The sequence below is a fragment of the Cervus elaphus genome, chromosome 28, assembly GCF_910594005.1.
Source record: "Cervus elaphus chromosome 28, mCerEla1.1, whole genome shotgun sequence".
Classification (NCBI taxonomy): Eukaryota; Metazoa; Chordata; class Mammalia; order Artiodactyla; family Cervidae; genus Cervus; species Cervus elaphus.
In genome coordinates, this window is record NC_057842.1 from 8784995 (window position 1) to 8857083 (window position 72089).

Below are 72089 nucleotides of genomic sequence, written 5' to 3' on the forward strand. Positions count from 1 at the left end.
AAATCTGGGAATAGAAAGGATTATCTCCTGACTTCTTACTAATGCTTTTGAAGGTGAGACCTTTGCAGAATTTCCCAACACTACTTTCATGTGACAATAGTGAAATGATATGGGCAAGCACAGAGCAAGAGAGTGAAGAACTGGAAACAGAGCTGTCTAGACTCTTGCCCTAGAGTTGGATGAGGGAAGAGCTAAATCATCATGTGACCCTCAATATTGTGGATGCTTTAGTAAAAACAGAGTTTACAGATCTCAAAGGATCTTCAACTTCATGGATTCTCCCCTGAAGCCCATGCAAAACCACAGCAATCTTAGCAGATGGTGCCATGGATATAAAACAGTTACCTAGAAGCAAACATGCCAGATCCTGATAGGTGGGCACCACCAAAGACCAGACACTCTCCTTGAAGCCATGGCAGAATATAGAGGTCCAGAAATGAACTCTATCCTCAAAAGGAAGAACAGCTGGGTAAATACCTTGAGACAGCTAAGTAGCAGCTAATCTGGGTCAAGAAAATAATAAAGCAAGCTTGTTTATCTTGAATTGACTACATTAAATTGTTTAAGATTTTACAAAAAGTGAGGGTAATATTGAGATTAAGTGATCAAAAAATAAAGTTGTATGTTCTTTCTTAACTGGAGTTTTTTTAGTATTTAAAAGAAAATCCTACTTGCTACATCTCATACCAGAGAACTGAAAGTGCTGGGAATATTATAAGATGAACATGACATTAAAAAATGTGGTTTAACATGAGGATGTTAAAAACTGCTAATAAGTACAAGGCAGAAATGTGTTTGGCAGGTTGTGATGGTTAATTTTATATATCAACTCAGAGAGTATCTTAATCTGGATGAGATTAACACTTAAATGGTTAAACGCTGAGGAAAGCAGATTGCCCTCCATAGTATGAGTGGAACTATCTAATCAATCAAAGGCCTGAATAGAACAGTAAGACTGGCCTCCCTGTGCAAAAATAAATTCTCCTGCAAACTCAGATGCCCTATGACTGGAATTGGACATCAGATTTCCTGAATCTCTTCCCGTGAGCTTTTGTACTAGAACAGCGGCGTCCATTCTCCAGAATATTGAGTCTGAAAGATTCCTAATGCATTGCAGTCTTTCTGAACTGACACTACAGATTTTGGAGAGTATATCTATATATCTATCTATTTTGGAGAGTATATCTATATAGATATATAAGTATATATATATCTACACTATATATATATATATATATATACACACACATATATACACATATGTTTACATACTTATATAGGTACAGACATACATACATCTATCTATATATGTATATTATATATTATATATATATATCTACATATGTGTGTGTATGTGTGCACTTAGTCACTAAGTGGTGTCTGACTGACTCTTAGCAACCCCATGGACTGTAACCCACCAGGCTCCTCTGTCCATGGGATTCTCCAGGCAAAAATATTGGAGCAGGTTGTCATTTCCTCCTCCAAGGGATCTTCCTGACCCAGGGATCAAACCTGCATCTCTTGCATCTTCTGCATTTGCAGGCAGGTTCTTTACCACTGGGCCATATGCTCTCAGGTGGTTCAGGGCAAAGAACCCACCCACCAATGCAGGAAACACATTTTATCCATGTTGCAATGATCCCCTGGAGAAGGAAATGGCAACCCACTCCAGTATTCTTGCCTGGGAAATTCCATGGACAAAGGAGACTGGTGGGCTACAACTCATGGGGTAGCAAAAGTGTAGGATGGAACTAAACAACAACAGTGACAATGGTTCTTTATTTCTTAAGAACTCTAATAGAAAGAGATTAATCCAAGTTTACTGAACTATCAAATGACAGGTTATCATCACTTGATAATTGCTATGTTTTGCTGAGATACTCTGCATGATTAAGATATAAACTAGAAATGGTTGTAAAATAACTATGACTTTTTTACAGCAAGTTGCTAATTAAAATTTTAGTTCTGTTCAAAAAACTGAGATGTGTTCAACATGTGTAACTTACTACTACTTGAAGTCATGTGGTACAACCATATCTTCCCCAAAAATAGCCCTAGAAATCTCTTGGATTAAGGATTAGAAGGATAATTTGTGTAACCACAAGATTTTTTCTATACTCTCAAAAGGATGGTTTGATTTGGTAAAGTGTTATAGTGCTGTTAGTATGGTCACCATCAGTTATTACAATATTAGATTAAAATTTTATATTACCAGTGTAAATTAAAACCTTAGCAGAAACTAAAAATAGATTAAAGACCTAAATGTATGATGGGATGCTATAAAATAACATAGTTAGGGTACTATTTGACATAAATCGTAGCAATATTTTTTGGTCTCTCTCATAAAATAAAGGAAACAAAAGCAAAAACAAACAAATGAGACCTAATTAAACTTACAAGCTTTTGCACAGCAAGGGAAACAATTGGTAAAAATGAAAAGGCAGCCTACTGAATGGGAAAAAATATCTGCAAATGATACAACTAACAAGAGATTTATATCCAAAATATGCAAAGAGCTAATGCAGTTTTATATATATATATAAAGAAACCTATTCTATATTTAAAAGATAACAGAAGACATAAATAGATATTTCTTCAAAGAAGTCATGTAGATAAATAATAGGCATACAAAAGATGTTCATTATCATTATTTATTAGAGAAATGCAAATCAAAACTGCAATAAGGTACCAGTGGTCAGAATGGCCATCATTAAAAAGTCTACAAATAATAAATGCTGGAAAGGGTGTGGAAAAAGGGAAAGCTCTTACACTGCTGTGGGAATGTAAGTTGGTGCAGCTATTATGGAAAAAAGTATGATTTTCCTCATAAAATAAAAATAAAAATGCCATATATCCAGCAATCCCATTCCAGGACATATATATATCCAGACAAAAATATAATTTGAAAAGATACATACACTCCTATGTTCATAGTAGCACTATTTATAATAGCCAAAACATGGAAACCACCTAAATGTGCATTGACAGATGAATGGATAAAGATGTGATGTGTGTGTATATACATATATACATATACATATACACACATACACATATATTGAAACATTGCTCATGCTCGTTCTCTTCAGTTGTGTACGACTGTTTGTGATCCTATTTATTGTACCCTGTCAGGCTCCTTTGTCCATGGGGATTCTCTAGGAAAGAATGCTGGAGTGGGTTGCCATGCCCTGCTCAGTGAACTATTACTCATCCATAAAAATAATTAAATAATTCAATTTGCAGCAACATGGATGTACCTAAAAGTTATCAAATTTAGTGAGGCAAGTCAGAAAGAGAAAGGCAAATACCATATGACATCACTTATATGTGAAATCTAAAACATTTAACACAACACAAATGCATATATTCATGAAACAGAAATAGACTCACAGACATAGAGAATAGGCTTGTGGTTGACAAGTGAAAGGTGAGTGGACAATGAAACGACTGGGAGTTTGAAATTATCAGGAGCAAACTATTATATATAACATAGATAAACAACAAGGTCCTACTGTAAAACACAGGGAACTGTATCCAATATATTGTTATAAATAATAATGGAAAATAATGTTAAAATTATATATATGTCACTTTTCTGTACAGGAGAAACTAAGACATGTGTATATCAACTACACATCAGTCAAGTTTTTAAACATGGGAAGAAGATCTGAAAAGCTTTTTCTAAAGAGGATATATAGACGGTCAAAAAGCACATGAAAATAGGTTCAACATCTTTAATTATTAGAGAAATTTAAGTCAAATCACACTGAGATATCACTTCACACATGTCAAATGGCTATCATCAAAAAGAACAGAAGAAATATTGGTAAAGATATGGAGAAAAGGGAACCCTTGTACATTGTTGGTGGGAATGTAAAATTGGTGCCACCCTTATGCATAACAGTATACAGGTTTCTCAAAAAAATGAAACTAGAGCTACCATATAACCCACAATCCTGGTTTATGTCTGAAAAACCAAAAACATGAATTCAAAAATATATACACACCCCAAAGTTCATTACAACATTATTTACAGTTGCCAAGATATGGCAGAAAGTGAAGAAGAACTAAAGAGCCTCTTGATGAAAGTGAAAGAAGAGACTGAAAAAGTTGGCTTAAAGCTCAACATTCAGAAAACTAACATCAATGCATCCAGTCCCATCACTTCATGGCAAATAGATGGGGAAACATTGGAAACAGTGGCCGAGTTTACTTTTCTGGGCTCCAAAATCTGCAGATGATGATTGCAGCAATGAAATTAAAAGATGCTTACTCCTTGGAAGGAAAGTTCTGACCAACCTAGACAGCATATTAAAAAGCAGAGACATTACTTTGCCAACAAAGGTCCATCTAGTCGAGGCTATGGTATTTCCAGTAGTCATGTATGGATGTGAGAGTTGGACTAAAAAGAAAGCTGAGTGCTGAAGAATTGATGCTTTTGAACTGTGGTGTTGGAGAAGACTCTTGAGAGCCCCTTGGACTGCAAGGAGATTCAACCAGCCCATCCTAAAGGAGATCAGTTCTGGGTGTTCATTGGAAGGACTATTGTTGAAGCTGAAAATTCCAATACTCTGGCCACCTGATGAGAAGATCTGACTCATTTAAAAAGACTCTGATGCTGGGAAAGATTGAGGGCAGGAGGAGAAGGGGACCGCAGAGGACAAGATAGTTGGATGGCATCATTTACTCAATGGACATGGGTTTGGGTGGACTCTGGGAGTTGGTGATTGACAGGGAGGCCTGGCATGCTGTGGTTCATGGGGTCACAAAAAGTTGGACACGACTGAGTGACTGAACTGAACTGAACTGAAGAAATGGAAGGAGCCTAAATGTCCATCAATGGATGAATGGATAAAGAAGATATGGAATACACACACACACACACACACACACACACACAAGGAGTACAATCAGTCATAAAAAAGAAAGACATTTTGCCATTTAAAGCAACATGGACAGACTTGGAGGGTATAATGCCAACTAAATAAATTGGAGAAAAACAAATATCACATGATATCACTTATATGTGGAATCTAAAAAATACAAAAAACTAGTGAAAAGAAGGATAGACTAAGAGATGTAGAGAATAAACTAGTGATTTCTAGTGGAGGGAGAGAGGGAGGGACAAAATATGGGAAGTGGGAGAGGGGCTACAAACTATTTGGTATAGGATGGGCTATGAGGATATATTGTATAACACTGGGAAATTACCTAATATTTTGTAATAACAGTAAATGTAGCACTTTAAATTCTATGAAAAATAATAAATATTAGCAGAATCTGGAAGTAGAAAATTTGCTTTATTAGTATAATATGTAAGATGATTCCTTACACTGTGAAGAAAAATAAAAGTTCAAAGTTGTTCTTCTGGTGGAGCTAAAGTTTTGAAAATAATAATCACTTGAATGCATTAGTGAGATGATGCCAACAGGAATATGCTAGTCCCCTTAAATAAACAGATATTCCCAAGAATATATGAAAATGCAAACTAAATAAATAAAAGCTACTGATGCGAAAGACACTGCAAATAATATCATCTCAAAATGTCAGAAGTGTTAAACATATTTGGATGATCCACTTTTATAAAAGTATTGTTTCCATCAAGAAGTCTCTTTTTCTATTTGTACATATGCAAGGGAAGATATATAAAAGATATTCAACAGAGGTATGTAAGCCAAAATTATATTTATTTTTTGTTAAATTTTATTCTTCTATCTTACATTTTGACAATCATTTTTAAAACACAAAACACTTTAAGACAAACTTTATCTGCTGAAATTGCTCATAACATCACTAACCAGATCAATAAGCTAGTTCTTCACATAAAGCTCTACTAATTTTCTTATTATAGGCATTCAGTAGCCTTCTAGACGAGAGAATGCTCCCATTTCTGGTATAGATTTAGTATATGCCCTGGATGGTAAAAGGAATTCTTATTTTGCTTGGCTATTGCTCAGTAGCAGAAAAAAAAAAAAATGTAGTGACAGTAACTTTTTGAGGGCTAACAGCTGTATTTACAGTATTTGAAATACTTAACATGTAAATTCTATTTTGGGAAATTCTGTGGACCTTCAAATTTCAGCTAACCATATATATATGTACACACACACACATATATTTATGTACATATATATACATATATATACTTATACCTACTTCCATACCAACAAACATAATGAATTCCATTCTCCCAACTTTCTTTGCTGAGAAGATGTGTGCAGAATCCTGTATTTAAGTTGTAGATTGTCTTCATAAGGAAAATGTAAAATTCAGGGAACAATTTATTACACTAGTAAATCAAATATGCCGTCATTACTTTTCCTATTTAACTTTCCTTATTAGACTCTAACTTTGTGAAGACAAGTGGCTTAGCTGACCTGTTCAGGAATGACCCCCGACATGCAGTCCAGTGCTGGTCACAGGCTCTGGAGAAATGTTTATTTATTTGACTGAATGCAGGATAACTTATTCCCTCTTATACAAATTAAACTACCCATCTTTCTTCTCATCCCACTCCTTTTGCTTAAGTAAGCAAATCCCTCACTGCACATTGCACAACATATTTTCTGATAAGTTTATTTAACTGATAGTAAAGGTGAAATATAGGTATTGTTTGACTTCTTTTTCATTGCAATTGGATTTCTGCTATGCTATGCATTTAAAGAAAAAACCAACAATAATTAATTAGGTTATGCACTAGCTCTAAGAAGATGTACAAAGAAATATGAAGATACAAAGATTTATAATTCATGGTAAAATTTGCATAAAATGTTTCTAACCGAGTTGACAAGGTAATATTTAGTCAACTGAAGAATCATAAGAAAATTTAACTATTTAAATAATAACTAAAGACAAGGATGGAAAATCTATGAAATTAATGATTTACAGTATTAAAGTCAAAGTTGCTGCAGCAATTTGAAAAAAGAAGCACTTTAATATTTTATGAATTGAGGAAATGATTATAGAGAAGATGAACTGTGCTCTGCTTTGAAGAATGGCTGAGTCTCATGTAGACACACAGGCCCAACAGTAACAGCAACTCACTTCATATTTAAAATCTGAATTCCTTACCTATTTCCCTTATTTAGGCTTTTATTGTGTAAAATAAGCTATAAATTCAGTTTGGATAATTTACTTCATGGAAGAAGAGCCCACAAAGTGCTCTCTGTCCAAGAAGACAAATCCTTAAAGAAAAAGAGAAAAAGTTTTTTACTTAATATTTTACAATGGTATGCTTTAAATGAATCATTTACAATTGGAAACTATTTCAGCTTTATTTCCTCTAGTACAGCTAATTCCTATACCTTAGTTCATTCTTAAAAGCATTCAGCTAATTTAAATATATGATAAAATTTAATAAAGCAACTTAGATGACAATAATCAATAATAAGCCCTGGAAAAATTATGATCTAGGCTAAGACGGTTGTTATGAAAGAAACTCTTTCCATTACTTTCATCACAGCTTTTCTCATCTGCAGATTGCCTTTTATATTGATAAAAGGGTCTTAAATGAGCTATTTTTGGTAAAAGAGCCCATCCCAAATATCTCGGGCATGTAGTTAAAGGGATTTCCCTACTTGCCATCTGAAGCTGAATGTGACCTGCTTCAGCTAATGAAATATGAGCAGAGGTGACACAAATCATTTATTTGTAGAAACTCCAAGAGCTAGAGCAGGACTTCCTCATGCCAATTGGTGGTGAAAACAGGGACTGACTGGCATACCCCTCCACCAACTTGAACTCTGGAAGACAGTACAGAGCTGTGAACATCACACAGAGCACAGACTGAATAAACTTTCACTGCTTTTGCTACTGAGTGCATCACTTGTTGCTATGATTTAACCCAGTTCTTTCTACTTTATTTATTTTATTTTATTACTTGTTTATTTATATATTTGGCTGTGTTAAGTCTTAGTTGCTTCTCATGAGATCTCTGTTGTGGCACAGTGGATTTTTCCTTTCAGAACAGAGGCTTGGTAATTATGGCGCTGTGGCATGCTGAATCTTAGTTCTCTGACCAGGGTTTGAATCTGTGTCCTGCGCACTGGAAGGTGAATTCTTAACCACTGGACCACCAGGGAAGTCCCTCTTGCTTTTTTTAATATGTGGGGCCCTTCATGATCAATGCCACTTACATTTCAGCTTCATCTCCTTCCCTCATTGTCCTTCTCCATAGGCTAGCTCATGCTCCCTCCATCCAGCGCACTTTTTGCATTAATACCCAAGAGTATAAAAACGGAGTATAAAATGGTTATAAAATGGAGTATAAAAGAGTATAAAAATGGAGTATAAAAATGGTTAAAGACAAGGCACACAAGGTCCTTCCCATTTCTGAAGGAAATAGATAATTAACAGAGCAGTAAAATAGAAAGAAGGCAAGAAAGACAGGGCTAAATGTCTTTCCACCATCTCACCTCTTCATTTTTCTCAATCATTGCCCTTCACACTCTACTTGGGATTCCATGTGCTTTTGAGGCTTTAGAGCTTCTTCACCTCCAAACGTTAAATTAAGCTCTGCACTCTGCTTCATTCTCTTGGAAAGTGTCTGGTTCAAAGTGAGACAAAATAAGTTTTCTTAGGCTTTTAGGGAAAGTTACTTGCATATACTTTCACCGAAGCTTGTTGCAGTGTAGGACTTTTATCCAACTGGATATATATACATTGAAGCATAAAGGGCTCAAGGTTCCTGAAAACCATCAGCTCACAGGCCTAAGATACTGATGTAAGATGAACTGGACATAAACATAAATGGAGGGCAGAAGAAATTCATGAATTCTGTGTTGTAAATTGACAATTAGATAAGGCACTACTCTTTTGGGTACTTGATTATGAAAATCAACCAATACTCATGTGTATTTATGTGTGTGTGTGCCTAACTGGCATATATTTTAATGTGGTAAAAAAATGAAAGGGCCCTCTAAATATGTGACATGTGAGCTGGGTGGGGTTCAAATGAGTCATGTGTGTGAAGAGCTTATGTAGAACAAGCTGATGTAAAACTCTGGGAGGGTACAGAAGGCATGGTTTTATTAAGGAACTAAAATAAGGCTGCTGGGGGCAGGACCAGACTGAGCTATAGTGGTGATAGTAAGGAGTCAACTTGGAGAGTTAAGCAGAATGAAGTTAATCAGCCTTATTGATTTTGGGAAGACGTGTAGATTTTATTTGGAGAACAAGGAAAATCCATTCAAGAGTTTAATGGGGAAATAAAGGGATCTAATTTACATTTTTAAAAGTGTCTCTCTGCACTAGGTCAGGTAACTAAGAGGACACAGTGGAATTTCGTATTAGTATTTTGTATTAGTCTAGTATTGATATTAGTATAGTATTAGGATTTTTTAATAGTCTAGAGAGAGCAAATTTTTGCTATAACCAGTAAAGAGTTTGCACTGAAGACATTTAGTACCCTTTGCATGTTTTGCAGCAACTTCCCAACCTGGATAACTTCTTTTTATCTTTCAAGTTTCAGCACTTAAAATGCTACTGAGAGAAGATATTGAAGTATCAAAAGAATAAATTTGAGAACACTGTCTATTCTTATTGAGATCTTTGTTTCTACAAAACCATTTTTTGTTGTTATTAATGTGAGAATCCTTTATAATGAAAATTATAAGAATATCATTAAATCTATATCTACAAATCAAACCAGATCTCCTGCATTGCAGGTGAATTGTTCACCATCAGAAGCTATGGATCACAATAAACTATGGAAAATTCTGAAAGAGATGTGAATACCAGACCACCTGACCTGCCTCTTGAGAAACCTACACGCAGGTCAGGAAGCAACAGTTAGAACTGGACATGGAAAAACAGACTGCTTCCAACTAGGGAAAGGAGTACATCAAGGCTGTATATTGTCACCCTGCTTATTTAACTTATATGCAGAGTACATCATGAGAAATGCTGGGCTGGAAGAAGCACAAGCTGGAATCAAGATTGCTGGGAGAAATGTCAATAATCTCAGATATGCAGATGACAAATCTGCAGAAAGTGAAGAGGAACTAAAGACCCTCTTGATGAAAGTGAAAGAGGAGAGTGAAAAAGTTGGCTTAAAGCTCAACAGTCAGAAAACTAAGATCATGGCATCTGGTCCCATCACATCATGAGAAACAGGTGGGGAAACAGTGGAAACAGTGTCAGACTTTATTTTGGGGGACTCCAAAATCACTGCAGATGGTGATTGCAGCCATGAAATTAAAAGACGCTTACTCCTTGGAAGGAAAGTTCTGACCAACCTAGACAGCATATTAAAAAGCAGAGACATTACTTGGCCAACAAAGGTCTGTCTAGTCAAGGCTATGGTTTTTCCAGTGGTCATGTAAGGCTGTGAGAGTTGGACTGTGAAGAAAGCTGAGTACAGAAGAACTGATGCTTTTGAACTGTGGTGTTGGAGAAGACTCTTGAGAGTCCCTTGGACTGCAAGGAGATCCAACCAGTCTATCCTAAAGGAGATCTGTTCTGGGTGTTCATTGGAAGGACTGATGCTGAATCTGAAACTCCAATACTTTGGCCACCTCATGCGAAGAGTTGACTCATTGGAAAAGACCCTGGTGCTGGGACAGATTGAGGGCAGGAGAAGAAGGGGACGACAGAGGATGAGATGGCTGAATGACATCACCAACTCAATGGGCATGAGTTTGAGTAAACTCTGGGAGTTGGTGATGGACAAGGAGGCCTGGCATGCTGTGATTCATGGGGTTGCAAAGAGTCGGTCACGACTCAGCAACTGAACTGAACTGAACTGAACTGAACTGAACCACTGCACATTAAATCACTTAAGTTGTGTTTGACTCTTGGCTAGTCCAGGGACTGTAGCCCACCAGGCTCCTCTCCATGGGATTCTCCAGGCAAGAATACTGGAGTGGGTTGTCAAGCCCTCCTCAAGGGAATCTACCCTATCTAGGAGTTGAACTACTGTCTCCTGTGGCTCCCGCATTGCAGGTGGATTCTTTACCGCTGAGCTACGAAGTAAATCCAGAAGAGCACTCAGTTCCATCTGCTCAGTAGTGTCTGACTCTTTGCAACCCCGTGGACTGGAGCATTACCACAATATCTTTCTCTAAAACCCAGATTTTAGGCTCTGTAGGGGTCAAGATGCAAACTGTTTTATTTATTTTTTTAAGCTTTTTGTTTTGTGTTCGAGTATAGCTGATTAAAATGTGATAGTTTCAGGTGAAAGGTGAAGGTACTCAGCCACAAATATGCATGTATCTGTTGTCTTCCTAATGCCCCTGCCATCTAGGCTGCCACGTAAACTTTGATCAGAGTTCCATGTGCCATACAGTAGGTCCTTGTTTGTTATGCATTTTAAATATAGCAATGTGTACATGTCCATCCCAAACTGTCCCTAGATCACAAGCATTATTTGGGAACTTCATGTTTAACACAACATATCAATGATGCCTACTTAGTCTAGCTCTTTATAATGTTAATACTGGTAATTAAAAATCCAAGGACAAGACAGAGTACTTGAAAACTCATTTGAGCTTCACCAAAATTTAGAAGTTAGTCTGTAAAACAACTCTGCATGAATAAAATATAGCAGCAAAAGTAAAATTAAACAATTGTGTATAAGGTTGTATTTCTTTTATTAATGTTTTCTGTAAGAAATCAAAATATAAAATTGTATTTGCTGATTTTTCTTGAAGGTATTATTTACAAGGTATTTTAGGAAAATCTACCTCTATATTTTTATGCTGATCTAGTTATGCATTGAGATTATCTTTATTTTGTTTCTGCTTATAACTCCTCACGTTTAGTAATATTGCATTTTATGTTTAGTAAGTGGTTTAAGTACAATGAGCCACACTTAGCTAAGGAGAAATTTTTTATAACATGCAATGGTTTGAATAGTGTATGTTTAACTAAGAATTAATTAAGAAAATTGTTGTGAAGAGTAATGAAGAATACTGATATGAGTTTTTGTTTATTTTAGCACAAACACTTAAGAATTGACAACCATGATTCTCAAATGTTATTTTTTTCATTTAACAAATCATTTCTATACTCATAAATTACTAATTCTATTTTTTATCAGAACATATGATTTGTTTACACAAACAGAGATTTGGAATTATATGTCACTTGATTGCTAGAAAAATGAGAAAAGTTCAAAATACATTTGTCTATACTCTCTAATTCCAGATAAAATATTTTATTAATTGCATTTGCATTGAGAACACTGTACATTTACACTACACTCTGCTGTACAGACTTTCTTCTTTCACACAAGGACATACATGCAAAATTAAATGCAGATTATAATAAAATCATGTTATTTCCTGTCCTTAATTAATTCAATCAATCAAAAATGCATACTAAGACCATTCTCTGTCCAAAATTCATAAATTAGAGGAGAAACTATAGCTAAAGAAAAATTTTGTGAGCAAACAGAAGGCATGCAACAATAAAAAATAAATAACTAAGTTGCTTATAGTGAAGCATGTGTAAAAAAGGCAGAAAATATTATTAGGAAACTGGGTTTCAAAGCAAGGCTAAGAAACTGTGAGGTAAGGAAATGTTGACTTCAGAGCCATAGTTCAGGGAATATAACTTTGGTAGCTTTTCACTTTTCACTTTCATGCACTGGAGAAGGAAATGGCAACCCACTCCAGTATTCTTGCCTGGAGAATCCCAGGGACGGGAGCCTGGTGGGCTGCTGTCTATTGGGTCGCACAGAGTCGGACACGACTGAGGTGACTTAGCAGCAGCAACAGCGTAAAAGCAGTAATGCAAAAAAAAAAAAAAAAAAAAGCAGTAATGCAATCCAAATGTGGGAAAATAGAGCCCGAGTAAAGTGGCCAATAAATGAATAGAAAGATAGAAAAATAAATAGAAAGGTAGTATAATTTAAGAACTAATTATTTCTCTTTAAAAAATAATTAATGTAGAAGATGCACGAGAAGCATGACTAAAGTTTTGAATTTGCATATATTTAGAGTGAAAATGGCCTCCCTGGGCTCAACTGGTAAAGAATCCACCTATTTATTTAGGAGACACAAGAAACACGGGCTCAATCCCTGAATTAGGAAGATGCCCTGGAGTAGGGAATGGCAATCAACTCCAATATTCTTGCCTGGAAAGTCCCGTGAACAGAGGAGCCTGTGGGCTACAGTCCACCAGTGTTGGACATGACTAAGAGCACACACACACACAGAGTGAAGTAATGTTTAACTTTTTATGTATTGAGGTTGACCAAAAATTTCCTTTGGTTGTAAAGCAAAAATAAAAGACACATTTTTCATTTGCATCAAGAATTTTATTGAATAACATAGTCATCATTTGCCATTTTTCAGGCAACTTCATAATTCCATCTTCCCAAAGGTTTTTATCTTTTTGAGTAGAGACCTGTTCCAGGTGCCTTTTACATGTCACAAAATATTGAATTTTTTTCCATTAAGAGAATTTTATAAAGACCAAAATGATTGGAATTCTGAAGGTGCAATATCTGGTGAATATGGCAGATGAATCAGAACTTCCCAGCCAAACTGTAGCTGTTTTTTACCTGGTTATCAAAGAAACATTGGTCTTACATTATTCTGATGGAAGATTTTGTGTTTTCTGTTGACTATTTCTGGCAGTTTTTCATGAAGCATTACTTTCAGTTGGTCTGATTGGGAGCAGTACTTCTTGGAATTGATCATTTGCTTTTCTAGAAGGAGCTCATAGTGGGGGATTTCCTTCCAATACCATCAAATATACAGCATCACTTTCTTTGGATAAAGACCAGCCTTTGGTGTGGTTGGTGGTGGTTCATTTCCTTTGCCCTCTTCCATCCCATATTATTGTACAATATCCATTTTTCATTGCTGTCACAATTTGCTTTAAAAATGAATATTTTTGTTACTTTAAGTAGAGAATTGCATGTGGAAATATGGTCAGGAAGGTGGTTTTTTTTTTTTTTTTTTTTCTTCCCACTTACTTGAAACCCAAATATCAAAGCAATTAAAATAGCCAAGTTATGTAAATGATTTTCAATACTTGATTTGGAAATTTGTGTATATTGACTATTTCCTACCTAATATAATGTTGATTGCTCTCAACAAAAGTCTCAATTTGTTCACTATCAACTTCAACTTTTCTACTCAATTGTGGAGCAACATTCAGCAACAGACCTCCAGCACAAAACATAGCACCTTCTCCAAACACTGTGCAAATCTTTTTGGTGTACAGTTGCATTTTTACATTTATTAAAATAATAAAATCATATGCTAAAAATGTTTTTATTCTTCCATCTTCAATACTAAAATAGCTACACAAAAAATCACTAATTTTGATATTTTTTTTTACATGCATGTTGATATGACAACTGCTGTAATAGAATCAAACAAAATTGTTTTGAATGAAGTTAAAGACAATTAAGTACTACTAGAACCTTCTTAGTGGAGAAGGCAATGGCACCCCACTCCAGTACTCTTGCCTGGAAAATCCCATGGACGGAGGAGCCTGGTAGGCTGCAGTCCTTGGGGTCGCGAAGAGTCGGACTCGACTGAGCGACTTCACTTTCACACATTGGAGAAGGAAATGGCAACCCACTCCAGTGTTCTTGCCTGGAGAATCCCAGGGACAGAGGAGCTGGTGGGGTGCCGTCTATGTCTATGGGGTCACACAGAGTCAGACACGACTGAAGCGACTTAGCAGCAGCAGCAACAGAACTCTCTTACGGGGGAAAAAATGAAATTTTTGATCCAATATTTCTTTAAAATATGTGTCCTACAGTAGTGATAGGGACTAAGCTATTTTTAAATGTATTTATTCTTATTGACATAACATTTCATATGTAAAATGTTTATAACATTTCATGTGTAAAACCTTATATTTCTGCTTCTGTATATGCTACAGAGCACTCAATACCACAAATTTCATTTCTGTTCTTCACCATGCAGGTTATCCCTTTTACCCATCCTGTTACCTTGCCCTTTTCTTTTGGGTAACCACTCCTTTGTTCTCAGTGTCTATGTGTTTGATTTTGTTTTGTTTGTTCAGTTATTTTGTTTTACATGTTTATTTGTACTTTTTTTTATATTCTATGTATAAATGAAATCACATGGGTTTTGTCTTTATCCATCTGACTTACTTCTCTTAGTATAATAGCCTCAGGGTTCATTCATGCTGTTGAAAATGGAACAATTTCACTTTTTGAAAATAAATACATATTATTTATCCATTCATATATTGATGGACATTTAGGTTGCTTCCATAACTTGGCTATTATAAATAATGCTGCCATATACATGAGGGTGCAAATAATTTTTTTTTTAAGATTTAATGTGATCGTATTGTTTGGATAAATATCCAGAACTAGAATAGCTGGGTTATATGATATTTGTATTTTTAAAAATCTCCATTCTGAATTCCATAATGAATGTACCAGTTTGCATGGCTACCAACAGTGTGTTATGGTTCCCTTTTCTCTGTATCATCACAAACACTTTATTGCTTGCTTTTTTTTTTTTTTGACACTATAAAGAATTTGTTTTCTTTTTCCTTTTTTGTAAATTAATGTATTTATTTGAATTGGAGGCTAATTACTTTACCATATAGTAGTTGTTTTGCCATAATTTTTTTATAATAACCATAATGATAGGTGTGAGATGGTATCTCATTGTGACTTTCATTTGTATTTCCCTAATTGGTGATGTTGAACACTTTTTCACATTCCTGTTGGTTATCTATATGTCTTTTTCAAGAAAATCTCTATTCTGTTCCTCCATCTATTTTTTTCATCAGGCTGTTGGGGTTTTAAAAATTTCTTTTGCTGTTGATTAAGTTCTTTGTATATTTTGGATAATAACCCTTTGTGGATATATCATTTGCAAAAATATGCTCCCAGACAATAGGTTATCTTCTGGTTTTATTAATGTTTCCTTTGCTTTACAGAATTTTTAGTTTGATGTAAACCCATTTCTTTATTTTTGCTTTAGTTTTCCTTGCCTGAGGAGATATATCTACAGATATATTGCTAAGACCTATGTAAAAAGTGCACTGCTTATGTTTTCTTATAGGAGTATTATGGTTTCCGATATTACATTCAAGTATTTATTCTATTTTGAATTAATTTATTCATGTGTATGGTGTGATACAGCATTTTTGTTTCAGTTTTTGCATACAGCTACCCACTTTATTGAAGAGACTATCCTTTCTTCATTGTATGTTCCCTATTTCCTTGTCTTAAATAAATTGTCCGTATATTTGGGGGATCTTAATTTTCATTCATTTATCTATATATCTTCTGTAAATGCCCACCCATTGTTGTGATTTCTATGGTTTTGTAATGTTGTTTGAAATCAGGGAGTGTGTTTCCTCCAACTTTGTTCTTTCATCTCAGGGTTATTTTAGATATTCTAGGTCTTTTGCAATTCTTTTCTTTGAAAAATGTGTCTGGCCTTTTAATAGAGGTTGCATTGAATCTATAGTTTGCCTGAGCTAATATGGACATTTTAAAAATGTTAATTCTTCCAATCCATGAGTAAGAAATATCATTCCATTTGTCTGTGTCTTTTCTAATCTCTTTCAACAGTGTCTGCTAGTTTTCAGGTCTTTCACATCCTTGCTTCCATTTATGCCTGTTTTATCCTTATTTTTGTAATTGTAAATAGAGTTATTTTCTTAATTTTCTTTCTGTCAGTTTATTGAACAACAAATTTTTGTGTGTTGACTTTATATCCTTCAACTTTTTGCATTTGCATATTTTTCGAGTTTTTTTTGTAGAGTCTTTAGGATTTTATATATAAAGTCAAGTCATCTGCAAGTAGTGACAGTTTTACTTCTTCCTTCTAATATGAGATTTTTATTTATTTTTCTTGCCTAATTGCTTTGACCAAGACTCCCAATATTATGTTGAATGAATGAGACAATAGTGGGCATCCACGTCTTGCTTCTGATCTTATAGAGATAACTTTTAGTTTTTCAGTGGTGAGTATGATGTTAGCTGTGGGTTTATCATATATGGCCTTTATTATGCTGAGGTATCTTCCTTTTCCCTGGGTTGGGAAAACCTCCTGAAGAAGGAAATGGCTACCCACTCCAATATTCCTACCTGAAGAATTCTATGGACAGATGAACCTGATAGGCTACAGTCCATGAGCCCATCAGGAAGGCTCACAAGAGCCAGTTATGACTGATCAATAAGAGTCAGACACGACTGAGCAACTAACACTTTCACTTTCATGTCCCTCCTATACCCACTTTATTGGGAGTTTTGATCACAAATGGGTGTTAAATATTGTCAAATGCTTTTCGTGCATCTAAGGAGCTAATCACATGGTTTCATTCCTGTGATGTATCACGTTGGCTGATTTTTTAATATTAAACCATACTTGCATCCAGGAAGTAAATCCCACTTGGTCATGGTGTGTGACCCTTTTAATGTATTGCTATGTTTTATTTGTTAACATTTTATTGAGTATTTTTGCAGCTATGTTCATCAGAGCTATCGACTTGTAATTTTGTGTGTGTGTGATATCTTTGGTTTTGGTATCAGTGTGATGTTGACATATAATTTCAGAAATGTTAGGTGCATAGATATTAATCATTGCTGCGTCTTCTTGATGAATGACCTCCTTTATCATTATATACTGTTATCTTGTTAATAAGTCTCTTGTTACCTTTTTTGGCTTATGCGAGCATGCCTACCTCAGGTTTCTTTTGCCTGCCATTTTCTTGGAATGTCATGTTCCATCCCTTCTTTCCAAGCTGACGAGTGTCTTCAGACATGATTTGAGTTTCCTGAAGGCAGTATATATTTGGATCTTATTTTTAATACATCCACTCTGTGTCATCTGGCTGTTAACTTTAATCCACTTATATTTCGGGCAACTACTGATACAAGAAGACTTAGTACTGCCTTTCTATCTTGTGTTTTCTAGTTGCTCTACATCTTCATGATAAAAAAAGGATGACATGCTATCAGCAGAAAAGAAACTATTTTATCTGCATGTTATACAAACTTTATTTCTTGGGCTTCCCTGGTGGCTCAGACATTAAAGAATCTGCATGCAATGTGGATTTCATTCTTTTTCCTTGTGTTTCCATCTGCATTTTTGATGTGATGATTTACTACGATGTTTTTCTCACTTCCTTGTTTGTTTGTTTCATATCTCTGCTCTAGATTTAGGTTTTATGGTTACCATGAGGTTTGTACGTGTGTGCTTAGTCGCTCAATCATGCTGACCCTGTGACCCCATGCACTGTAGCCTGCTAGGCTTCTCTGTCCATGGGGATTATCCAGGCAAGAATATTAGAGTGGGCTGCATGCCCTCCTCCAGGGGATCTTCCCAACTCAGTGACTGAAGCCAGGTCTCCCACATTACAGGCAGATTCTTTACTATCTGAGCCACTAGGGAAGCTCAAGAAATGAAGTTTGTATAACACAGAGATAATATAGTCCCTTTTCTGCTGATAGCATGCTATCCTTTTTTATCTATTCAAGATTTATCTTTTTTCTCTCACCCTTAGTTTTCTTGATCACAATTATTATCATTTTTTTTTTTTACATTTTGAGTGTGTTATCAAATGGATGTAGCTATAGTTATTATTAGTTTTTTTGTTCCCTTCTTAATGTTTATGCTATAATTAACTGCTTAAAAACCTATTCTGACAGAGTTGCCATCATTTTATTTATTACCTTACTCAAAATTTTGTGTAATTTTGAGAACTCCTCCTGGACTGTACAGTGGATACTGAGGAATCTGCTGATAGCCAAATAGAGTCCCTTTGTTTTCTCTCAATGACTTTAAAATTATTTCTTTGTTATTGATTTTTGACAGTTTTAATATTTTGTGTCTTGGAGAAGATCTAGTTGCATTGAAGTGATTAGGTATTCTCTTAGCTTCATGGACTTGCACTTCAGTTCCTTCTTCAGATTTGGGATGTTCTCAGTTGTTATTTATTTAAATAAACACTTTGTTCCTTTTTCTTTCTGGAATACCCATTACCTTATTGTTGTCCTTCCAGAAAGGATCAGATAGATCTTGTAAAACATCTTCATTTTTAAAATATCTTATATCTCTTTCATTTTCTACTTGTATTCTTTCTAGTTTTCTACCTTTGAGCTTTCACTAATCCTCTCTTCCATGTGCTCTGCTCTATTCCCAATGCTTTCTAATGCATTCTTCATCTTATTTGTTGATTTCTTCAGCTCTAGAATTTCTGTTTGTTTTTTTCTTACTTTTAATATTTTGGATACAGTTCCTTCTTTTCCTTAATTTTCTTCCTTAGCTCATTGAACTGCCTTTTTGAGCTTTCCTGGTCCTCCTTACATTTCTTTATGACAGCTATTCTGAATTCTCTACAATTAGATCAGAGTTTACCATGACTTTAGTTTCTAAAAAGTTATAATTTCCTTTTTGTGATACTGGTCTTCCATGGTAGCTCAACTGGTAAAGAATCTACCTTTAATGCAGGAGACCCTGGATTGTTTCCTGGGTCAGGAAGATCTGCTGGAGAAGGGATAAGCTACCCACTCCTGTATTCTTGGGCTTTCCTGGTGGTTCAGCTGGTAAAGAATCTGGTTGCGATGTGGGACCTAGGTTTGATCCCTGGGTTGGGGAGATACCCCTCAATAAAGGAATGGCTATCCACTTCAATGTTGTTGCTTGGAGAATTCCATGGACAGATATTTCATGAGCTGTTCTGCTGGTAAATTTGTGGTTGTAACAATTTTCCACTTGATCTAACAATTCAACAGGTTAGGGATTAGGTTCATTTTTGTTTGTTTTTTGGTATATGGTGCCATCACAAATTTTTTTGGTTTCTCTTATCTAAACTGCCTCTGGTTATATTTGAGAATTGGAACTTCCCATCCTCCACTACCTCTTTCAGAGTTATGAGTCCATGTCCTCATTATCACTTCTCGTTGCTCACAGTAATCCATGGCTTACTGCTTTCAGTGTTGCAAGAGTTGCTGCTAGGGACATTTTGAGGGGTGGAGTCTTCTGTCACATCTAAGATTCTAAGATTCTCTGAGTTGCAGGCTTCACTGCCATCGTAGTAGCCCACTATGGGAAGCTCTGCTGCATCCTTTATTGTAAGTTTCCTGGTCTCTACCATTGTGTCTGCTTTTCTGCAGTGGCTGGGAAGCTAAAGTTGTGTTGGCTATATTTATGGTATTACTGAGTTTTCTGGGACCACAGGCTCAGCTGCCATGGCTGAGGGCCTAGATTGCAGACACTGAATCTGGTGCCCCCTTGGTTCTGCCTCCTCCGTGTATTCCAGTTCACTCACCTTTGTTTATTTATTTCTGTTTTGATTGCATTAAACTTTTTAGTTTGCATTGGAGTATACCAATTAACAATATTGTGATAGCTTCAGGTAGACAGCAAAGGGACTCAGCCATGTACATACATATATCCATTCTCCCTCAAATTCCCTCAAACTTTCTCCCATTCAGATTTCCACATAACATTGAGCAGAGTTCCCTGTGCTATACAGTAGGCCCTAGTTGGTTATGCATTTTAAAATATAACAGTGTCACTTTTAAATATAAAGATATGTGGATTTTTCTGGCACATAAGTCTGAGATACTTATTTTCTTGGGCTAAAAGATCACTGCAGATGATGACTGCAGCTATGAAATTAAAAGACACTTGCTCCTTAGAAGAAAAGTTTTGACCAACCTAGACAGCATATTAAAAAGCAGTGATGTTACTTTGCCAACAAAGGTCCGTCTGGTCAAAGCTATGGTTTTTACAATAATTATGTATGGATGTGAGAGCTGGACTATAATGAAAACTGAGCACTGAATAGTTTATGCTTTTGAACTGTGGTTTTGGAGAAGACTGTTGAGAGTCCCTTGGACTGCAAGGACATCCAGCCAGTCAATCCTAAATGAAATCAGTCCTGAATATTCATTGGGAAGACTGATGCTGAAGCTGAAGTTCTGACACTTTGGCCACCTGATGGGAAGAACTGACTGATTAGAAAAGACCCTGATGCTGGGAAAGATTGAAGGTGTGAGGAGAAGGGGATGACAGAGGCTGAGATGTTTGGATGGCATCACTGACTCTATGGACATGAGTTTGAGAAAGCTCTGGGAGTTGGTGATAGATTGGGAGGCCTGATGTGCTGCAGTCCATGGAGTTTCAGAGAGTGGACACGACTTAGCAACTGAACTGTCTAACTGTCATCTGATGTGAGACCTCTGTTAATACAGATGGTTAATGGTCACTGGGGGAGGAGAAAATCTGGTTTCCTTCAGTGAAGTTGTGCTTTTCCCTTGGAAGTCAGATTCTAGCTTTAGTTTTAGCCCCTTTAAATATCCTGTACATTTTTCAGTATTGCTAAGTGCTATTATCAATACTTCTGAATCACCATCTGCCTTCTTTTACCCATATTTAACTTAGTCTCAACAAACTTTTTTTTTTTTTTTAATTTATAGAGGAGCCTGCCCCTTTTTTCTTGGTCAAAAAAGCATGCTTCTTTTTTCTCAGTATTAGGATTCCTTATCTTTTTGGAGGATATTATTCAATATATCAGCCTCCCAGAAGAAAAAATATAGTTACAGAAGAAAAGTCAGTTAAAATATAAATCTGGGAGGGTGGCTAAGATAATACTAAAATAGATATGGTATTCTAATAGAAGTAGTTAGGAATCGATAATCAAAAAAGTAAACAACTGAATATATGAAGGGGAAGAATATCTGTAATTTTATGAGAACAAAGTGGACCAGAATATGAATACTATAGAGGTAAAAGGAAATTACAAAACAAAATGGTTGTAGATGTTTTAAGAAAGCAGAAAAAAAAGAGTGTTAGGATATTATTTCAGTCCACTGTTGGGGTATAAAAGGGAAAAAGAGTAACAATGGAAATTAAAATAGGATATAAAGTTTATACTAGAAATGCACTTAATAATATCTATGTGATACAGCTAGAATTAAGAATATGCATATGCATACCTGATATGCTATTCAATCTTTACCTGAACCCAGAGTGTCTAACAAATTTGAAGAAAATGAAATTAGCACTGTCTTCTCATTTTTCTTTCATGTTCAAATGCAATTCCTAATCTTCAGTTAAATCTAAAATTTTAAAATAAAAAATATGCTGACTCATGGAAATAAAGAAGAAATTCATGGAATTAATGAAACTAAATTTCAAGAAATTCTCTCCTTAAAAGTTTCTGACAAAGCAGGAACTAGTCAAGGAATGAAAAAACAAGACATATGTCATTGTCAGAGAGGATCTTAATTTAACAAGGGAAATCTGTCTTCTAAAATATTTTATTCCTAATTTTAATGTTGTAAAAATTTTATTGATACCATTCACAGATAAATGTAGTCATGTAGATTATCACTTACCTTAAATCTAACTATGGAGAGAAGAATCCCTCAGGCTTTACTGATTTTACTTTTACTAACATATTTTAATATCTATTCAAAAGAAGTAAAAAAATAATAAGAAGAAAACAAATTTTACCACACAGTTTGTCAAATATTAAAAATAATTTGCTTCACCAAAAATAGTTGATTTTATAAAAGAGTTTTATAAACAATCATATTTACTGAATTTAGAATGAAGAAGGTATCAATATAAGAAAATTAAAAGGTTAATAGGCTTCTGAGCAAGAAAAAATTCAGTTTAGCATCAATTGCAGAGATTGACCTTAGAAGACAAAGCATGTTAATGATTTTCACTAAGAACATAGACATTATTTCATACTTCAGATATATTCTAAGGAATTTACATGTAGATTGCTGATTCTCAATGTAAAGATTATATTTCTATACATTAAGAGAATATAATTTTTATTAAGATTTTAATAAAAAAATTGACAGTAAAGTGAAGGTCTATGTGTTTTTAAAGTGAATAAAAAATACTTTAATACTTGGAAAATGAATATTTATATTGAAAGGGAATACATTATTTTCCTTATTTCCAATAATCAATGACTTCAATATTATACACTATTAAATGCAATAATTATATTTTCAGTGATTATAAATTGCAAATTAATCACTTTAATTTTTTTTAAATTTATTTTGGTTTTGCATATTTAGAATGTATATAGTCTACATGCAATTATTTGGAAAAATTGGAATTTTATGTCAAATAGAAAGTGAAATATAACTTAAGGGGCATTAAACTAACTTTTACAACACTAATGAATAGGTAAAGAAAACAAAGCAAGCCACGTTTGTATTATTTTTAATAACATTTGGTCATCCACTCAGTTTTAAAATTATCATGAATAACTCAGGTGTGGGTTTCCCTGGTGGCGCAATGATAAAGATTTCCCTGCCATTTCAGGAGACGTGGATTTGACCCCTGGATCAGGAGGAGTCCCTGGAGAAGGAAATGGCAGCCCACTCCAGTATTCTTGTCTCAAAATCTCATGATAACAGGAGCCTGGTGGGCTACAGTCCATGGGGGTCACAACAGAGTCAGACATGATTTAGCGACTAAAAAGCAAAAACAACTCAAAAGAGGAGTGTAGCAGCATAACACAGAACAACAGATTTAATTCAATTTGGTTTATTCTTATAGTCTCATGGTTATCAATAGCTCAGGTTTTTAAGTTGATGGAACCTTTTGCTGAAACTAAAATAAACTCATATGTTTAAAAGAAACCTGCCTGAAGCAAAGGATCTCTTAGTGTCAAGTTTATAACTTTAATAATACATTTAGTACTATTTTCTGGTAACACTCAGTTCAGTTCAGTCACTCAGTCGTGTTTGACTATTTGCGACGCCATAAATCGCCATGACTACTGGAAAAACCATAGCCTTGACTAGATGGACCTTTGTTGGCAAATTAATGAATCTGCTTTTTAATATGCTGTCTAGGTTGGTCATAACTTTCCTTCCAAGGAGTACGTGTCTTTTAATTTCATGGCTGCAATCACCATCTACAGTGATTTTGGAGCCCAAAAAAATAAAGTCTGACACTGTTTCCACTGTTTCCCCATCTATTTCCCATGAAGTGATGGGACCAGATGCCATGATCTTAGTTTTCTGGATGTTGAGCTTTAAGCCAACTTTTTTCACTCTCCTTTTTCACTTTCATCAAGAGGCTTTTTAGTTCCTCTTCACTCTCTGCCATAAGGGTGGTGTCATCTGCATATCTGAGGTTATTGATATTTCTTCTGGGAATCTTGATTCCAGCTTGTGCTTCTTCCAGCCTAGCATTTCTTATGACACACTCTGCATATAAGTTAAACAAGCAGGGTGACAATATACAGCCTTGACGTACTCCTTTTTCTATTTGGAACCAGTCTGTTGTTTCATGTTCAGTTATAACTGTTGCTTCCTGACCTGCATATTGGTCTCTCAAGAGGCAGGTCAGGTGGTCTGGTATCCCCATCTCTTTCAGAATTTTCCACAGTTTATTGTGATCCACATAGTCAAAGGTTTTGGGATAGTCCCTAAAGCAGAAATAGATGTTTTTTTGGAACTCTCTTGCTTTTTCGATGGCCAAGTGGATGTTGTAAATTTGATCACTGGCTCCTCTGCCTTTTCTAAAACCAACTTGAACATCTGGAAGTTCACGGTTCACCTATTGCTGAAGCCTGGCTTGGAGAATTTTGAGCATTACTTTACTAGCATGTGAGATGAGTGCAATTGTGCAGTAGTTTGAACATTCTTTGGGATTGCCTTTCTTTGGGACTGGAATGAAAACTGACATTTTCCAGTCGTGTAGCTACTGCTGAATTTTCCAAATTTGTTGGCATATTGAGTGCAGGACTTTCACATCATCATCTCTCAAGGTTTGAAATAGCTTAATGGGAATTCCATCACCTCCACTAGCTTTGATCCTACTGATGCTTTCTAAGGCCCACTTGACTTCACATTCCAGGATGTCTGGCTCACTACTCTAATGCAAATGATACCTTAAAACATAAAGCAATGTTTGGAAGAAAGGTTGAATTTCAAAGTGCATAAAATAACTTTTTTGGTACAGAGAATCCTCCTAAAAATATAAAGCTTCTAATGCTTGGAGCACTTTGAGGTAGCATCATACCAGTCATCACTCTCTAATATTTAATGAATCTCAAGATACAGGAGAAAAATCTCTTGCCAGGACTTCTCTGAGAGAGAAACTTCATTCAGTTCATGACAGGATCTGCACTTACAGCCCGACTTCACTGTGGTTAAAAGAATGCCCTTTCATATCTCCCTCCATCCCTTCATGAGACCAGCAGTATTTCAGAATGAAACCTGAAGAGAGACCATAAGAGGCCTGCACAGGCCAGTGGAAGCAACACTGGCTTCCCTTTGAGATGCTCTCATTGTTTACATGAGAATAGCAAGTTGACCACTTGGAATAATCAGTGAACAGAGAATCTCTCCACTAAAACATGTCAGTTAACATACAGCTCTGATTTGCATGGATCTGGGCCTGTCTGACTCTAGGTAGGAGGCACTTCAATTCACATCCCTTCTGATACATGGGCACCCGGCCAATGACAGGGAGCCAGCTGTCATAGCTCAACTCAGCCTGTATAGATTGCCTCATAAAACTGTAAATTTGAACCACATAAAACTGCTATTTTGCAGATCAAAAGGAGCAAAAAAATTAGCAATTTTTAAAATAAATCAATAATATAATAAAAGCAACCCACACTTCTTTCATGTGTCATTCAAGTCAAGTGGCTTCATTATAATATCAACTCCATGATTCAAGGCCTGTGCTGCTGGAATTTTTATGCTAACATTTTGTATAGTAAAGAGCTTTATAACTAAATCAATCACCAATTTAAAAGAAAATAATTAAAAGTAAGAAAGCAATTAAAATATAAATAAGAAGATAACTATTACTATAATTCAAAATTCATTTAATTTATGAGAATTTTATAATAATTACAAAGGAAGTTTAGAGGAGAATTGATCTCTTTACAGATTTTTATTCCATATTTGAAATCTAGATACTGAGAAGCAGCAAATAAATGCTAAATATAATTTTCAAAATAAAGTTAGTGAATATATTTCAGGTTTGAACTTTATATTAGACTAAATTTAAATCAAATAACTTTAGGAGCAGTGATTAATATAAAGTGGTAGCTCAAGAAGTCAGTGGATTGATATCTGGAAAAATCTCAGTATTCTGTGACAGGTTGAAAAAAATAATTCTTGCTAAAATGCTATCACAGTAAATTTAAAGCTAAAGAGTAATAACTTTGGGGGCTTGAAAGTAAGGAGATACATACTTGAAGTAAAGTATCTCTACTGATAGTCATAAAATATTAGAAGGCACAATAAATAATAATTTACTAATGTAAAATTTTCAAAGTGTTTTCTGTTGAAACAAGCTTTTAATGATGAACAGCATAGACAGAGGATATTGATATTTTTCCAGAGCTGATGGGCACACATTAGTCTTTCAGCTTTCAACTTTTCAACTTTCAACTTTCAATTTAATGTCATAGAAATGACATTAAATGAGTAATATATATATATATATAGAGAGAGAGAGAGAATTATATATATATATATATATATAAAGCAACCCAGATTTTGGTTTTATTTTGTTATATGAAGGCAAAAAGGGGCAAATAAGAAACAGTTTTCAAATTCTTCTCTTCACCCATCTTTACTATCTTATGTCTTTATTTTTAATTGAACTTGCCAGTAAATGATCCAATTGTATTAAAAAAATTTTACTTTCAGAAAATACAACCAACTTTTTTTTTTTTTTCATTTATTTTTATTAGTTGGAGGCTAATTACTTTACAATATTGTAGTGGTTTTGCTATACATTGACATGAATCAGCCATGGATTTACACGTGTTCCCCATCCTGTAGCCACCTCCCCCCTCCCTCCCTATCCCATCCCTCTGGGTCACCTCAGTGCACCAGTCCTGAGCACTTGTCTCATGCATCTAACCTGGACTGGTGATCTGTTTCGCACTTGATAATATATATGTTTCAATGCTATTCTCTCAGATCATCCCACCCTCGCCTTCTCCCATAGAGTCCAAAAGTCTGTTCTATACATCTGTGTCTCTCTTTCTGTCTTGCATATAAGGTTATCATTACCATCTTTCTAAATTCCATATATATGAGTTAGTATACTCTATTGGTGTTTATCTTTCTGGCTTACTTCACTCTGTATAATGGGCTCTAGTTTCATCCACCTTATTAGAACTGGTTCAATGTATTTTTTTAATGGCTGAGTAATATTCCATTGTGCAATATGTGTCATAGCTTTCTTATCCATTCTTCTGCTGATGGGCATATAGGTTGCTTCCATGTCCTGGCTATTATACACAGTGCTGTAATGAACATTGGGGCACATGTGTCTCTTTCAGTTCTGGTTTCCTTGGTGTGTATGCCCAGGAGTGGGATTGCTGGGTTAATGGTAGTACTATTTCCAGTTTTGTTTTGTTTTTTTTCCTTTAAGGAATCTCCATGCTGTTCTCCATTATGGCTATACTAGTTTGCATTCCCACCAACAGTGCAAGAGGGTTCCCTTTTCTCCACACCCTCTCCAGCATTCATTGTTTGTAGACTTTTGGATAGCAGTCATTCTGACTGGCGTGTAATGGTACCTCATTGTAGTTTTGATTTGCATTTCTCTGATAATGAGTGATGTTGAGCATCTTTTCATGTGTTTGTCAGCCATCTGTATGTCTTCTTTGGAGAAATGTCTGTTTAGATCTTTGGCCCATTTTTTGATTGGGTCATTTATTTTTCTGGAATTGAGCTGCAGGAGTTGCTTGTATATTTTTGAGATCAATCCTTTGTTTGTTGCATTGTTTGCTATTATTTTCTCCCATTTTGAAGGCTGTCTTTTCACCTTGCTTATAATTTTCTTTGTTGTGCAAAAGCTTTTAAGTTTCATTAGGTCTCATTTGTTTATGTTTTCTTTTATTTCCAATATTCTGGGAGGTGGGTCATAGAGGATCTTGCTGTGATTTATGTTGGAGAGTGTTTTGCCTATGTTCTCCTCTAAGAGTTTTATAGTTTCTGGTCTTACATTTACATCTTTAAATCCATTTTGAGTTTATTTTTGTGTATGGTGTCAGAAAGTGTTCTAGTTTCATTCTTTTACAAGTGGTTGACCAGTTTTCCCAGCACCACTTGTTAAAGAGGTTGTCTTTTTTCCATTGTATATTCTTGCCTCCTTTGTTGAAGATAAGGTGTCCATAGGCATGTGGATTTATCTCTGGGCTTTCTCTTCTGTTCCATTGATCTATATTTCTGTCTTTGTGCCAGTACCATATTGTCTTGATGACTGTGGCTTTGTAGTAGAGTCTGAAGTCAAGCAGGTTGATTCCTCTAGTTCCACTCTTTCTCAAGACTGCTTTGGCTATTCGAGGTTTTTTGTATTTCCATACAAATTGTGAAATTATTTGTTCTAGTTCTGTTAAAAATACCATTGGTAGCTTAATAGGGATTGCATTGAATCTATCGTTTGCTTTGGGTATTATACTCATTTTCAGAATATTAATTCTTCCAATCCATGAACATGGTATATTTCTCCATCTATTTGTGTCCTCTTTGATTTCTTTCATCAGTGTTTTATAGTTTCCTATATATAGGTCCTTTGTTTCTTTAGGTAGATATACCCCTTAGCATTTTATTCTTTTTGTTCAATGGTGAATGGTATTGTTTCCTTGATTTCTCTTTCTGTTTCCTCATTGTTAGTGCATAGGAATGCAAGGGATTTCTGTGTGTTAATTTTATATCCTGCAACTTTGCTATATTCATTGATTAACTCTATTAATTTTCTGGTAGAGTCTTTAGGGTTTTCTATGTAGAGGATCATGTCATCTACAAATAGTGAGAGTTTTACTTCTTCTCCTATCTGTATTCCATTTTTGTTTTTTGTTTTTTTTTCCTGCTCTGATTACTGTGGCCAAAACTTCCAAAACTATGTTGAATAGTAGTGGTGAGAGTGGGCACCCTTGTCTTGTTCTTGGCTTTAGGGGAAATGCTTTCAGTTTTTCACCATTGAGGAAAAAATAGATCTTAACAGACCCATCACAAGCACGGAAATCAAAACTGTAATCAGGAATCTTCCAGCAAACAAAAGTCCAGGACCAGATAGCTTCACAGCTGAAGTCTACCAAAAATTTAGAGAAGAGCTAACATCTATCTTACTCAAACTCCTCCAGAAAATTGCAGAAGATAAACTTCCAAACTCATTGTATGAGGCCACCATCACCCTAATACCAAAACCAGACAAAGATGCCCAAAAAAAGAAAACTACAGGCCAATATCTCAGATGAACATAGATGCAAAAATCCTTAACAAAATTCTAGCAAACAGAATCCAACAACATATTAAAAAGATCATACATCATGACCAAGTGGGCTTTATCCCAGGAATGCAAGGATTCTTTAATATCTGCAAATCAATCAATGTAATACACCACATTAACAAATTGAAAGATAAAAACCATATGATTATCTCAATAGACACAGGAAAAGCCTGTGACAAAATTCAACATCCATTTATGAGAAAAAAACTCTCCAGAAAGCAGGAATAGAAGGAATATACAGCCAACTTTCTCAATGCATTTCTTCTTGGTGGTGTTTTGATTTTAATGTCTGTGTGAGGTTTTGTTGTTGTTGTTGTTTTGTTTTGTTTTGTTTTGTTTTTTCTTTCTTTCTTCTTTTTTGTTTTTAATAATTCTATGAGAAAGTAAGGTTCACCTTTTGTTAATATCACTGGCTATGTATGTGACCTGCTCCAGTTTGGCAAATGCTGAGGCAAAGAGGTAGTGAACATTATGTAATGTCCACTGCCTGAAAAAGACACTTGAAAGGCAAACGAAAGAAAGGCTTAGGCCCTTTCTGAAGGAAGCTGTCTTCAGGCTAAGTGGCAAAGAAGTTACAGATGATAATGTAAACTATGGAAGACCTAGCCCCAAAGATGTGAGTGAGGGAAAGCAAGCTGGTGCAGACAACAGAAGATAAGCAGGGACCTTAACGTGGCAGATGAATCATCACTGCAAAACGATTGAGCAGTTTAAACAAGCTTTAGCTTTTCAGTTCAGGCGGTTTGGCTTCAGTGCAGCTCTGTGCAGATTAATTGCTTAATCCCAAGTATATTTTGATATTTTAGAAACTGTGTTGGCCCATCAGGTCTGCTATTTTGGGTCTAGAAAGTATATTTGAGCCCTCATAGCAGTCAAATTGTAACTTTCTATTGATATTAACTAATTTTCAAAAAACTAGATGCTATATTCACTATTTTTAAGGGCTTCCTAATTGATACCCCACGTCCAAGGTAGGAGAAACCCAAGTAAGATAGTAGGTGCTTAGAGAGGGCAGACAGACTGAAACCACAGTCACAATCACAGAGAACTATCCAATCTGATCAAATGGACCTCAGCCTTGTCTACTCAATGAAACTAAGCCATGCCATGTGGGGCCACCCAAGATAAATGGGTCATGGTGGAGAGGTCTGACAGAATGTGGTCCACTGGAGAAGGGAATGACAAACCACTTCAGTATTCTTGCCTTGAGAACCCCATGAAAAGTATGAAAATGCAAAAAGATAGGACACTGAAAGATGAACTCCCCAGGTCGGTAGATGCCTGATATGCTACTGGAGATCAGTGGAGAAATAATTCCAGAAAGAATGAAGGGATGGAGTCAAAGCAAAATCAACACCCAGTTGTGGATGGGACTGGTGATAGAAGCAAGATTCAATGCTGTAAGAGCAATATTGCATAAGAGCCAGGAATGTTATGTCCATGAATCAAGGCAAATTGGAAGTGGTCAAACAAGAAATGGCAAGAGTGAACATCAACATTCTGGGAATCAGTGAACTAAAATGGACTGAAATGGGTGCATTTAACTCAGATGACCATTATATTTACTACTGTGGGGAGGAATCCCTTAGAGGAAATGGAGTAACCATCATAGTCAGCAAAAGAGTCTGAAATGTAGTACTATGTATTTCCCTTATGTTTCTACAAAATATTGGTGGTAATAAACAGTTAGAAATTTAAATTTTAAAAATTACCAAAGGAGTGACCAAGATCGTGGAGCAGGAAGGCCTTGACTTGGACACACAAAAGTTACAACTATTTACAAAACAACTATCAATGAGAATGACCTGAAGAGTAGCAGAAAATAACTTCTATGTATAAAGATTTATCAGTAGACCATGCTCTGATTACAGGTTATAGTCCTATTCTCTGGGGCCATGCTAGCCACCATGGAATTGTAAATTGCCTACTGTAAGCATTTTACATCTACAAGACTGAAGTATCCGTGAACTTGGCCTGGTTAAAACTTGGTGGTCCTCCATCTTTTCGGCTGAATTGGCCCTGGTTTGGCTTCCACTGATGCAAAAGAGTCTCCACCACACTGCGTCATTCTGAGAGCACTTAAGTTAAAGTGCCCATTCTTAGCAGAAATAATATGCAGTAGCATTACATATAAATTACTTATAATCCCAGTTTATTAAACTTTGTATTACAGTCATTTTTACAGTGTTATATATGGCATCCTTATATAAAAAAAATACACTTTAAAATTACTATGCTGAAATTAATTCAGTACTAAGAGCTTCAATATAAAGCCTTAGAAGCCTTAAAATTCTAGGCAACAATTTAGAATCTTTGAAGAAAACAGTAATGGAAGCTAGAACAATAACTTGTCATGGAATTTAATCCCAACTCTATATGTGTGTAAGTTCTGATATTGGCTAAACTTTATATTGCTCTGTGTATCTATCTATAAAACAGGAGGCATAATATATTCTATTTGCATTACTGCAATGCTAATAAGGACTAGTGATTTAATATATATTAGCTAAGTGTTTTGGGGAAAAAATTTGGTTGTAAAGAATTGCTGAAGAATAGATCTCAGAGAATTATATGATGTAGAACATATCTCATTGAGGATAGAGGGTGTTTCAGTGATCTTATAAATTGTTGCATTAACCATGAGATTTTGCTTTTTCCGGTTTATTGATATGAAATAATCTTCAAAAGTGGTCAAGGAACACTTGTCAATGTCTATTTGTATCTTGCAATTGCAACTCAGTACTCATAGCTAACACATTTCAGTCAATCGGAGGCTTCATATATGTTAGCCAGTGTGATGATATGTAGGATACAGGGAGGAGATGAGCCAATTCAATTGACTTCTTCCCACACCAAGGGACTTTGGGTAGCTGGAGACACACCCCCTCTCACATCCCAATCCACTGGCTAGATTTACTAAAATGTTTTCAAAATAAGATGTAGCAATCACCCTTTCACATGTTTTATATGAATAAGACCATTGGTAGGAAGAAAATGGCTATGGATTTTGACACTGTAAGTTTCCCTTAATGGAGGAGGATATTTTTTAAGCATCCTGATATCTTTATTTCCTCCTTGCAAGGTATAATTGGTCTCTTCAAAATTTTATTGGAATTAAACATTTCAGGTTTTTGGTAAATATGTTTACTTTTTATTTTATGAAACATTTTGCTTCTCAAAGAATAATAATTTGTGAATGAATTTCTTAAAATGAATGTCAAATGATCAAATATGAAAACATGTAATATCTCTATTAATGGAGTTAGGACAATTATTTTCTGTAAAAAGTGACAGGGTGATCTCCTGTGCTGCTTAGTATTTTTTTGTTTTGTTTTGTTTTTTTGTTTTTTTGTTTTTAGTTTTGGTTATGCTGGTCTTCACTGCCAAGCACAGGTTTTCTCCAGTTGGGGGGAGTGGGGAATAGTCTTTGTTGTGTTTAAAAGCCTTCTCATGGCAGTGGCCCCTCTTGTGGAGCACAGGTTCTAGGGCTTATGGGCTTCAGTGGTTGTAGCACATGGACCTAGCTGCTCCATGGCATGTAGAAACTTCCTGGACCAGGGATCAAACTGGTATCCCCTGCATTTTCAACTGGACTCTTACCACTGTGCCAGCAGGGAAATCCAGTTATTATTATTATTATTATTATTATCATTATTTTTAATGAACAGTGCAAAAGTATATTATCAGAATTTACTTGGTAGGTTCACTGTTGGTACATACTTAAAAAAATGGAATCTACAGATATAAGTTGCCTTATCTTACCTTGGAAGATATTCCTTGATAAATGCCAGCTCTCTTCCCCAGTTTGTGCTGAAGAACTCATGCCTTGATAGGCATAGGGCTGAGAGAACATGAAGCCTGCATATCCACTCCAGAATTTAATTTTGGAGCTGGGCTCTTATTTTTACTAGACGGTGGGAGTTGTTAGTCTTTCACTAGCTGAAGGACAAATTATGTGCCTAGAAGCTTTGAGACTTTCAAGTAAGCATAGATAGTAGGCACAATCTCCATTCTTCCCTATGAAACAGAAGCTGATGTATATGATCTAATTATCTGTTTTATTTTTGTAAAGAGAGAAAAGAATACTAACAGCTCCACAGAAACTAATAGGCTTTATCTTTGCTTTTTACATCCCATTGCCTGACTTAATGGTGGTAATCTGGGAGTACTTTAATTTCATTTGTATAATTCTATACTGATATTTGTCATTAGAACTAGGCATTTCACATAAACATAGCCATTACATTTTAAATGAATGTTTTAGTTCAATATTTATTTTCTTATTTTAAAATAGTATATCACTTAAATTGTACTTAACATCAATCATAATTCACATCTACATAATCAAATAAAGTATCCTGATGGTTGTAATGATGCATATCTGCTAAATTTCAGGAACTTGCCAGATCAAAAATACTTTGAAGACCTAGACTGATATACTCACATGATAATGTATTTGTTATTTGAAAATGTGTTAATTAGATGAAAGAACCATGAGTTAATTAAAAATGTCTGGATTGCAATTATTTGAAATACAGATCAGAGATGTGTCAAGATATTTTATGTATGCATTTTTTTCTGATGATACATATCTGAGAATTTCTAAATACAGAATTCTTTTGCCAACAGAATCTTTAGTTTAGCTTTTATTGATTGTCTTCAACACTTTACCTCCACATATCATAGCAATCATAGTTATTTTCTAGAATTAATTTCTAGCAAAAAAATTATATCCAAATTATCCCCCCAATATCAGCAGATAAAAAACTGAATCTATTGTATTATAATCTGAAAATCTTGGTTCATCAAATAAATGATATCACATAAATCTTAATAGGAAAGATTGTAACCATTCAGCATTAAATTTTACATAATATAATTTAACTTTTTAATCAGTACTGCTAGATTGCCTTTGTTTTAAACACTATCTTTAAACACCAGCTTTATTATAATTGCTACTAGTAAGATTCACCAGTTTGTTTTGAGTCCAAGCACCATCTGCTTGTCACATGACAGGCCAATTCACTGAGGGATGAGGTGTTGAGGCAAGGAATACAACCTTATTCGGACAGTCAGCTGACCAAGAAGATGATGGAGTAATGTCTCAAAATAACCATCTTGTCAGGATCTAGATTCTATTCTCTTTTATAGGACAGAAAAGGGGAGGAGTTGAGAAAGTAAAGAACATTATCTTGCAAATGTCTCCTGGAATGGCCAAACTTAGTGAGGTGATGTGTTAATCGATTCAAGCACAGGGGCAGGATTCCCTGAGGCACGTCATTATGTATGATTATAATAACAAAAGCCATGAAAAACAAAGTTAAAGTCAAAGAAACAGAGCCCTCATGGAGTCAGAATTGGCTTTTCCCTAAAACAATGTTTTCTCCCTTTCTAAGTATTAAAATTCATTAAATTTTGGTGAATATTTAAACTCATGTAAATGAAATATCAACAGCCTCAAATATATAGATGACACCACCTTTATGGTTGAAATCAAAGAGGAACTAAAGAGACTCTTGATGATGGTGAAAGAGGAGAGTGAAAAAGTTGACTAAAAATTCAACATTCAAAAAATAAGATCATAGTATTAGGTCCCATCATTTCATAGCAATAGATAGGGAAACAATGGAAACAGTTGCAGACTTTATTTTCTTGGGCTACAAAATCACTGCAGATGGTGACTGCAGCCATGAAATCAAAAAGTGCTTGCTCCTTGAAAGAAAAGCTATGGCAAACCTACACAGCATAGTAAGAAGCAGAGACATTATTTTGCCAACAAAGGTCTGTATAGGCAAAACTATGGCTTTTAAAATAGTCATGTATGGATGTGAGAGTTTGAATAAAAAGAAGGCTGAGTGCCAAAGAATTGATGCTTTCAAACTGTGTTGGAGCAGACTGTTGATTGTCCCTTCTATTGCAACTGAGATAGAAATTGCTAGGCAGTCCGTGTAGGACTCTGAGACCTCGGTCTTATTTGCAAAAAACATCTCACTCTATTCACCTAAAGCTATACCCTTTGTCCCAAATTTCTGGAATGTGTCCTTGATCTGATTAATTATCACTCAGATCCAGGGAAGGACAATAATTAACTTCTGTTCCACATGCCTCAGGGAAATATAACTGTTGATCATTAACCTTAAGCCCTTATATTTGGTCCATTGTAAAGTGGCCATTGAAACTGAAGGTGTTAGTTTTTCATCCATGTCTGACTCTTTGTGACCGCATGGACTGTAATCTGCCAGACTCCTGTGTCCATGGAATTCTCCAGACAAGAATACTAGAGTGGGTTGCTATTTCCTTCTCTAGGGGAACTTCCAACCCAGAGATGGAACCCGAACCCTGATCCCCTGCATTATAGCCAGATTTTTTATTGTCTGAGCCACATACGGAAGCCCACAAAATGACCAGGGGGCATGAAAAAGGGTGAAAATTAATTTGAGGATCAAGAAAATCCATAAAGATGTTGTTAAACACTTTGATCTGTAAACTTATTGGTTAGAAATGGCATATTTTAAGGACAGGAGCCAACCAAAAATGTAGAGATTAAGGGACAAACTACTGTAAGTCCCACCTTTGGGGTGCTGCTTACCCCCTGTCAGTGTCTATGCTGAGAGATTTGTACTGTCCTCTTCTCTAATGGATCCTATTTGCTTGCTATGTTTGTATGTATGTTGATTCCATTCTTTGGCCCCACAAACAAGAGCTTGGATTCCCATTTCACTAGGAGATCAAACCAGTAAATCCTCAAGGAAATAAACCCTCAATATTTATTGGAAAGACTGATGCTGAAGATGAAGCTTCAATACTTTGGCCAGCTGATGCGAAGAGCCAACTTATTGAAAGGATCCTGATGTTGGGTAAGACTGAGGGCAGAAGGACAATGATGAAATGGGGATCTAATAAATAAACTTCATGAACATACTAACACTCATAGTAGCAACAGAACTGGATTTATTAAAGAGAAGGAAAATAAAAAACCCTCAGCATAGACAGAGTGGGGGTAAGCAGCACCCCAAAGGTGGGACTTAACAGTAGTTTTTATATCCTTAATCTCTACATTTTTGGTTAACTCTTGTCCTTAAAATATGTCACTTTTAACCAATCAGTTTAAAGGTCAAATGTTTAACTTAACGTCTTTATGGCTTCTCTTGATCCTAGATTAATTTGCCTACTTTCATGTCCTCAGCCATTTTACAATGGACCAGATGTATGGGCTTAAAATTAATGACCACCAGTTGTTTTTCCCTCATGCATATGGAGCAGAAGTTAATCACTGCCCTTCCCTGGGTCTGAGTCCTGATAATTTTTCAGGCCAAGGACACATTCCAATAATTTGGGACAAAAGGGTATAGCTTTAGGTTAATGGAGCAAGTTGTTTATTGCAAACAAGACTGAGGTCTCAGAGTCCTACACTGACTGCCTAGCATTTCTACTTCAAGGAGACCACAAAGGATGAGAGGTTGGATGGCATCACCAACTCAATTGTCATGAATTTGAGCAAGCTCCAGGAGGACAGAGAATCCTGGCATGCTGCAGTCCAAGGGCTGGCAAAGAGTTGGACATGACTGAGAGACTGAGCAACAATTTTCATCACAATCAAAGAACAATTTCACAGAACAATTTCAGCACTTCACAAGTTAACTTGTTGCCCTTGTAGTAAATCCCATGATTTTGTTGTGAAAATCTTGGTTCTCTGTGAACAGATGCCAAACAGAAATACTGAGAGAGTTATGGAGGAGAAGGAAAGAGTAGCTTAACACAGTAGGGTAACACCTCAAGAATTGTGCCCCCACTCCCTGATGAAGACTTGCCTGGTGGCTCAGATGGTAAAGAGTCTGCTTACAACGCGGGGGACCCGGGTTCAATCCCTGGGTTGGGAAGATCTCCTGGAGAAGGAAATGGCAACCCACTCCAGTATTCTTGCCTGGAAAATCCCACGGATGGAGGAGCCTGTTAGGCTACAGTCCATGGGATTGCAAAGAGTCAGACACTACTGAGCAACTTCACTTTCACTTCACATATAGTCAAACAAGCATATGTAAAAATGTTTAAGGCAGTAACGGTCTTAGGTTCTTCTTTGTTCTGAAAAGTTTCAAAATGTAGGGTTTCTGATAAGATCAAGGATTGTGCAGTCTCAGGTGGTCTGGTCTCCTAATCTTAGCGAGCCTCTCTGGTCCCTTTAATCTTGCCTCAGGTGCTTTCATGGCTGCTCTTCCCTTGATTAGCAACCTTTTCAAAACTGCTCTTTGGAACTCAAGGAAGGTCCTGGAGATTGCAGTTTCTCTTACATGAAATGGGGGACAGAAAGGCCTCCATGCCCAGGAACTGCACAGGACCCTGATCAGCATCAATTTCTACTCTATTTTACTCCAGTAACCAATCAATCTGCTTTCTGTCCCTGTAGGTTTACCTCCCAGAGTATTATAAAAATAGACTGTGTGTGAATAAGATAGCCATTTTATTCTATCTTAGTTGAGTGTAAAATATTTGAGATTAATCCAGAATTAGTTGTTGTTCAGTCATTAAGTCGTGTCCAACTCTTTGTGACCCCATGAACTACAGCATGACAGGCTTCCCTCTCCTTCACTATTGCAAGGTTGTTGCTGAACAATAAGACGCCGGGATTCTTGGCCTCCGGAGGAGACAAATTCAATCCGGGGCCAGAGACGAGGCTGGATCGCTCAGAGCTTTTCTGTAATAAAGTTTTATTAAAGTATAAAGGAGATAGAGAAAGCTTCTGACATAGGCATCAGAAGGGGGCTGAAAGAGTACCCCCTGCTAGTCTTCAGCTGGATGTTATATAGTCACTAGCAGTCTGTTAGTGAAAAGAAAGGAATGTCTTAAAACTCAGAATGGCACCAGATAATTCATCCCAGGCCATAAAACGATTGACTTGAATCTTGTAGGAGCGCAGATTACCATACAAATAGTTTTGTTTACATAGATTAGGGGAACAATATCTAAGTATAACATACCAGTTTGTCAAGTAGGTTGAGCCATTTGGTGGAACCAATTTGAAGACAGAGTCGGGGTATATTAACATAGCTTAAGACAAACATTTCCATAAGAAAAAATGTATTGGTTAACTCAAGGTTTGAGAATAGTTAGCTTCAGGAGAAACCAGGTGTTTCTCCGGGCACCACAGCATTTTAAGAGAAACCTTCTTTTAAATTTGTATAGAGAAGGAAAAAGAATATTGCTAGTTTGTTTCCTCCTGCCGCTAAAGAGAGAGGAAAAATGTCTGGCACTTGCAGCCTATTTCCTCCATTTGGAGACCCTTGGCCTTCCTACCTGTTACCCTCTCACTATCATTCAGAGTTTGCTCACACTCGTGTCCACTGAGTCGGTGATACTATCCAACCATCTCATCTTCTGTCATCCCCTTCTCCTCCTGCCCCCAATCCCTCCCAGAATCAGGGTCTTTTCCAATGAGTCAACTTTTTGCATGAGGTGGCCAAAGTATTGGAGTTTCAGCTTCAACATCCATCTTTCCAATGAATACCTGGGACTCATCTCCTTTAGGATGGACCAGTTGGATCTCCTTGTAGTCCAAGGGACACTCAAGAGTCTTCTCCAACACCACAGTTCAAAAGCATCAATTCTTTGGTGCTCAGCTTTCTTTATAGTCCAACTCTTACATCCATACATGACCACTGGAAAAGCCATAGCCTTGTCTAGACGGACCTTTGTCAGCAAAGTGATCTCCCTGCTCCTTTTATTGTTGAGTATGAATACACAACAATTGGTTGATCTATTTATTTGTTCAAAAGCACTAGGATTTCCACATTTTTGGTCTTGAATAAAAGCTATATCAATGTTCGAATAAAGGGTTGTGTATATATATATATGTAGTAATATTCATACATGTTTAATTAATACTTAGTGATATTGCAGAGCCTGTAGTAAGCAGATATTTTCTTGTTAAGAAATGGACAAACTGAACTTCCTTGACAGTGCAAATGGTAAGAATCTGCCTGATAGTGTAGGAGACATGGGTTTGATCCCTGACCCAGGAAGATTCCACATAACTCAGAACAACTAAACCTGTGGGCCACATCTATTGAACCTGTACTCTATCTAGGGCCTTCGAGCCTCAACTACCAAGCCTGTGTGCACAACTACTGAGGTTCGCAGGTCTAGAGCCTGTGCTCTGCAACAGGAGAAGCCACCACAATAAGAAGTCCACAGTGAGACAAAGAGTAGACCCACTCTCCACGACTAGAGAAACCCTGAGCAAAGCAACACAGCCATAAATAAATAAAATTATTAAACAAAATGGGCAAATTACTTTCTAAAGTGACTATACCATGTTGAACTCCCTTCAACAACAACTAGAGTTTTGGTTCTTTCTCATCCTAACAAGCAGTTATTATTTTCAGGGTTTTGTTGTTGTCGTTGTTGTTTCCCTTTAATTTGCAATTTTAATAAGGTTTAACCTGCATCTCGATGTTGAGCATCTATTCCTGTGCTTAAATAGTATTCATTTATCTTTAGTGAAGCATCTATTCAATTTTTTTGCCCATTTTAAAAACAGTTCTTTCCATTCTTATCAGTGAGTTTTGAATCTATCTGTATGTGTGTGCAATGAATTTTATAGTATGTAAATTATGATATACAGATACATACTCTGTGTGCATTTCCTCCTAGTCTCTGACATTCCCTTTGCATTGGCTTTAACATGTCTTTGGAAGGCTAGAGTTTTATAAATGCTGAAATCTAAATTATTATTTTTAATTATTTTGCATCGGTGGAATGGATACAAACTCCTTACAGAGTTGAACAGAAGTGGTAAAAGCAGAAATTTTAAAATTTTTTCTCTGAACTATTAAGTCTGTTATAAAGAAGTACTCTTAGTTTAGATAACCTTATCAGATTATGGAAGTTTACTTTGATTTCTAGTTGGTTTACAGATTTTATTATGAAAGTGTGTTGTGTTCAGTCATTTCAGTTGTGTCCGACTCTTTGGGACCCTTTGGACTGTAGCCTGCCAGGCTCCTCTGTCCACGGGATTCTTTAGGCAAGAATACTGGAGTGGGTTTCTGATCCAGGGATCGAACCTGGGTTTCCTGCATTGCAGGCAGATTCTTTACCATTGAGCCACCAGGGAAGATCCTATGAAAATGTGCTAAGTATTCTCAAATGTTTCTTTTGCATCTATTAAGATATTATATTGGTTTTCTTTTTTAAAATGTTAGTATAAAAAAATAAAATTTGAATATGATTAAGTAATTTGCTTCTTTGAATGTTTACTTATTACATACCATGTGCATCCAGGAAAAAACCCACTTAATCATAATATACTTTATATTTTAATAAAATTACTAGATTTAATGTGTTACTATTTTTGTTGAGGATGTCTTAATCTATGTTCATGAAAATATTCATATGTAGTTGTTGCTTTTCTTCCTTTCTCTGATTTTGGTATCAGGGTAATGCTGGTCTCATAAAATAAGTGTTCTCTTCTTTCTACATTATGGAAGAATTTGTGTAGAATGGTTGTAATTTTTCATTTAAATATTTGACTAAACTCACCATTGAAGCCATTGGTTATGAAATTGCTCTGTGGGAATATACATAACTAAGAATTCAAATTTTAAAAATAAATGTAGGACTATAATGATTATCTATTTATTTATGAATGAGCATATGTGTCCTTCAAAGGATTTGTCCATTTAATATAAATTGTCTCATTTATTGTCATAAAGTTGGGCATAATAGTTTCTTCATTTAATATTCATAGCATCAGTAGTGATATTCTTCTTTTATTTTTGATATTGGAAATTTATGTTTGCTGTCTTTTTTCTTCATCAGTCTAGTTGTAGGTTTATTAAAATTATTAATTGTAAAATTAACATACTCAAGATGTTAACTAAGCTATTGATTTGCGATCTTCTTTTCTAGTATAAATATTTAACAGTATAAATTTCTCTTTAAGGATTACTTAATTGTAGTTCCCAAATTTAGATATATTATCTTTTCAGTTTCAATCATGCCTATATGTATGTAATTTTCATCACACACACACGCATGCCAAGGGACTTATTCTGGGAAGCATAATTTATTCTTTTCCTATCCTGTTCCTACCTACCCAAGAGTTGTTCCTCAGCTTCAGTGGTGGTGTTTTCTCAGCATTCCTATATCTCTTCATCATGGAAGACATATTTTTGCCTCCTAACGGTGGTGGGTCCTATATAAGAGGTATTGTTCTGTTCCTTTCCCAGAAGGAACAGACCTCTAATAGTATAGTGTCCATGAACCCAGTAATCTTTCTCAGGTTCAGAGGATTTTACCTCCCTTACTACTAGCAACATGGTCTTTGCCTAGGCCCTGGGAATGATACACTTGCTGCCCCTTCCCTGGTGGAAAAAGGTTTTCGCTCCTTTTGAGGGAAGAATCTGGACAATGAATTAAGGATTCATACTCTTTCCACCATCAACTCCCACCATGTTTCAATCCCGCAGGTAGAATCTCCCTAATGTTTCTCTGTAGTATCTGGTAGACTATGGGAAATAGAATGTATGAAAGTGTGTGGACTCCTCTTGCGTTTTTCCCTTCACTCTCCACCCCCCACAATCCCAGAGTACTAACACTAGCCAACATTCAGCCTTTTCCAACTTGTTAAAAGTTTATCTGATTTCTACTTACTTCCTTGTGTGGTAACTGGAACTTCTTTTTCCAGTGTTCTGTAAATGTGTGGTGCAGGGCATGTGGCAACTTACCTGGGGAAGAGGGGAGCTGCCTCATTGTTTTGTTAAGTGCTTGGGTCACACTGCAATCTCAGCTCTGTGATGGGTTTAAGAAAGTTATGTTTCTTTGTCTGTTTGTTTGTTTTTTATCTGAACTGTGTTTGAAGCGCTTTCTAACTTTTGACATCCTTTGCAGAAGCTATTATTATTGCTATCATAAATCTTCACATTTAAATAACATGCAATAGCACATAATCTACATAAATTAAATTACTAAAATGGACATCTTTCTCTTTTCAAGTGCTGAGAACTACTGTGCATTCAATAAGGAAGCAAAAATAAAACAATTATGTGATTGGTTTGGACCTACTTTAAAAACAATCTGACTCTGGTTACTATTAATATTTCTTATTTACTGAATAGTCAATTTTTTGAAGTTTTTTTTAAACGAAAGAAGATTCTTTTAGATACTACAATTTTTAACAGGTTAGCTCTTAAGTAGTCTCAACGTGATTTTCTTTTCATTTTTCAGTAAATCTAATAATTAACAAAAATAATAGTTCTAAAAAAAGAGTAGTTAGGTCATTTATAACATATTGCATAATAAATTTTTGCACATTAAGAAGCTATTCCAAAAACAGCAGTGTACTTCCAATTAAAAAAAGAAAAAAAAGACTTCATTACCACTAAATATGACCTTTGATCTATGGTCCATAGATCAAAAAGTGAATTACATAACTATCAAAATTATTATTCAGTTTCAATAACATATATTGGCATTAACAATCATTATGATGATACCTGGCATAAAGGTTAATTCACAGAGAAAAACTGGATTAAAATTATCTAATTAAAACTAAAATTTCTTGTTGATTGATCTTAGAAAAGTAATTTAACAGCTATTTTCTTTAATTTTCTCATCTGTGCAATTATGTTGGTAATACTAGGTACCTTATTATTAAACTGTTAAAATTAAGTGAAATACTATAGATAAAGTGCTTAGCACAATTACCAGCATATATTAAACACTAGTTATGCATTTATTAAATAAAGAAAAACTATAATTTATAATGAGTTGTCAACCCAAAGATAATATATCCAGTTACTTTACCAACACTATTTCATTATTTGGGAACAGCAGAGGATTGAAATTCAAGACAGATGAGATTTGGTAAATTGTAAGCAAGTCCAGAGAACAAAGGTGAGGTGCATACTTTTATTAGTATATAGGAGGAAACTGTGGATGGAGAGAGTGCTCTTTTGAACAAAGTTTCATTGGAGAAAAACAAGAATTACAAGTTGTGGTGGTTTCTTGTTGGGTGCAAATGGTCATTAGTGCAGGGAGGAATCTTCCTTCTTAAAAAAAAAAAAAAAAGGTAAAATTCCCTTGTGCTTAATGTCCTTCATTGTACCAGAAGAAACTCATATTTCTTATCTTCCTTTTTCCTGTTGGCTATGAAGGATGCACAGTAGTATGTATGTGAGAGCTTTCCTCTCAGAGTTTCTCTACTGCACAAAAAATGAGATTTCCTATATTTCCACATTCCACCCTTGTGGTAAAGATCTTTCCTCAAAAGCATTATTGGTCAAGAGTCAGGTTTTCCAATTTAGTAGTTTTATTCTTTGGTGCCAGGAAAAATCTTTCCTGGTTGCCATGATCCTTGTCAGAGGAAAAGTGCCAACTAGAAACAATTGAAGTCATATTTGAGCAACAGAGAAGAGTAGGGAGAGGAACTCTTCATTTTCCATCTAATGTGCATTCTCAGTAAGGTTGTAAACATTGGAGATCATCTCAAATGCTAGTCTAGCAGAATCCTATTGGGTATGTCTATTTTACAAAGATTTGACAAGCAGCAGGTACAAAGTTCAAAAATAATTATACAAAACAGAGTTAAAATATAAACACATATATGTATACATATATATGTATATGTATACAACTTCTTATGATGATTTTAAAGCAGGAAGCTGTGTGTTCTGAAGGTAACTAGATAAATAGGTAAAAAGACCGGGGCTTATTAGGTGAATTTTGGTGTAATCAATGGGTTTGCTTTCTGATTGGTAATTGAGTTTTTCTCTCTCCAAAGGCATTTATCCATGTATTGTTGTTTAGTCGCTAAGTTGTTTCCAAATACTTCTGCATTCCACAACCCTATGATGAAAAAAACATCTTTTTGGGTGCTAGTTCTAGAAGGTCTTGTAGGTCTTCATAGAACTGTTCAGCTTCTTCAGCATTACTATTTGGGGCATGGGCTTGGACTAATGTGATATTGAATGGTTTGTCTTGGAAATGAACAGAGATCACTCTGTTATTTTTGACATTGCACTCAAGTAATGCATTTCAGACTCTTTTATTGACTGTGATGGCTGCTCCATTTCTTCTAAGGAATTATTGCCCATAGTAGTATATATAATGGTTATCTGAATTAAATTCACCCATTGTAGTCCATTTTAGTTCACTGATTCCTAAAATGTCTATGTTCACTCTTGTCATTTGCTGTTTAATCACTTCCAATTTACCTTGATTCATGGACCTAACATTCCAGGTTCCTACACAATATTTTTCTTTACAGCATTGGACTTTGCTTCCATTACCAGTCACATCCACAACTGGGCATTGTTTTCACTTTGGTCCTGAATCTTCATTCTTTGTGAATGTCCAACTCTTTGTACCCCCATGGACTGTAGCCTTCAGTATCCTCTGTCCATGGAATTTCCCAGGCATGAATACTGGTATGTATTAAATCACTTCAGTCTTGTCTGACACTTTGTGACCCTATGGACTGTAGCCTGCCACGCTCCTCTGTCCATGGGATTCTCTAGGAAAGAATACTGGGGTGGGTTGCCATTTCATCCTCCAGAGGATCTTCCCGATGCAGGGATCAAACCTGAGTCTCTTGCATGTCTTGCATTGGCAGGCAAGTTCTTTACCACTAGTGCCACCTGGGAAGCTCCAAAGTGAAAGTTAAATTTGCTCTTTGCAACCCCATGGACCACACAGTCCATGGAACTGTCCAGGCCAAAATACTAGAGTGAGTAACCTTTCCCTTCTCCAGGGTATCTTCACTACCCAGGGATCATACCCAGGTCTCCAGCACTGCAGACAGAGTATTTACCAGCTGAGACACAAATACTGGAGGGGTGGCCATTTCCTAATCCACAGGATCTTCCAAATGCAGAGACTGAACTTTTGTCTCCTTCATTAGTTGGTGGATTCTTCACCACTGAGCCACCAGGAAGACATATCCATGTGTAATAGGTGGTATATAGGCTTACTAGGTGGCTCAGTGGTAAAGAACCTGCATGTCAATGTAGGAGATTTGAATTTGATCTATGGGTTGGGAAGATTCCCTGAAGTAGGAAATGGCAACCCAGTCCAGCATTCCTGCCTGGAAAGACCTATGTATAGAGTTGCCTGGTGGGCTATAGACCATTGGGTGGCAAGAAATTAGACATGACTGATCAACTGAACATGTATGCAATAGGGAATATATGTAATTATATAAATTTCTCCTTGTTCAGCTAGTAGATAAAGACTATTCAATTGCCCTAAAGTATTTTAGCCTTTAGGCAAACCATTCAAAACCACAATAATCCAAGTCTATGTCCCAAGTACCAGTGCCAAAGAAGCTGAAGTTGAACTGCTCTATAAAGACATATAAGACCTATAGAACTAATGCCAAAAAAAAAAAAAAGGTGTCCTTTTCATGATAGGGGATTGGAAAACAAGAGTAGGAAGTCAAGAACTACCTGAACTAACAGGTAAGTTTGACCTTGGAATACAAAATGAAACAGGGCAAAGGCTAACAGAGTTTTGTCAAGAGAGCTCACTGGTCATAGCAAACACCCTCTTCCAACAACACAAGAGATGGCTCTACACATGGATATCACAGGTTGTTCAACATTGAAATCAGATTAATTATATTCTTTGCAGCCAAAGATGCAGGAATTCTATAGAGTAAGCAACACAAGACTTGCTGCTGACTGTGGATAAGATCATGAGCAACAAATTGCAAAAATTAGACTTAAATTGAAGACAAAAGGGAAAATCATTTGTTTCACCTGTGGCTCAACTGGTAAAGAATCACCCTGCAATGTGGGAGATCTGGGTTCCATCTCTGGGTTTGGAAGATGCCCTGGACAAGGGAAAGGTTACCCACTCCAGTATTATGGCCTATAGAATTCCATGGATGGGACAATCCATGCGGTCACAAAGAGTTGAACACAACTGAGGGAGTTTCACTTTCACTTTTGAAGAAAATAGGGAAAATCATTAGGCAATTCAGAAATGACTTAAATCAAATACCTTATATTACAAGTAGAAGTGACAAAAAGACTTAAGGATTATATTTAAAAGATAGAACACCTGAAGAACTATGAGGGGATGTTTATAACACTGTACAGGAGGTGGTGACCAAAACCATACCCAAGGAAAAGAAATGCAAGAAGGCAAAATGGTTGTTTAAGGAGACTTTGCAAAGAGCTGAGAAAAGAAGATAATTGAAACACAAAGCAAAAAAGGAACTATATACTCATATGAATAGTACTCCATGAACAGTATGAAAAGACAGTATGACACTGAAAGATGAATTCCTCAGGTCCGTAGGCACCCAACATGCTACTGGAGAAGAATGGAGAATATAACTCCAGAAATAATGAAGAGATGGAGCATGACACTGAAAGATGAACTCTCCAGGTCGGTAGGTACCAAATATGCCACTGGAGAAGAATGGAGAAATAACTCCAGAAATAATGAAGAGACGGAGCCAAAAGAAAAAGAGCACCCAGTTGTGGATGTGATGGGTGATGGAATAAATTCCGATGCTGTAAAGAAAAATATTGCATAGGAACCGGGAACATTAGGTCCATGAATCATGGGAAATTGGAAGTGATTAAACAGCAAATGGCAAGAGTGAACATCGACATTTTAGGTATCAGTGAACTAAAATGGAATGGAATGGGTGAATTTAACTCAGAAGATCATTATATCTACTACTGTGGCCAAGAATCCTTGAAGAAATGGAGTAGCCATGATAGTCAAGAAAAAGAGACTGAAACACAGTACTTAGGTGCAATCTCAAAAATAACAGAATGATTTACATTTGATTCCAAGGCAAGCCAATTCAATATCACATTAATCCCAGCCTATGCCCCAACCAGTAATGCTGAAGAAGCAGAAGTTGAACAGTTCTATGAAGATCTACAAGATCTTCTAGAACTAACACCCAAAAAAGATGTCCTCTTCATTATAGGGGACTGGAATGCAAAATTAGTAAGTAAAGAAACACCTGAGTAACAGGCAAATTTGGCCTTGGAGAACAAACAAATCAGGTCAAAGGCTAACAGAGTTTTGCCAAGAGAACACACTGATCAGAGCAAACACCCTCTTCCAACAACACAAGACTCTACACATGGACATCACCAGATGGTCAACAGCAAAATCAGAATGATTATATTCTTTGCAGCCAAAGATGGAGAAGCTCTATATAGTCAGCAAAAACAAGACTGAAAGCTGACTGTGGCTCAGATCACAAACACCTTATTGCCAAATTCAGACTTAAATTGAAGAAAGTAGGGAAAACCACTAGATCATTCAGGTATGGCCTAAATCAAATCCCTTACAATGATACAGTGGAAGTGAGAAATAGATTCAAGGCATTAGATCTGATAGACAGAGTGCTTGAAAAACTATGAACAGAGGATCATGACATTGTGCATGAGACAGTGATCAAGACCATTCACAAGCAAAAGAAATGCAAAAAGGCAACATAGATGTCAGACAAATAGCTGAGAAAAGAAGAGAAGCTAAAGGCAAAGGAGAGAAGGAAAGATATACCCATTTGAATGCAGAGATTCAAAGAGTAACAAGGAGAGATAAGGAAGCTTTCCTCAGTGAGCAATTCAAAGAAATAGAGGAAAGCAATAGAATGGGAAAGACTAGAGATCTCTTCAAGAAAATCAGCGATACCAAGGGAATATTTCATGCAAAGATGAGCACAGTGAAAGACAGAAATGGTATGGGCCTAACAGAAGCAGACGCTATTAAGAACAGGTGACAAGAAGACACAGAAGAGCTATGCAAAAAGATCATCATGACCCAGATAATTACGATAGTGTTCTCACTAACCTAGAGCCAAACATCCTGGTGTGAAGCCAAGTGGGTCTTAGGAAGCATCACTATGAACAAAACTAGAGGAGGTGATGGAATTCCAGTTGAGCTATTTCAAATCCTAAAAGATGATGCTGTGGAAGTGATGCACTCAATATGCCAGCAAATCTGGAAAACTCAGCAGTGGCCACAGGACTGGAAAAGGTTAGTTTTCATTCCAATCCCAAAGAAAGGCAATGACAAAGAATGTTTAAACTACTACACAATTGCAGTCATCTCACATGCTAGCAAAACAATGCTCAAAGTTCTCCAAGGCAGGGTTCAACAAAATGTGAACCATGAACTTCCAAATGCCCAAATGGATTTAGAAAAGGCAGAGGAAACAGAGATAAAGTTGCTGCTGGATAAATATCTGTCTGCTTTATTGACTACGCCAAAGCTTTTGACTGTGTGCATCACAACAAACTGGAAAATTTTTAAAGGGATGGGAATAGAAGACCACCTGACCTGCCTCTTAAGAAATCTGTATGCAGGTCAAGAGGCAACAGTTAGAAATAGACATGGAACAACAGACTAATTCCAAATAGGGAGAGGAGTACATCAGGGCTGCGTGTTTTCACCCTGCTTATTTAGCATATATGCAGAGTCTATCATGTGAAATGCTGGGGCTGGATGAAGTACAAGCTGAAATCAAAATTGCTGGGTGAAATATCAATAACCTCAGATAAGCAGATGGCACCACCATTATGGCAGAAAGTGAAGAACTAAAGAGCCTCCTGATGAAAGTGAAAGAGGAGAGTGAAAAAATTCGCTTAAAAATCAACATTTAGAAAACTAAGATCCTAGCATCCGGTCCCATCACTTCATGGCAAATAGATGGGGAGACAGTGGAAACAGTGAGAGACTTTACTTTTGGGGGTTCCAAAATCACTGCAGATGGTGACTGCAAACTAAAAGATGCTCACTCTTTGGAAGAAAAGCTATGACCAACTTAGGCAGCATATTAAAAAGCAGAGACATTATTTTGCCAACAAACGTCACTCTATTCATAGCTATGGCTTTTCCAGTAATCCTTTATGGATGTGAGATTTGGACTATAAAGAAAACTGAGTGCAGAAGAATTGACGCTTTTAAACTGTGGTGTTGGAAACCCTCTTGAGAGTCCCTTGGACTGCAAGGAGATCCAACCAGTCCATCCTAAAGGAAATCAGTCCTGAATATTCACTGACAGGACCAATGCTGAAGCTGAAACTCCAATACTTTGGCTACTTGATGTGAAGAAATGACACATTGGAAAAGACCCTGATACTAGGAAACATTAAAGGCAGGAGGAGAAAGGGATGACATAGGATGAAATGGTTGGATGACATCACTTGATGTGATGGACATGAGTTTGAGTAGGCTCCAGGAATTGGTGATGGACAGGGAGGCCTGGTGTGCTGAAGTCCATGGGGTCACAAAATGTTGGACATGACTGAGCAACTGAACTGACTGACCCATCTGGATGCAGAGTTTCAAAGAATAGCAAGGAGAGATAAGAAAGCATTCTTATATGGGCAATGCAAAGAAATACAGGAAAACAATAGAGTGGGAAACACTAGAGATCTCCTCAAGGAACTTGAAGATACCAAGGGAAATTTTCATGCAATAATGGGCACAATAAAGGACACAGAATGCAAACACCTAAAAGAAGGAGAAGATATTAAGAAAAGGTGGCAGGAATACACAGAAGAACTGTACAGAAAATGTCTTACAACCCAGATAACCACAGTGGTGTGGTTACTCACCTAGAATCAGACATCTTGGGGTGTGAAGTCAAGTGGGCCTTTGGAAGTATTGCTATGAATAAAGGTAGTGGAGGTAATGGAATTCCAGTTGAGTTATTTCAAATACTAAAGATGATACTGTGAAAGTGCTGCACACAATACGTCAGCAAATTTGGAAATTTAAGCAGTGGCCATAGGGTTAGAAAAGTTCACTTTTCATTCCAATCCCAAAGAAGGGCTATGCCAAAGAATGTGCCATCTACTGCACAACTCTGCTAATTTCACATGCTAGCAAGGTAATTCTCAAAATGTTTCAAGCTAAGACCAAGAGTATGTGAACCAAGAACTTCCAGATGTACAATCAAGATTTAGAAAAGGTGAAGGAAACAGATATCAAATTTCCAGCATCTGCTGAATCATAGAAAAAGCAAGGGGATTCCACAGAAACATCTACTTCTGCTTCATTGACTAGGCTAAATCCTTTGACTCTGTGGATGATAGCAAAACGTGGAAAATTCTTAAAAAGATGGGACTACTGGACCACCTTACCTGCCTCCTGAGAAACCTCAAGAAGCAACATTTTGAGAAGCAGATCAGTTCATTCAATTCAGTCACTCAGTCGTGTCCGACTCTTTGCTACCCCATGAACCACAGCAGGCCCTCCTGGAGTCCACCCAAACCCATGTCCATTGAGTCGGTGATGCCATCCAACCATCGCATCCTCTGTCATCCCCTTCTCCTCCTGCCCTCAATCTGTCCCAGCATCAGGGCCTTTTCAAATGAGTCAGCTCTTCACATCAGGTGGCCAAAGTATTGGAGTTTCAGCTTCAACATCAGTCCTCCCAATGAACACCTAGGACTGATCTCCTTTAGAATGGACTGGCTGGATCTCCTTGCAGTCCAAGGGACTCTAAAGAGTCTTCTCCAACACCACAGTTCAAAAGCATCAATTCTTCAGTGCTCAGCTTTCTTTATAGTCCAACTCTCACATCCATACATGACCACTGGAAAAACCATAGCCTTGACTATATGGTCCTTTGTTGGCAAAGTGATATCTCTGCTTTTTAATATGTTGTCTAGGTTAATCATAACTTTCCTTCCAAGGAGTAAGTGGCTTTTAATTTCATGGCTGCAATCACTATCTGCAGTGATTTTGGAGCAGATCAAGAAGGAACAATTAGAATCAGACATTGAAAAACAGACTAATTCTAAATTGGGAAAGGAGTACGCTAAGGCTGTGCATTGTCACTATGCATAGTTAACTTATATGCAGAGTACATCATGAAAAGTGCCTGGCTGGATGAATCACAAGCTGAAATCAATACTTCTAGGAGAAATATCAGTGACTTCAGATATACAGATGACACCACCCTAATGGCAAAAATTGAAGAGGAACTAAAGAGCCTACTGAAGAAGGTAAATAAGTGAAAAAGTTGGCTTAAAACTCTACATTCAAAAAACAAAGATAATGATAGCTTGTCTCATCATCTCATGGCAAATAAATTTGAGAGAAATGGAAAAAATGACAGACTTTATTTTCCTGGGTTCCAAAATCACTGTGTATGATGACTGCAACCATGAAATTAAAAGACTCTTTCTCTTTGGAAGAAAAACTGTGACAAACCTAGACAGCATGTTAAAACGCAGAGACTTCACTTTGCCGACCAATGTTCCTATAGACAAAGCAATGATATTTCCAATAGTCATATAAGAGTTGGATGATAAAGAGGCTAAGCACCAAAGAAATGCTTTTGAACTGTAGTGTTGGTCAAAGATCTTGAAATTTCTTTGGACATCAAGAAGATCAAACCAGTCTATCCTAAAGGAAATCAACCCTGAATATTCATTGAAAGGATGGATGCTTAAGCACCAATACTCTGGCCACCTGATGTGATGCTGGGAAAGACTGTCAGGAGAAGTGAGTAGCTTCTCCTGAAGAGAGATAAGGATAAGACTTAACGTTAAGAAGAGGATAAAACTGTTGGATGGCATCATGAATTCAATGGACATGAGTTTGAACAACTCTGGGAGATCGTGAAGGACAGGGAAGCCTGATATGTTGTTTGCAAAGCATTGGATATGACAGAGTGAGTGAGCAACAACTTTAGCCTATGAGCCAATTGATCACCTCTAGGTTGCTATTGCTTTGACTATGGAATCAGCTATTATCCCAACCTTAGAGAGGGATTTCTGAAAATGTTTTCATTGGCATTTAATCCAATATAAAGGAGAAAGCTTCTCCTTATGGAGGTAAATTCAGAGTCATGTATGCCTCCTGTATGTTTTCATTTAAGGTGACCATGGAGGCTTAATGGGGTCAACAAATGATAAGCTTCAAAAGTTTTATTTTGGATCTGGCATCAAGGGAATGCTGAGTGAAATTAGCAGCAGCACGTGGGATAAGTGAAAAAAAGCTCTTACATGATGAACTCAAGCATCATCATTATCATAAATGGATTGCAGTTTTTGGTGAAAAATTCAACAGTTAGATAAGTTTCTCCCTACTGTGATAAATTTTAAAATGTATTGTCTTTCCAAGAAAAGGAAGGAAAGGGTCAGGTAAGAAGTAGCAGCAGGAATAGAGTATACAGGTGTGATCAGGCCACATTGGACATATTTCCTTCAGCTGTTGTCTGCTTCAATTCCTGGTCAATTTGATTCTGGAGTCTCTAGGGCTCATATAGGACAAGACATCAGATGGAGTCTTCTTTAGCTCTGAGATATGCACCCATCTCCATTCTCTGAAATTTGGCTGCCATCTGGATAATAAGGAGGGTCTGGTATTGTTCCTTACAAGGACAGTTAAAGACAATCTTTGTTCTTATTGATTCCAAATCAGAAGGGTGGGGGAAATTGTAAACGTTATTTGGAAAATTGCAAATGTTACTTTGGAAATTGTAGTCATATATTTGAGTGAAATAGAAAAGTTTAGATACCAGTTTCTCTTACAGGTATATAATAAATACTTAAAGATAATTAACATGACCAGACTTTAACATCTACAAACGTGAAACACAATTTTGTCCTCTGTAATTATCTATTTTTTTGTGAAAGATGATCATAGTAAAATAATTTGCTTATATTAATTTTGACCTGATTTTATGCATAAACACAGCAAGAATAGTGATTAACTGTATAAGTTCCAGATTATTTTGCTGGAAACTTGTAAACAAGGTCCTAGGCTAATCTTTCTAAGCAGTTTCTAAAGCTTTTTGATCATATCTCACTATCCATATTTCTCTTGAGTATGACTATCCAGTCAAAGCCTTGATAATATATCTAATATTTCCAGCTGTTTTTGTTACAAGTAGTGATGACTCATTGAATCTGTGCAAATAACTATATTGCCATAAAAATAGAAATACATATTGAAAGCTTTTGAATTGGAGGGATCAGGTAGGGAGAAGAAGCAAATGTTTCAACTTTGATTACAAAAGTATATCTTACCATATTGCTTATAGCTTTAAGGGGAAAAAAAATATTCTCCTAAAATCTGGAAAAGCAAAACAATACAGACTCTGTAATAAAATAAGTTACAAAATTATCTTCATCAGTACATTTATTCCCCTATAATTAATATTTTTCATCTTGACTTTCAGTTAGCAACTTTATGAATCTATCAGTTTTCTGTTAAAGTTTTTGAAAAAAGTTATACTTAATTCTGTTATGATCTTAAAGTAATAAGAATGCTGTATTCCAGAGTACATGTCAGAGTTCTTTCCATGAATCTCTCTGAAGATGAGACACTTTTCTAGGAAAATTTTTGCAGGGCCTCAGAGTAAAAGAGTTCTCTTCTATGAATGACAAAGCCAAGTTTAAAGATTTGATAAGAGTTCATTATCATGCAATTGACAAGCAAACTTGGTTATTCCCATGACATGCAACATTTTAAGATAACAATTGGAATCATGAGTAATAATAGTGTGGTGTGTTAGTCACGCAGTCATGTCCAACTCTTTGTGACCCCATGGACTGTAGCTCACCAGGATCCTCTGTCCATGTAATTCTTCAAGCCAAAATACTGGAGAGGGTGCCCTTCCCTTCTGGATGAGATCTTCCTGACCTAGTGATTGAACCCTGGTGTCCCACAATGCAGGCAGATTCTTTATCATCTGAGCCACCAGGAAAGCCATAATGAAAGATAATATATGAGGACAGATTAGATTTCCAAGAATGCCATATAATTTAAGAAACACTACAGACATGCAATAGCAATGGGGCCTGATGCCATTATCTTAGTCCTTTTGTTGTTGTTGTTTTGTTTTTAGTACTTAGTCTTAAATTGGCTCTTTCACACACTTCCTTCACCTTCATCAAGAGACTCTTTAGTTCCTCTTCACTTTCTGCCATTAGAGTGGTATCAGCTGCATGTCTGAGGTTGTTGATGTTTCTCCCACTTATCTTGATTCCAGCTTGTAACTCATCCAGCACAGTATTTCTTATTATGTGCTCAGGGTATAGATTAAACAAACAGGGTGGCAGCAGACAGCTCTGTCATGTTCCTTTCTTCATCTTGAACCAATCACTTGCTCCCTACAGGGTTCTAACTGTTGTTCTTTGACCTGCATACAAGTTTCTCAGGAGACAGTAAGATGACCTGGTTTTCCCATCTCTCTAAGAGCTTTCCACAGTTTGTCATGATCCACACAAAGGCTTTAGCTTAGTCAGTGAAACAGAGATAGATGTTTTTCTGAAATCACTTTGCTTTCTCTATAATTCAGCAAATGTTGGCAATTTGATCTCTAGTTTCTCTTCCTTTTCTTAACCCAGCTTGGGCATCTGGAAGTTCTTGATTTGCATAATGCTGAAGCCTGGTATGCAAAATTTTAAGCACAACCTTACTAGAATGGGAGAAGAGTGCAATCATTCAATGGTTAGCACTACTTTTCTTGGGAATTGTAATGAGGATTGATCTTGTCCAGTCCTGTGGCCACAGCTGGGTCTTCCAGATTTGCTGACATAATGAATGAAAAACCTTGATGGCATCCTCCTTTGGGGATTTGAATAGTTCTCCTGGAATTGCATCACATCCACTAGCTTTATTAATAGTAGTGCTTCTTGAGACCCACTTGACTTTGCACTCTAGAATGCTTTCCCTTGCTTTTTGCTTCTCTTCATTCTTCTACTATTTGTAAAGCCTCCTCAGATAACTACTTTGCCTTCTGGCTCTCCTTTTTCTTTTGATGGTTTTGTTCACTGCCTCCTGTACAGTATTATGGACCTCTGTCCAAACTTCTTCAGGCACAATGTTAACTAGATCTAGTCCTTCAAATCTATTCAGAGATAGATTGTGAATTCACATGGGATTTCATTTAAGTCGTATCTGGCTAGCCTAGTGTTTTCCACAGTTTTCTTTAGTTTAAGCCTGAATTTTGCTATGAGAAGCTGATGATCTATCTGAGCCACGGTCAGCTCCAGGTCTTGTTTTTGCTGACTGTACACAGTTTCTCCATCTTTGGCTATGAAGAATACAGTCAATTTGATTTTGACACTGATCATCCAGTGATGTCCATGTGTAAAGTCATGTCTTGTGCTGTTGAAAAAGAGCGTTTGGTATGACTAGTGCATTATCTTTGCAGAATTCAGTTAGCCTTTGCCTTATTTCATTCTGTTCTCCAAACCCAAACTTGCCTGCTACTCCAGGTTTATATTAAGGGCAGAAGGAGAAGACGGCGTCAGAGGATGAGATGGCTAGACTTCATCACCAGTGCAATAACCGTGACCTTGGGCAAGCTCCAGGGCAAGGCACAGGGAGGCCTGGCCTGCTGCAGCCCATGAGGCCACAAAGAGTTGGACACAACTAGGTGACCGAACAACAATGACAGAGATGTAATATAAAGAATGTTTTGTATTACTTTTTATTTGGCAGTTTTTTCTGATGTAATTTAACACATTAAATAAGCTTACTTAGCTTACTATCTCCCTGTTCATAAGGAAATAAAATCGATGCTTTGAGATGCTTCAGGGCCCTCCAGAAAAATCACAAATTTTGCTCAAAGTTAAAAAAACAAACAAACAAAAAAAAAAACTTATTTAGAATTTGACTTGGGGGAAATTTTTCAAAATATCAAAAGTTTTGGGCATTTGACTAAATAGGTAAACATGTCATTATAAAATTGTGCTTAGTTATTCATTTAACCACAGTGACAAAAATACTTCAAAGGCAAATACATAGCTGAAGAAAGCTTAGGTCTTTTAATATTGAGAAGACAGATTTTCTGAGTAATCGAAGAACTGGTAAAGACAAAATGAATATATTTTTTAAGGAAAAATAGATTAACAGCCAAGAAACTTTGTTCATTAACACAGAGAAAAATCAAAATATAATTTTACTCCAGTATACATTTGTTATTAAAGTGTATTTATCTCTTCAAATTTAATGAAATCCATTCCAAATTTAGCCTGCTTGACCACACATAAAATTCCTTTTTCAATATTATTTTCCCACAAACCTTCTATAATTTTCTGTATACATTTGCTTTTGTCTTCTTTATTCAGGAAAATTATTTTATTTTAGGATGAGACATGGAGTATTTCCTGTCATATCGGTAAACAAGGATGTCACAATCATCAGTTATTGCCGCCCTCCAATGTAAGCTGGTAAGTATTGTGGTTTGTGCATGGGATGGAAAAGAATTTCCAGGCATGAGGTAGAATGAGAGGAAGATAAAGTTTATTAGAGTGGGAGACACTGTTAGAACAGCAAGCCAGCTCATGGAAGAACAGACTCCTTTTGCCAGCTAGAGGCCAATTTTTATAGTCTCAAGACAGAGAAAATTCCTACTGGAATGATGGCATTAGATGATTTATTAGGATGCTATAGAGTGGGTACTTTACCTAATATGGGATCAGAGAACTGGCCCACTTAGATCTGGAGGTTCATGGAAACCCTTTTGATGAGGCTTGGTCAGTTCCAGAGATTTTTGTCCTTAGTACCTTAGCCCCGGGCTCTACACCTGTTACCTTGGTGTAGGACTCTACAGTGACCTCTGAGAGAACTCAGGGAGGGGAATACCTGACATCTAGAAGCCACAAACTGTAGCCCCTCCCTTTGGTGAACCTCGAGGAAAGGAATTGCAGGATAAGAACACAGGATACTGGCTCTAGATAGCTGATGTGCATATCAAAGGAATGATTTCAGTGAGTCCAGACTCTTGCATCTTCCCATATATAGAAAAGCACTGTATTTCTTAATTGGGGATATCTGGCTTCCTTCAATTAGCAATAATCTTTTGATGCTCAGACTACCTACCCTTTGTTGAAAAATTTATAACCTGGCTCCTCCCTCACCTTCTTGAAGCAGTTCTCTCAGGGTTACTTGAGATGCTGTCTCCTAGGCTTAAAGTCCTAAAACTTCCCACCAAATAAAACATAACTCTCAACTTTTAGGTTGTGAACATTTCTTAAGTCAACAAGCACAAAACTACTATTTTTTTTCTCCCTTACCAAAAATGCATCACCATTCTTCATACTTTTTTTATTGAAAACTCAAGGTTGATCTTTCACATATAGTCATTGTTGTACATCATTTCTAATAGTTTTTTTTTTTTTCATTTCTAATAGTTTTGTAAAGAGAACAGTTCTTTTCAAAATCAATCTTGGCCATGAACTTCTATAGAATCTGTAATTTTTAAAAGTTTGTCTTTTTTTTTTTTTTTGCTACAATTCCAACTTTATTACTTCAAATGTTATTTTCTCAATTTCAAAAAATGTGCATAGCTTATGCAGAAAAGAAATGATGCTTGACAGTAATTACAAAAAATTATGGACTTACTGTTATAAGATATATAACTGCCTATGCACTATGTTAGTTAAATTTAAACTTATCCCATATAATATAGTTTAAATGGATCATCCACTATTTGAAAATCACTGTAAAGGTTTACTAGTATGTACAGGTACATCCTGAAATTGTTCTGCTGGACTCTGACTGACGGGACAGCAGAGCAGCAGGATCCCCACATTGCTGCTGAGGATGGCTGCTCTAAGTAGAGTAGGCAGAATAAAAATATGAAACACAGTGCAACAACTTTAACATTGATGGCAGAGCTATGAATATTGGGAGAACACCACAAGAATTCCCAGCTTTGCAAGTAGTTAAAAGAAATGGGAGAAGTTGTTTTTAACAAAGTTTGCTGCCTGGCTGCAAATCTGGAAAGACAAGGCAAACTAGTATGAGCCTATCAAAAAATTACTACTCCCTGACCTTGAGGAGTTAACATTGTGTATGTGCAGGATAGAATATGTGGTTGCTCTTATATTGTACTTTTCATCTGGCTGCTTGCATATACACTTTAGTTGCTCAATTTTCTGTGATATTAGAACCGTATATTTCAACCATTCAAACTAAGAAATATAGTGTATATTATGACCCAACACACACCCATGTGTATAAACCCAAATCAGTAACTGAAATAAAGTTTAAAAAATGACACATTTTCCCTGTTTTCAGGATATGTCATGCAAGAATTCTATTTTGCACTGTATAAAATTATTCCTTTTTTATTTATATATGGATAATAAATACATATATAGTGAATTTATCTATGAATTATAAATAAAAGTGAAGGAGCGTGTTATCCACTTATATATGTAACATATAGAGTATATGTGTTTCTTAATTTAGATAAATGTTAACCTTAAGCCACCAACGGTCTGTGACCACAGTTTGAAAAAGAATAAATTGCAGCAAATTCTCCCAGAGTAGGAGAAATATCTCACTGGAGTCCCACTGCTTCTTAACTTTCAAAGGGGCACTTGCTGCTTTGTCTGCCTTGTCTCAGCATCAATGCACACATTTTGTGCAGAGTCCATTTATGCTTATTGCTTTAAATATCTTGACATTTTCTCTTTGATTCATTTGCCATTCTCAGCTCTTTTTACAGCCTTTTAAACTGTTTATAGCCTTTGCTTTCTGGTGAAAATAAAGAAGCAGACCATTGTAAACTAACATATATTAGAATCCTGCAGTAAATTAGCAAACACAAATACATTAACATTTTCAGAAGTGTATTTTTTCTCATAATACATTTTTACTGTTGTTGTTGTCATTGTTTTAGTTACTAAGTTGTGTCTGACTCTTTTCCAACTCCATGGACTATAGCCTGACAGACTCTTCTGTCCACTGAATTTCTCAGGCTAGAATACTAGATTTGGTTGCCATTTCTTTTTCCAAATTCATTTTTAATGCAGCATAAATATATTTATTAATAGATCTGAGTATCTTCATCTCTGAAAAAATTAAAAAGCTAAAAGTAGATAAGCATGTTTAGCAATTATGTTTATCTTATTGGATACTTTTTTGATAGTCAATGATTATTCAATATTTAGTTTAACTTAGAAAAATCTTCTATCTTGTTTACATTAATTTGAAACATTTGATTTTAGTGGTTATGCTTGGATTAGACATTAAACAGATAAAAATCATTTTAAGTTGTTTTTCTTACTGACAAATTCCTTAATAGAAATGGCATGGGATTTCCCCGGTGGCTCAGTGGTAAAAAATCCACCTACCAGTGCTGAAGACGCTGGTTCTGTCCTGATCTGGGAAGGTCCCACAAACCAAGCAGCAAGTAAGTCCATGTGCCACAACTATTGAACCAGTGCTCTAGAGCCTGGGAGTCACAACAACTGAGCTTATGTGCTGTAACAACTGAAGCCTGCATGCCCTGAAACCTCTGCTCCACAACAAGACGGGGTCACCACAAGAAGCCCAAGCACCACAGCTAGACAGTAGCCTCCGCCATCCACAGCTAGAGAAAAGCCTGTGCAGCAATGAAGACCCAGCACAGCCAAAAGCAAAGAACTAACTAAATAAAAAGGAATAGCATGCACTCATTTGATCAGTAAACCCAGGTACAAAAAGTTCTGTTTGCCAAACATTAAATATTGATAACTCCAAAAACATTCCTATTTTCATTAAATCAATAAATTTAATTAGTTTTGATTTAACAAAGATTATCTCAGATTGTGTGAACTTGAAAAACATTTAGGTTAGTTTTTGACTTACACTGGGTTATGTCTAAGCATATACAAGATTTATATATACATTTAATTATTCTTTAAGCCATTTAAATAGAGCTATTTATTTAAAAATAAATAGAGCTCTTTATAAATTAATTTGACATATCATCTAGAGTTAGACAAGTGTCATGGGCACATAGACATATATAGTACAGAGAGATATCAAGATTTTATGGTTTTTGCTTTAAAAAATTTTAGCCATATCTCAGGTACAAAAGTCAGATAAATAGATTCACAAAGATTTCAATTTTTTTTTTTTTTGATTGACATGCTGTAATAACCCTTTTAGAATTTGGTTTGTTTTGAATTTTTTTTTTTAAGAAGTTTTGTGTACCAATCAAATAATGCATCCCTTGTCTACTAGAGGTTTGGAATCTTCTTAAGTGCACATTTTAAGGTGGATTTATACAAAACAAGTTTTCCCCGAATGGCCATTATAATTCGAAATTATCTAAAAGTTTACCCATTTTTTTTTTTCTAGAAAGACCAAACATCTTCTTCAAGATACAAGTGGAATCTATCCTACTTTTGGATTTCTTAAAGGTGTTTTAATTATGAAGGTTCCCATTTTTCAACAGCATTTTTAAATGTGATCAAGAATCATGTTTTCTCTCTTTTGAACAAAATAGCTGACTTATCCATGTTGCTACAAATGTCATTATTTCATTTTTCCTGGCTGAGTAATTTTCCATTTTATATATGTACCATATGTGTTTATCAATTCATCTGTAAATGACCATATAAGTTGCTTCCATGTTATTGCTATTGTAAATAGTGCTACAGTGAACACTGGGGTGCATATATCTTCTTGAACTTTAATTTTCTCTAGATATATGCAGAGGAGTGGAATTGTTGTATCATATGGTAGCTCTATTTTTAGTCTTTTAAGGGAACTTCATACTGTTCTCCAAAGTGACTGTACCAACTGTACATTTCTACCAACAGTGTAGGAGGGTTCCCTTTTATCTACATCCTCTCCAGCATTTAGACTTTTTGATAATGATCAATATAATCAGTGTAGGGTTAAACCTCATTTTAGTTTTGATTTGCATTTCTCTAATAATTAGTGATTTTGAGCATGTTTTGTGTGCCTCTGGTCATCTGCATGTTTTCTTTGGAAAAATGTCTCTTTAGATCTTTTGTCTGTTCTTTTATTGGATGGGTTATTTTGTTGTTGTCATTGTTTTTTAATTGAGCTGGATGATCTGTTTGTATATTTTGTAGATTAACTTTTTGTCAGTCACTCAGCCCTTTAATCTATGTTGAGTTTATCTTTGTGTATAGTGTTAGAAAATGTTTTACTTTTATTCTTTTACACATAAATGCTATGCAGTTTCCTTAGCAACACTTATAGAAGAGACCATCTTTTCTACATTGTATATTCTTGCCTCCTTTTTCATAGATTGGGTGACCATAGATGTGTGGGTTTACCCCTGGACTTTCTATCGTATTTTGTTGATCTATATTTCTGTTTTTCTGCCACTATCATACCATTTTGATTCCTGTAATTTTGTAGTATAAAGTCAGGAAGACTGATTCTGCTAACTCTCTTTTTCTTTTGCAAGGTTGCTTTGACTATTCCAGGCCTTTTGTGTTTTCAAAATATTGCAGAGACAAGAACACTTCCAAGCTCATTCTGCAAGGCCCCCAACACCCTGATACCTGAAGCAGATAAAAATATTACACACACTAGAAGAAAACTACAGACCAGTATCACTGATGAACACAGATACAAAAATCCTCACCAAAAAAAAAAAAAAAAAAAAGATCCTCACCAAAATATTAGCAATTTGAATTCAACAGCACATTTAAATGCACCATGATCAAGTGGGATTTATCCCCCAAGGGGTGCCAAAATTCTTCAATATACACAAATTAGTCAATGTGATACACCATATTAACAAGCTCAAGAAAAAAAAAAAAAAAGAAACATATGATCATTAGAATGCAGAAAAAAAAAATTGACAAAAGTCAACACATATTTATGATAAAAACCTTCCGAAAGTTGGCATTGAGGGAACATGTCACAATATAATAAAAGCCATATATAACAAATCCACAGCAAACATCATTCGGAACAATGAAAAACTGAAAACATTTCTTCTAAGATCAGGGATAAGACAAAGATGGACACATTTGCCATGCTTTTTTTAACCTAGTTTTGGAATTCCTCACTGCAGCAATTAGTGAAGAAAAATAAATAAATGAAATCCAAATTGGAAAAGAAGAGCTGAAATTGTCACTGTTTGTAGACGACATGAAACTTTACATAGAAACACCTAAAAATGCTACCAGAAAACTGCTAGAACTCAACGAATTTAGTAAAGTTGCAGGATGCAAAATTAACACAGAATATTTTCTTTTCACTTCTATACACTAAAAATGGGAGGGTTTTTGTTTGTTTGTTTGTTTGTTTGCTTGATTTTTTGATATAACATCACTGGAGAAGGACAGGAGTGCAAGGCTATGATGTTTTCTCATTGCTGAAGTGGTGCTTAGAGTGTTGTTTCTGTAGCAAAGGGAAACTTCCTACTTTTTTTTTTTTCTTTCAGTTCTGTTGCTCACTCGTGTCCAACATTTAGCGACCCCATGGACTGCAGCATGCCATGTTTTCCTGTCCATTACCAACTTTCAGAGTTTGTTCAAACTCATGTCCATCAAGTCAGTGATGCCATCCAACTATGTCATTATTTGGTATCCCCTTCTCCTCCTGCCAAAAACAGTCAGCAAAAACAAGGCTGGGAGCTGACTGTGGCTCAGATCATGAACTCCTTATTGCCAAATTCAGACTTAAACTGAAGAAAGTAGGGAAAACCACTAGGCCATTCAGGTATGACCTAAATCAAATCCCTTCTGACTATGCAGCTGAAGTGAGAGATAGATTTAAGGGACTAGATCTGATAGACAGGGAGCCTGATGAACTATGGACGGATGTTCGTGACATTGTACAGCAGACAGAAATCAAGACCATCCCCATGGAAAAGAAATGCAAAAAGGCAAAATGGTTGTCTGAGGAGGCCTTACAAATAGCTGTGAAAAGAAGAGGAGTAAAAAGCAAGGGAGAAAAGGAAAGATATTCCTATTTGAATGCAAAGTTCCAAAGAATAGCAAGGAGAGATAAGAAAGCCTTCCTCAGTGATCAACGCAAAGAAACAGAGGAAAACAACAGAACAGGAAAGACTAGAGATCTCTTCAAGAAAATTAGAGATACCAAGGGAACATTTCATGAAAAGATGGGTTCGATAAAGGACAGAAATGGTATGGACCTAACAGAAGCAGAAGATATTAAGAAGAGGTGGCAAGAATACACAGAAGAATTGTACAAAAAAAAGATCTTCATGACCCAGATAATCATAATGGTGTGATCACTCACCTAGAGCCAGACATCCAGGAATGTGAAGTAAAGTGGGCCTTGGAAAGTATCACTATGGACAAAGCTAGTGGAGGTGATGGAATTCCAGTTGAGCTATTTCAAATCCTGAAAGATGATGCTGTGAAAGTGCTGCACTTAATATGCCAGCAAATTTGGAAAACTCTGTAGTGGCCACAGGAGTGGAAAAGGACAGTTTTCATTCCAATCCCTAAGAAAGCTAATCCCAAGGAATGCTCAAACTACCAAATAATTGCACTCATCTCACACACTAGTAAAGTAATACTCAAAATTCTCCAAGCCAGGATTCAGCAATATGTGAACCGTGAACTTCCAGATGTTCAAGCTGGTTTTAAAAAAGACAGAGGAACCAGAGATCAAATTACCAACATCCGCTGGATCACTGAAAAAGCAAGAGAGTTCCAGAAAAGCATCTATTTCTGCTTTATTGACTATGCCAAAACCTTTGATTGTGTGGATCACAATAAGCTGTGGAAAATTCTGAAAGAGATGGGAATACCAGACCACCTGACCTGCCTCTTGAGAAACCTGTATGCAGGTCAGGAAGCAACAGTTAGAACGGGACATAGAATGACAGACTGGTTCCAAATTAGGAAAAGAAGTAAGTCAAGGTTATATATTGTCACCCTGCTTATTTAACTTATATGCAGAGTACATCATGAGAAACGCTGGGCTGGAAGAAGCACAAGGTCGAATCAAGATTGCCAGGAGAAATATCAATAACCTCAGATATGCAGATAACACCACCCTCATGGCAGAAAGTGAAGAGGAACTAAAAAGCCTCTTGATGAAAGTGAAAGTGGAGAGTGAAAAAAGTTGGTTTAAAGCTTAACATTCAGAAAACTAAGATCATGGCATCTGGTCACATCACTTCATGGGAAATAGATGGGGAAACAGTGGAAGCAGTGTCAGACTTTATTTTGGGGGACTCCAAAATCACTGCAGATGGTGATTGCAGCCATGAAATTAAAAGACGCTTACTCCTTGGAAGGAAAGTTATGACCAACCTAGATAGCATATTTAAAAGTAGAGACATTACTTTGCCAACTAAGGTCTGTCTGGTCAAGGCTATGTTTTTTCCAGTGGTCATGTATGGATGTGAGAGTTGGACTGTGAAGAAAGCTGAGCGCAGAAGAATTGATTCTTTTGAACTGTGGTGTTGGAGAAGACTCTTGAGAGTCCCTTAGACTGCAAGGAGATCCAACCAGTCCATCCTAAAGGAGATCAGTCCTGGGTGTTCTTTGGAAGGACTGATGCTGAAGCTGAAACTCCAATTCTTTGGCCACCTCATGCGAAGAGTTGACTCATTGGAAAAGACCCTGATTCTATGAGGGACTGGGGGAAGGAGGAGAAGGGGACGACAGAGGATGAGATGGCTGGATGGCAACACCAACTCTATGGACATGGGTTTGAGTAGACTCTGGGAGTTGGCGATGGGCAGGGAGGCCTGGCATGCTCCGATTCATTGGGTGTGCAAAGAGTTGGACACGACTGAGCGACTGAACTGAACTCTCCTCCTGCCTTCAATCTTTCCCAGCATCAGGGTCTTTCCCAATGTGTCAGCCTTTCACATCAGGTGGGCAAATTATTGGAGCTTCAGCTTCAGCATCACTCCCTCTAACGAATATTGAGGACTGATTTCCTTTAGGATGGACTGGTTTGATCTGCTTGCAGGCCAAGTGATTCTCAAGAGACTTCTCCAACACAACAGTTTGAAAATATCAATTCTTTAGTGCTCCGCTTTCCTTATGGTCCAACTCTCACGTCCATACATGACTGCTTAAAAAACCATAGCCTTGACTACATGGACCTTTGTCAGCAAAGTATTGTCTCTGCTTTTTAATATGCTGTCTAGGTTGGTCATAACTTTTCTTCCAAGGAGTAACCATCTTTTAATTTGGGGGCAGCAGTCACCATCTGCTGTGATTTTGGAGGTCAAGAAAGTAAAGCTTATCACTATTTCCAGTGTTTCTCCATCTATTTGCCATGAAGTGATGGGACCAGATGCCATGATCTTCATTTTTTGAATATTGATTTTTAAGCCAGCTTTTTCACTCTCCTCTTTCACTTTCATCAAGAGGCTCTTTAGTTCCTCCTTTCTTTCTGCCATAATGATGGTGTCATCTGCATATCTGAGGTTATTGACATTTCACCCAGGAATCTTGATTCCAGTTTGTGTTTCATCCAGCTCAATATTTTGCATTATGCACTCTGAATGTAAGTCAAGCAGAATGAAAATATACAGCCTTGGCATACTATTTTCCCAATTTAGAACTAGCCCGTTATTCCATGTCTAGTTCTAACTGTTGCTTCTTGACTTGCATACAGATTTCTCAGGAGGCAGGTAAGGTGGTCTGGTATTCTTGAAGAATTTTCCACAGTTTGTTGTAATCCACACAGTTAAAGGCTTTAGCATAGTCAGTGAAGCATAAGGAGATGTTTTTCTGGAATTCTCTTGCTTTTTCTGTGATCCAACAGATGTGTCGGTTTGATATCTGGTTCCTCTGTCTTTTTAAAATCTACCTTGAATATCTGGAAGTTCTTGATTCATGAACTGTTGATTTCTAGCCAAGATAATTTTAAGCATTGTTTTGCTCACATGTGAAATGAGTGCAATTTTGCCATAGTTTGAACATTCTTTGGCATTGCATCTCTTTGGGATTGTAATGAAAACTGACCCTTTCCTGTCCTGTGACCACTGCTGAGCTTTCCAAATTTGCCAGCATATTGAATGCAGCACTTTAACAGCATCATCTTTTGGGATTTGAAATAGCTAAGCTGTAAATCCATCTTTTTCTTTAACAGGAGATAAAATTCCCATGTGATTAATGTCCTGCATTGTACCAGTAGAAAAACACCATTCTTATCTTCATTCCTCTCTCTTATTATGCAGGGTGCCAGAGTAGTGTGAGTGAGAAAGCTCCCCTGCAGGACTTCCCTACTCCTCTAAGAGTGATGTTTCTTTTGTTTGTTTTCATTGTGGCAGTGACAAAAATGTGTAGTACATAAATATGAATGAAAAAAATGGAGCTGAGCAAAAAAAAAAAAAAAATAGAAGTTAACATATTTATTTTAAAAAATATATTTGCTACAACAACAATAATGAAACCTCCATAAATGCCAAGATTTTTGTCTCTCTTTTTTTAGCTTCTAGGTACAATGTCTAACATGTAATAGATGTTCAACATAAATTTGTAAAATTACTGAAAATAAGTCTTATTAAGTGAGCATTATAATTAATCCCAACTTACTTAGGTACAGAATGATTCATTGACTTGAACAGAGAAAATTACTTAAAACTATAACAGAAGCAAAACTAAGACTATAAATCTTAACTTTTCATAACAGAATATTTTGTAGAATTACACTCTGTGTTTCCATGCTTAACCCATAGCAATCATTAAAACATACAGTATTATAAATTTATAAATTTCTTAATCCATTACTTCATTTATGGAGAGTTTCCTTTATACAGGAATCCACAACACAGCTATACTCCATAGAGCAACAATCTGCAATCTTCCCAACAAAAGTTTCATAAATGAAAAGTTGGAAAAATATTGGTTGATCCTGCTACATAACTACCAGGAAGGCAGTTATCAAGCTTTTTCTGCCGTCATTATATTTTTTGCATCTAATTTTGTGCCAAAATAATGCAGAATATTCAATAGAATATTATTAAGCAGGTTAGTTTGTGATGTACACATATATAGTTAAAAGTAAATATGTGTGTGCTTTCATGCTGTTTCTTCAGTTGTGTCCAGCTCTTTGCAAACCTGTGGACTGTAGCCTGCGATGATCTTCTATACATGGGATACTCCAGGCAAGAATACTGATCTGGATTGCCATTCCCTTCTCCAGGGGATCTTCCTGGCCCAGAAACTGACCCGCTAGTCTCTTAAGTCTCCTGCATTGGTAGGCAGGTTCTATGCTACCAGTGCCACCTGGGAGTATATATATATATACATATACAATTTTAATAAACAATTTAAAGGGAAGACATCTTAGTTTATAAGTGTTTTAAATTTGAAAGGATGAGTTAAATAAAAAATAAGTGTAAAAACAACCCTTGGCAAAAAGAATATCAAATCCAAAGATCCTGTATCATCAGGGATTATTATTTGGGCACTCTAATTCAGTATTTAGAGCCTAGGAAGCAAGAAGGATAAAGATGTGAGAAGATTTGCAAATACCACTAGATTATAGACTATGTAGGGTTTTATCACAGAGAAGGCAATGGCACCCCACTCCAGTACTCTTGCCTGGAAAATCCCATGGACGGAGGAGCCTGGTAAGCTGCATGCAGTCCATGGGGTTGCTAAGAGTCGGACACAACTGAAGCGACTTAGCAGCAGTAGCAGCAGCAGGGTTTTATCAGCCATATTAAATATTTTAATCTTTAGTAAGAGTTAGTGACAAGCCTATGGGAAAATTTCAATGAACAGAAAAAAATATCAATTTGGAAGCAAATTTTTTTTAATGTGTATTTCATTACCATTAATGAAATACCTGCACACTTTGAAGTTGGTCAGGTTCATGTTTATGAAACTGGTATCAATTTTGAAACCACTTTTACTTGTCTTGGATTTAGATTATATTAGTAGATGACTTCATGAATATGAGACTACTTACTGTCTAAAATTCATATTCTCTGATAACAGATGATATTGAAATTTAGAAGGAAGATTACCAAACAAGAAGTCAAGGTTTAAGAAATTATCATACACTTTTTTTTTTCTGGAGAGAATTTAGATCATTGAGTCATATGTTTCATGGAACTGTCACTGTTGGTAAAAATGAAACTATATACCATTTGCAAATTAGGATCCTATGGGAATTATTCCTGATCTGAAACCCATTAGAATATTTCCTCTGCAAAACTTCATTCAATCTCTAAACTAAGTTTCTTCAACTTGTCAGTTTTTATGGTTTGGTAAGTAACCATTATATCTATCTTTAATTCACTGAATAAATATTTGGTAAACAATTTTATGGGCCAGACTATGTTCTAGGTTTAGAGTATACATCAGGAAGAAAAAGAAAGTACTCTGCTCTCATGTATCTCCTATTGGCTTTGTGTAGTGAAAGTCATTCAGTCATATTTGACTCTTTGCAATTACATGGACTATACTGTCCATGGAATTCTCCAGGCCAGAATACTGGAGTTGGTAGCCTTTCCCTTCTCCAGGGGATCTTCCCAACCCAGGGATCGAACCCAGGTCTCCCGCATGGCAGGCTTTTACTGGTTGATCCAAAAGGGACACTGCTACTGTTTTTGAGTACACAAAAAAAATAGAATAAATGAAAATATAATATACCCAAAGATGATCATTACAATGATAAAAAATAGCCAGTGGATAACTATTTTTATATGTTTCATAGAAGGCTTCTTTCCTACAAGAAAAAAAAAAAGTAGATAATCAAAGCCCAAAGATTCTCTATCTTATTTCGTTTGTTGAGTGGTTGAGATCTTCACAGAATAATCCTTTTTTTTTTTTTTTTTTTTTTAGAATAGTCCTTTTGAACACTTGGCCTAACAAGCTGAAACAGTTTGAGCCAATTTAATTGACAGACCTGAAAGTATAACACTTTTATTTAAGCAACTTTATTACAAACTTTCTATTGTGCCTACTCCTAGCAATCATAAAACTATAAAAATGATGTGACTACATATTAATATTAAATATTAGGGATTATCTTCCCTTCTGGGAAAGAATTCCAACCTATTCATAATTTAGTGTTATGGAATATTAAAGGACAATTATCTGCAATTAGTAGGTTTTTTTTATTCTTCTTAAAAAGTAAATTACTGAATGTGTGTGCTTACTCAATCGTGTCCAACTCTTTGTGACTCTGTGTTGTAGCCCAGCAGGCTCCTCTGTCCATGGGATTACCCAGGCAAGAATACTGAAGAGATCGTCCCAACTCAGAGACCAAACCTGTGTCACCTGCCTTTTCTTCCTTGACAGGAGGATTCTTAAACCAGGAGCCATTTGGGAAGCTTGAACTATACAGTAAATGTGATAAAAGCATTGACTTAATCAAGTATCTTGAACTTGGTCCAAATCTGGTTTGTCTGGTCACCTTGGGGACTTTGTAGCCTGTGGTGATTCTGACATATTAAAGTGAGTAATTTCAGAACATTTTCCTTTCTTTCTCCTGCCCTTTTCCTCTGCCTGCCCTGTCTTCCTCCTTTTTCCTCTCCTCTTCCTCCACTTCCTTCTTTTTCTTGCTTGAATACTAACACCAGCATTTTCTCCTGTTTCAAAAGTCTCTTGTGGCCAATAAAAATAGGTAGAATAAAAATAGACCTCAGCAGATTTTTTAAAATGTATCTGGCCTCTCATTTCAATATTAAATAATATCCAATAATGTCAGGCAAGTGTTCAACAGACTGAAATGAATTGCATACAATATTATAAATGTGATACTCATGGGATCTAAAAGGTGAGATAAAGACATACACAAAATCACTAACCAAAAAGATAGAAAGAAAAGAAACAAAGACAGCAGGAAGAAAGAAAGAGAAAATGCAAAGTGCATGCAGTAAGTGAGAGGTTGTGAATTTGTTTTATTTATTATCAGTGAAATATTTTAGTTTGTGACATTTTAGTTTGAGATAGTTTAGTGACATGATTTACAATGTTAATAGGTATAAAATGCAAAGTCTACTTAATTAACAAGATGAAAATATCATTAGCTTATTTGGAAAATGTGAATCTGAGTTTAAGCAACACATGGTTTTTGTTAATAAATCATGAATTAAATGTTTATGGTCTCTTTTATTTTTGCTAAATAAGGTTGTATGGGTCACAATCTAGATTATTAGCAGCCAATCTCAGTTAAATGTACTGCTGATAAGCTCCCAAAATTTCTTCTTTAAAAAATAGAAACATTCTTGCAGGATATTGACTGAGAAGAGATCTAATAGAATATGCTTAGCCTTTAAAGCATCCTTTCAGGGGTGAGTTAGGTGTGATTCTCATTTTCTATTGAATAGAAAATCAAAACCCTCCCTTTTATAACTTTAGAAGTTTTGGTAGAGATTTTTAGCCACATCATTGGCATTTTTTTCATGTTTCTGCTTAAGAGAAAGATTCCTTTAATTAATTAGTTAATAATTCCTTCAGATATGACCCGTATTAACCAATACTGCTTGTAAATTAAGTGCTATCTCTGGTTTACTGTCTTGTAGGTTATTCTGGTTGAGCAGAATCTAGGGATAAACTCTTTATATAATGATACAGTCATTAGTCTTTATGTATTTATGAAATTCTTACTTTTAATTGGATAATACATACATTGAAAGTTATTTGACAATAACAAGCTCATGTAAAGGAACTTGATTCCAGATGGGTACTGAAATTCCCATTGTCATCTGGTATTAAGTGTAATCACTGCTTGTCAAAACTTCATAATTACTTTTTGAAAAAATCTTTCTGATGATATAACTGAATAACTCGTGTTTTAAAAATAATAATAGCAAGGATAGGAAACTTTTTACAAAGAAAAATGAAAGTAATAAATTATCTAAGTAAATAATAAAAATGCAAATGATAAAAGCCATAATCCCAAGTATACAAACAATGTACATTAGTAAGATGAGAATAGTTTAAAACAGCCTTAAAATTATTTATCATACTAAGGCTAACATTTGCTAAAGGGGAACATTTAAGTTCTTGTTTTTTAGCTCCTGGACTTCGAAGGTATAAAACTACTACAGTGATTTGCCTCTGTAAATCATCAAGTTGTACACATTGCAGATGCATGAGGATATTGATAATTGCATAACACCAATTAAGTCAGTTTCTAAGACTTGAAACTTCCCAAATCTCCTGAATCAAAGCTCCATGATTAAAGCCCTTCTCACACTTCGGTAATTCTCATTTTGGAGATTCTCTAAAGTTAAAAAAAAAAAAAAAAAGCTTTGATTTAAAAAATTCCACTTGTGTCTTTTTAAAGACTTTCCTAAAATAAGAGTAAAGAAAATGTGAGAGTGACTCTGTGGAAACTAATTTAATTCACTCAGCTCTTGTTGAAAATAATGAGTCTTTTAAAAGTTTATGCTATTTAGGCTCATTCTAAATTTTAAAAGTTGTGAAAAATTGATGAGAGCCCTCAGATAATAAAATATAATCATTTATTAATAGTTTTAAGTTGAGCTATGTCATTAGTAACTTATAAACTACCATGTATAACTGCAATTATTTATTCTTTAAGTTCATATACTTTTATTTTAATTTTTATTTATTTATTTATTTATTTATTTTTTATTAGTTGGAGGCTAATTACTTCACAACATTTCAGTGGGTTTTGTCATACATTGATATGAATCAGCCATGGATTTACACGTATTCCCCATCCCGATCCCCGCTCCCACCTCCCTCTCCACCCGATTCCTCTGGGTCTTCCCAGTGCACCAGGCCCGAGCACTTGTCTCATGCATCCCACCTGGGCTGGTGATCTGTTTCACCATAGATAGTATACATGCTGTTCTTTTGAAAGTTCATATACTTTTAAATCATTGATTTGAGTATTTCAATTAATCTTCTAACCTATATCCTGGCAGAACTGCCATTTGAAAGAATTTTCTGTAAAGGGAAACAAAATATTCTTCAGAAGCACAAGAGAATCTAGTTATTTGATATTTAGAAATCAAATGTTCACTGAGAATAATATCAAAAATATGTTATTGTTAATAGAAATTTTGAAACAGTTATCTCAATATGTACTCATTGCATGTGTTAAGGAATTAAGTTTTATATAGAAGTAATTTCAATGATGTTGTTAGCATGTTTTAACTCTGATCAGCACACAAACAAAATAATGTCAATTCTTTAGGAATACCAGGAAAATGAGAGCTTGTAAATAAATATAGTCAAAGTTATAAATTGTGAATGAGTAGAACAAAAAACA

At 36.0% G+C, this 72089-nt stretch overlaps 1 long non-coding RNA gene across 1 annotated transcript; it reads right to left on the reverse strand.

The window, feature by feature from the left end:
• Positions 1-36475: 36475 nt before the first annotated feature.
• Positions 36476-47147, reverse strand: LOC122685551. The gene is made up of 3 exons (XR_006338440.1): positions 46973-47147; positions 38879-38882; positions 36476-36487 (listed from the first exon to the last, which is right to left on the reverse strand). It is a non-coding gene; the product is annotated as an uncharacterized LOC122685551 (long non-coding RNA).
• Positions 47148-72089: the final 24942 nt, after the last annotated feature.